Raw genomic sequence first — 72089 nt, forward strand, 5'->3', positions numbered from 1 at the left:
AATAAAACTTTAAAAGGCTTTTTTCCATTTTTCCTCAGTGTCAGGGTTTAGAGATGGTCTAAATAAGTGCCCCTGAGAGCCCTGGTCTCAAGGCACAGGGAAAGAAAATCAAGTTCTAACAAAATGGCAGCAGGTCTAAACCAAACGGTGGCCGGACAAAGCAAAATGGCCATCAAAAATTACAACACAGAACACAAAGTTAAAACACACACATATAAACCTGGCAGTCCTCATCAGACACTCCCTTAAATACAAGAATACAGTCTCTCAGAAAACCTCCTGTAGAGACACAGAACTTCAGATCCAAGTACTAACACTTTAAGGAAATATCTCAGGTCTTCAAAGGGAGGAAAGGAAGCCAGATTGAAAGAAGAAGGGGGAGGAGGCAGGAGAGAGGGGCAAAAGGGGTGGCCTTACAGATGTCTTCTGCCACCTGCAGATACCCAGGCATTACGGGACGTTACCCTGGGCCTCCAGAGAAGGGAGGACTGGAACTCGGCCTTATCAAAAATCAGACCAGCACAGAACCAGAATTCGAGTTTTCTGCCAAGAGGAGGTGATCAGTCTCCAATCCTCAGCTCAGGCTGAGGCCCTTCGACCAGATTCCTGCGTCCAGGACCAGGAGACTAGAAAAAAGGGGGAGGACAGGAAGGGTTAAGGAGAGGAAAGAGAGAGAGAAGGGGAGAGAGGTCAATAAAGTCTCTTGTTCCTTACGGGTCGGGACACTCTGGCCAGTTGTCTGCGTCAGGAGGAGACCAGGGACAAAAAGGTCCCAGTTGCGGCCAGTGGGTCTAGTCCATTGGCAGGCAAGCTGGCCTCTGAGTGCCCTGAGTGCTCAGGATGTCAGTTGCAGTGAAGAGTCCCACCAGAGTTGCCATTTGTTGCAGGAAGGGGAACCCCTTCCAGGGCCTGAAACAGGGCTCTTGTCTAACACTCGGAAATGAATTGTCTGAGGAGACACATGTGCTGACAAAAAAAGAGATTTTATTGGGAAAGGGCACCTGGGTGGAGAGCAGTAGGGTAAGGGAACCTAGGAGAACTCTGCCATGTGGTTCGCAGTCTCGAGTTTTATGGTGATGGGATTAGTTTCCAGGTTGTCTTTGGCCAATCATTCTAATTCAGAGTCTTTCCTGGTGGCACACGCATCACTCAGCCAAGATGAATCCTAGTGAGAGGGATTCTGGGAAGTGGATGGACATGCAGTGGCTCCTTTTGACCTTTCCTGAACTCTTCCAGTTGGTGGTGGCTTATTAGTTGCGTATTCCTTACCAGGATCTCCTGTCATAAAACAACTCATGTGAATGGTTACTAAAGGGCCTGACCAGGGTGGGTGGTTTCAGTCAGTGTGCTTCCCCTAACAATAACATATGATACAGCCTTAATAATTAAAGCAATATGGTGCTGATTAGACCATAATCTTTGTCATATATTTATTTCACAAAGGTTATGATTTAGTCAGTGGAAAAAGTATGGTCTCTTAAATAAATGATGCTAGGAAAACTGGCCATCCATTTAAGAGAAAATGTAAAAATTAAAAAAAATTAAATAGAAGCTTAAATATAAAAAGTAAAATAAAAACCAAATGTGAAAATCTAGGCTATGACATACATCCTAGAATTTAGTAAGAATCTTATAACCAAGACTGGATAATCAGAAGTTATGAATTAAAAACATACATATTTGACTATATAAAAAATGAAGAAGTCGTGTATGGAAAGGATAACCAGAGACAAAGTCAATAGACATACCACAGATCTGGAAAGAATGTTTATGAGGGAGATGACAAAAGGCCAATTTTTTTTAGTAAGCAAAAAGCTCTTAGAAGCAAAAGATAATCTAAAAGAAAAGAGGGGAAGATGTAAATAGACAGTTCTAGGCAAATAGAAGTGCAAACCCAAATGTCAACAAACAAGTGAAAAGATATTTAAATTAATTAGTACTTAGATCAAAAGAAGTGAAAAAGCAATGAAATATTACTTTAACAGCCAGGAGACAGGCTAAACATTGTGGGAGTGCTATGACAGTAGTTCTCTTCAGGATACCTCTGATGGAAATGCACCATCAATGGTGCTGATGGAAATGCAAATTTTTTTTAGAAGTAGATCTAGCTACACCTTTAAAATGTAAAATAAATGTAAAATACAACCTCTAGGCCCAGCCCAGTTCTGAGAATCTTACCCTACACACACCCCCGCAAAAAAAAACTACAAAAGAAACAATGCTATGTTTATTTATCCTAGCAATCTCAATAGAAATAATTACTTTTTCCCCAAAAGTTCTAGACAAAGTGCTAGAACCTCATTTGGTCTAGGTAATGCACCCATGTACCTTAGGAGTGAGAAAGAGTAGGCTCCCTGAAGGGAAACCAAGGGTGTCATTAGCAGAAAAGTTTCCCTTTTACCAGGGCTCCACCAATGTGTTCCATAAGTTGGCACTGGTCCATGTGCCCTGTGAGAAGGTAGGAGTAAGCATTTAGATTCTTTTATTATAATTTGGAAGGATACTTTTATGTGTGTTGAATTGACCAATAAAAATTGGGGGCTTCCATTTTGTAGGTATCATTTCATTTGGGTGATATGGTATCTTCTCTGCAGATAGGAACTTTTCCAAGCTAGAGTACAGGGAGACCAAAAGCATTCACCTTGAACAGAAAATGTCTGCCAGCAGTACAGTATGCTGGGAAACCCTACACGGGTGGCGCTTGTACTTATGAAGTGACTCTTCCAACCCTGAATAGAAACAATCAATTAATTTGTTGCAATAAAGTTTGAATGAACATCTGTCATTTCACATTGTCTTTACAAAACCCTCTTGGTAAAGAGAGGATAGAGCTCACTTTGCCCCACCCCTTCAGGAAGATATCCACAAAGACACTGGGACCTTAAGATTATGGTTTAGACCATGCATCTGTATTTATTTTTATTAATATATTTTTATTTATTTATTTTTAAGTGATAGATGGAAAAATAACCCAGTCTTTCAACTCAAATTGTAGGAGAAGTTCTGTGCTGTATGTTGATGCTAGCTGTTTTCTCTTGTTTTAGAGGCAAATAAGTTGTTAGGTGTAAGAACTTAAGGGCTCACCACTGTCTGAAGATTAATAAAAACATAGGAAACAAACTTCTGATTCTTCAAAGAATGTCATTAATAGCTACAGGATGCCAAGTGACAGCACGACCCAGATTTTCTGATTCCCCATAGAGCAGACAAGAGCAGCTGTTCTCGGGGGGTGGGAAGTGTACCCCACACTGTTTCTTTGTGAGTTCAAGATACTGACTGGGTGTCAACAAGAGGAAATCCCACTAAATCAGCAGGCACTTCAGTTCTCATGAAACTTGACTTCCAAACTTTATGAAAGAGAGATATTAACGAAACAGAAATTTAAAGTCCAAATTTTGAGGCATAATCTGCTTTACCTTCCCTGGCATGCCGTTGGCAGTCAGCATCAGTCAGTTCAGTTGTATCTGACTCTTTGCGACCCCATGGACTGCAGCACTCCAGGTTTCCCTGTCCATCACCAACTCCTGGAGCCTACTCAAACTCATGTCCATCAAGTCGGTGATGCCATCCAGCCATCTTATCCTCTGTCGTCCCCTTCTCCTCCCGCGTTCAATCTTTCCCAGCATCAGGGTCTTTTCCAGTGAGTCGGTTCTTCACATCAGGTGGCCAAAGTATTGGAGTTTCAACTTCAGCATCAGTCCTTCCAATGAATATGCAGGACCGATTTCTTTTAGGTGGACTGGTTGGATCTCCTTGCAGTCCAAGGGACTCTCAAGAGTCTTCTCCAACACCACAGTTCAAAAGCATCAGTTCTTCAGCTCTCAGCTTTCTTCACAGTCCAACTCTCACATCCATACATGACCACTGGAAAAACCATAACCTTGACTAGATGGACCTTGGTTGGCAAAGTAATGTCTCTCCTTTTTAATATGCTATCTAAGTTGATCATAACTTTCCTTCCAATTCTTTAGTGGACCTGGTAGGATGTTTGAAAGCTGTGCCAAGCCTTGTTGTAAAATCTGGTTTTTCACTGTTAATATCAAGAAGAAACTTTTTTATAAATGTGTCATAACTATGGATAAACTGTTCTCTAAACATTAAAATATAATTTGTGAGAGAGCTTCTCAATTATCTTAAAATTTTGCTCTTTTTCTTGTAAAATTCTAAACAAAGGCAATAGCCTTCCTCTCCACATTCCATCTTCCCCTGTCAAGAAAACCTTGTCAACAACAAAATTATCTATCAACAAGTTAATGTAAAATTTATGAGTGTGTGGTTAATATTTCTCAAAGAATTTGGGAGAGAGGCATTAGAATTGCTTCTATCTTTATTGCTAAATATATGTAATTATCATGAAGTATCTTGGGGGAAAAAAAATCTATGATCTTATTGACTGATAGTTGACAAACTGTCTAAGGCTCTTTTGAAATGTGAATCCCAGGACTGTATCAAATGTATCACAAATAAGTTCATAGTCATCCTACATTTAAAGCTGCTTTCATACTTACCTGCTCCTTTTTTACTGACTTTGATTCAGTTGAAGCCAACAGGTATTTATGGAATGCCTAATTATATATGTCAGAAAGCTGAAGCATTTTTATAAAGAATCTTCCTACTTTCTACTTTGTTCTGTTATCATTGTTATTATTAATAGACTTTATTTTTATAAGCACTGCTAGGTTTACAGAAAAATTAATTGGAAAGTATCAAGTTCCCACGTATCTCCTGCCCTCTTCTCCCTGGGTTGTTCCCCTTTTTATTTACATGTTTTATTAGTATGGTACACTTGGTACAATCAATAAACAAATATTAACACTTATTATTAACTAAAGCCTGTAGTTTACCTTAGGGTTCACTCTTTGTGTTGTACATTCTATGGGTTTTGACAAATGTATAATGTCATATATTGACCAGTCTATATCATACTATTATTATACAGAATGGTTTGACTCTACTGACAACCCCCTGGAAACTTTCTGTTTTAACCTAAAACTGATGTTAAATTGAATCATGGATGTTAAATTGAATCTTTTCATTTAAAGCTTTATTATTTAAAGTTTCCACATTTAGTATTTATTTTCTTTTTAAAAAAATTTTATTTATTTTTAGCTGCAATGGGTCTTCGTTGCTGCATGCAGGCTTTCTCTAGTTGCAGTAAGGGGGGCTACTCTCTTGCTGCGGTGCATGGGCTTCTTGTGGTGGCATTTCCTGTTGCAGAGCACAGGCTCCAGGGCATGCAGGCCTCAGTAGTTGTGGTTCCTGGGCTCTAGAGAGAGCACAGGCTCAGTAGTTACAGTTTGTGGGCTTAGTTGCCCTATGGCATATGGAATCTTAGACCAAGGCTCGAACATGTTTCCCCTGCATTGGCAGAATTCTTAACCACTAGACCACCAGAGAAGTCCAATATTTCTTTTTTATTCTGTTGAAAAAATAGTGAGGCTATTCTTGCCATTTGAATCCAAAATTTGTACGCATATCCCTAAATGATTAACCGTTTATATTGATAGAATCTTTCATATAATTGAGTTACCCACCTCAGATATATTTATTGAGTTCTTAGCTGGATCAGCACTCTGTTCCAATAGTCTTCTGATTAGGCGTGCTTGTGATAGGTGGCTTTATGCCATAGAGCTTCATTTCATGAATACATATACATTTAATTACCAAAGTTCCTTTCACCATGTTGTCTTTGTCAGTTTATTTTTATTATTATTCAAATGCATTTTTGAATAGGAAATATATGTATATAGTGCAAAACATACAAGGTATAAAAACATTCACGTGTCCACAAAGCCTCCACTCACCTTTGCACCCACAGACTCACCTCCCTCAACAACTGTTATCAAAGTTTTATATGTGTCCCCAGAGATATTACATATGTATATAAAATAAATCTTTTAAAATAATAATCTTTGCCTTTTTTTCACTTAATAATATATTTTGGACACTGTTCCAAGCACTGATCTATTACTTGCTTATCCTTTTGATGAGTGCATAGTATCCCATTTTTTGATGTTCCAAACATTATTTAGCCAGTCCTTTACTGATAAACAAAGTTCATCTTTTGTGGTTTCAATGCAGCAGTGAGTAACCTTGCACATTTGTCTTTTCATAAGTACTTTAATACAGCCAGAGAATACATTTTAGGAAGTGACATTACTGCATCAAAGAGGAGGTACATTTTAAACTGTGATAGATCAACTGTTCTATTTATGATAGTGTTACAAAGCAAGTTCACTGCCCCTATGTACACAGAAGCCAATACCATGACACCAGCTTTTCAGAAAACGAAGAGCTTTATTGTGAGGTTGACCAGCAAAGAGTCAGGAGGCAGGACTCAAATCTGTCTCCATGATCCACGGTTCAGGGTGAAATTTAAAAGGTTGGGGGAGTTTCAAACTTGGAGGCTGACTGGCTAGTCTTGAATCAATTCATATAAGCTATGAACTGATGTATGGACTGATGTTGGAAGTCAAATTTTCCATATTGCCCAATTTCTTGCTTCACAAAGGGCTCTGGTGGAAACATTTCTATTTGAGTTAGGTGGGCTGGGGGTTCTTAGTTCCGAGGTCATCCTGGAGACATGGTTTTCTAACCTACACAGGTGCAATGCTATTCTCTAAAACAACTCAAGTTTTGATTAATCAATCAACCTATTTAAGGAGGTAAAACCAGTTTCAGCTTTTATGTGCTGTTTCAGTGGGTCAGCCATTCTCCACAGAAGTTGTGCCAGCGTACAGGAGTGTTGTCTGCTTGCATCATCACCAACACAACATGTTATTAAACTTTTGGATCTTTGCCAATCTGATAGATGAAAATTATACCTCATTGTAGCTTTAATTTTAATTTCTCTTATTATGTGTAAGACAAACATTATTATTTATGTCTTCAGAAAATTAATAAGGTAAAGATTGATGGCATTTAAGTTGAAGGCAGTTAAGTGATCCAACAACACCTAATAAGTGAGAATTCCCAGAAAGTGATCTGCTAAGCTTGTCACCTTGGCCACCACCCCACCTTGTTTCCATAGCACCCGGCACTGTGGGGGATGAGAGGTTTGCCTTTCCTGGGAATTTTCCTATACTTGGTCTTAGTAGTTCTCAAAAAAGAATGCCTGTTATAAAGGGAAATAAAACTCCTTACTAAAATGGCAAGATCAATGAATTCTAAAGAATCCTCCCAAAATCCCTTTAAAATCTTAGGTATTCACCCTCACCTCTGCCCTGAGATAGGTCTGAATCAACATTAAGAAACATGATACTTTCCAACCTATCCTGCATCTGAGTAACCACAATGATTGACATAAAATTCATGTTCTGGACTTCTAGTAGAGGTGAATTTATCCTAATACTGATGAGACATATTTGAAAAAATGCTCTTTCTTTCCCACTTCCTACTCTGAAACGCTAGTTTCCTCTCTGTATGTGACTTCAAACTTGGACCTTTGGGTTCCTTATCCTCTGGGACCCTGAGAACCTGTGGTTTCTGAGTAGCAGTTACAGACTTTGCCTTCATTCGTGACTTAGATGCATATATCATTGGAGTTTGTTGGCAGGTGGAGGCTTGTCCCTGACTTGTGCTGTCTCTTGACACTCCTGTCCCAGTTTGCTGCTGAAGGAGGATTATTCGCCCTGATCATCATTTGCCTGAAGTCAGGGTTGGGTCTTGGAATATGAGAAAAGACAGAGCCATCTGGGGAGGAGTGGGTTTCCCAGGGCAGAACAGCTTGTGGTAATTTGACAGTTGTTAAGCAAATCAACAAAACGACTAAATGAAGCAAACTTTCTGGAATAGAAGAACTGTCAATCCTGAATTATAAATTTTCACAGTTATTATCCTTTATTTACCAAATATTGAGCACCTACTATGTATCCAGTACTGTTCTAGGTTTTAAAGATTTAGCAAATGACTAACACGGGAAGTTCAGTTCAGTTGCTCAGTCGTGTCTGACTCTTTGCGACCCCATGAATCACAGCACGCCAGGCCTCCCTGTCCATCACCAACTCCCGGAGTTTACTCAAACTCATGTCCACAGAGTCGGTGATGCCATCCAGCCATCTCATTCTCTGTCGTCCCCTTCTCCTCTCGCCCCCAACCTTTCCCAGCATCAGAGTCTTTTCCAGTGAGTCAACTCGTCGCATGAGGTGGCCAAAGTATTGCAGTTTCAGCTTTAGCATCAGTCCTTCCAATGAACACCCAGGATTGATCTCCCTTAGAATGGACTGGTTGGATCTCCTTGCAGTACAAGGGACTCTCAAGAGTTTTCTCCAACACCACAGTTCAAAAGCATCAATTCTTCGGCAATCAGCTTTCTTCACAGTCCAACTCTCACATCCATACATGACCATGGGAAAAACCATAGCCTTGACTAGATGGACCTTTGTTGGCAAAGTAATGTCTCTGCTTTTTAATATACTATCTAGGTTGGTCATAACTTTCCTTCCAAGGAGTGAGCGTCTTTTAATTTCCTGGCTGCAATCAGCATCTGCAGTGATTTTGGAGCCCCAAAAAATAAAGTCTGACACTGTATCCACTGTTTTTCCATCTATTTCCCATGAAGTGATGGGACCAGATGCCATGATCTTTGTTTTCTGAATGTTGAGCTTCAAGCCAACCTTTTCACTCTCCTCTTTCACTTTCATCAAGAGGCTTTTGAGTTCCTCTTCACTTTCTGCCATAAGGGTGGTGTCATCTACATATCTGAGGTTATTGATATTTCTCCCAGCAATCTTGATTCCAGCTTGTGCTTCTTCCAGCCCAGCGTTCCTCAAGATGTACTCTGCATATAAGTTAAATAAGCAAGGTGACAACATACAGCCTTGACGTCCTCCTTTTCCTATTTGGAACCAGTCTGTTGTTCCATGTCCAGTTCTGACTGTTGCTTCCTGACCTGCATACAGGTTTCTCAAGAGGCAGGTAAGGTGGTCTGGTATTCCCATCGCTTTCAGAATTTTCCACAGTTTATTGTGATCCACACAGTCAAAGGCTTTGGCATAGTCAATGAAGCAGAAATAGATGTTTAGAGACGCCGGCCCCAGCGGCACGGACGCAAGAGACACTGGCCCCAGCACAACGGACCACGCAAAGAGGCGCAGCGGTGAGGAGCTACCCCATGCCTGAGGCCAGGGCCTGAGGCCGAGAGGAGCTGCCCCACGTCCAATAGGCGGTGGCTGCACGGGCACGGGAGAGCCGAGAGGAGCTACTCCACGTTCAAGGTCAGGGGGGCGGCCTTGAGGAGATACCCTTCATCCAAGGTAAGGTGCAGCGGCTGCACTTTCTTAGAGCAGCTGTGAAGAGATATCCCACACCCAGGGTAAGAGAAACCCAAATAAGACGGTAGGTATTGCGAGGGGGCATCAGAGGGCAGACACACTGAAATCATAATCACAGGAAACTAGTCGATCTGATCACATGGACCACAGCCGAATGTGGTCCACTGGAGAAGGGAATGGCAAACCACTTCGGTATATGTGCCTTGAGAACCCCATGAACAGTATCAAAGGGCAAAATGATAGGATACTGAATGAGGAATTCCCCAGGTCGGTAGGTGCCCAGTATGCTACTGGAGATCAGTGGAGAAGTAACTCTAGAAGGAATAAAGGGATGGAGCAAAAGCAAACACGAGAAACATGCCTACTAATATCCCATCCCCTCTTTCTCCATTTTGCATTTTTGTTTCTCTAAAACCCTGATAGGGTTGTTTTGGGGTTCCCAGGTGGCACTAGTGGTAAATAACCCACCTGCCAATGCAGGAGACATAAGAGTAGTGGGTTCGATTCATAGGTCAGGAAGATCCCCTGGAGGAGGGCATGGCAACCCACTCCAGTATTCTTGCCTGAAGAATTCCATGGACAAGGGATCCTGACAGGCTACAGTCCGTGGGGTTGCAAAGAGTCAGACATGACTAAGTGACTAAGCACAGCACCAACGCAGGGTTGTTTTATCCAAAGGTCACTGTAATTGTCTTTCCCCATTCTTATGGTGGATCCGAGGGCCTAGTGAATCATACCTAGAAAAGAGGCATCCATTTCTGGTAAACCACAGCTGCCCATAGACTCAGCCTTATCTCTTTGCTACAAACAAAAGAAGAGAGCTGAATTCTTTCCTAACACAGAGCACGTTGTCTAGACCCCAGGAAGAAAAGTCTTTGAGATTCTCAAGTCCTTAAAAAGCATCTGGGGGAAGCATAAATGACAAGGAGAAAAAGCACCAGTTTGAAAGCTGGTCAGCCACTTTTCTGCCAAGGGCTTGTCAAAATTGCTCAAGAGAAAGAAAAAAGAGAAACAAGTGCACATATACATTTTTAAAGTAGCCAGCAACCAAGACAACACCAATTATTCAACCACAGTAAAGAAACCAGCAGCCAAACCACACTGATTATTTAACCACGTATCCAAGTGCTGAACACAGCCATAGCCAGCCACGTTAATTTAATGTAAATATCCTGAGTAACCAGCCCCCATGGAGGCAAGTGTTGCAGCAAAGAACAGCGCCTCACCTTTCCTTGTCTTGGCTCCAGATGTTTGGAGCTGGAAAACTGGCTGTAATCCAACTAATATCCCACTCCCTCTTTTTCTCCGTTTTGCATTTTTGTTTCTCTAAAACCCCGAATCATTTTTTTTCTTACTGATCCACTGTTCTCATATGCACACACAAACTGAGGGAAACATTTCATTTGGTGAATTCTGTTTTTTTCCTTTTGATTTGCACCTTTTCTTTCCTTTGCTTTTCATTTCAATCGTCTTTCTTCTTTTCAACCTCAATGCTTTCATTCCTATGTATTTGATTCCTGTTTATTTAATTTTTACTTATCATCATGTATAAAATTTATTCTTAGTAAGTGTTTATAAGGAAAACATAAACTTTCTTCTTTGCAACTTGCAACTGCAGAAATTTCCACTAAGTTGAATTTTACTGTAAAATAGTTCCTTTCACTGGGAATTACCCAGACTTGTGAGCCCGGATGTCCAAGTTTGAAAATATAGTCCTAATCTCACTGGCCACAAATGTAAACATCTGACTCAAGGTCAGCCAACCCATTGGTGTCTGTCTTCTGGCTTGCTCACTGGTGTCCAGAACTGCCAAGTAAGAAGATCAAGTCTGCGGTGTTGTAAGGACTCTCAAGCTCCAAGGAAACATTACACAAGTAGGTGTCCCAGTCCATAGTCCCACCTGAATCAGTCTTCCAGTCATCCCAGGTCAGGTGTCAGATGTATAGGAAGCAGCATCAGGCACTGCCAGCCCCCAGCTCTCTGGTCATTCCCCCTCCAGCTGCTTAAGTCTTCCCCACCCAGATCTCAGACACTGTGGAGCGGAAACCTAGTCCTCCCTGTCTGAATTCTTGTGCCCCATCTGATTTCTTGATCCACAGAATCTATGAACATAGAAAAATGGTGTTCTTTAAAGCCATTAAATTTAAGCTAGTTAGTTACATGGTGATAGATAACCTGAACCCCAGCTCAAAGGCTATTCTGAGAACTAAAGAAATGATTATATGTAAAAATGCTTAAAACTAGACCAGTGCCAGCCACATCGTAAGTTGACCTTCCTCAGTGTTAGCTTTTATCATTATTGTGATAAAATTTCCACTGATAAATATAGGAAATTCAAAGAATTATTTAATAAAAATGCTCTTCTGGCATTCATCTTTCAAACTTCATAAGAAAATTTGGAGCAGAATAAGCAGTTTGTAAGTTGTATTGTACTCCCCAAAATCAATGTCCTTACAAGTTCAGATAGAGACTGCACAATGATTTTCTAATGAATTGATAATTTACAGTCTGATGTGATAAAGGTCTGGAAAAACAAAGCCCTCTGTACTACAACAGAATTTTTCCTGAGAGAAGGTCTAGAATCCTGCTCACTTTTATGGTCCTCTGAGCACCCAGCAACAAGGCAGACACGCTACTAATGTCTGCCTTGCTGACTTGATCAATGCGGTTGTGTTCATTATCTTACATAAACTTCTGGGAAAACATTGCTTTATTTAGTATTTTCTCTATTTTTACTTTTAAATTTGTAATATTTTCTGAGACGCTGATTGGTAATCTCATAAAATTTAAATCGATGTTTATGGATTAAATAGCCAGTATTGTTAAAAATGTACAGTGCAGTGTAAACACAAAACTCTTGCACAATCTTTTCCTGGACTTGTGCTTTTTTGAACTGGGTTCAAATCTAAACTGAGCAAGGCCACACAGGGCGTTAGAGCAAAAAATGTAAAGCTGGAATGCACTGAACCCCCTTGACTGGGGAAGATAGACCTTGGAGGAGGGAATTTTAAGGACATGCTTTTTATTTCTGGTCACCTGGCAAGCCAATCTACGAAAACATACCACACAAATGTGTCTTTCAAGCCACACACATTGTCTTAGTTAGAAAAACAACTTCAAACATCACATAGTGTTTTGGAAATTATTTGCTGAATATGTCAACATACCCCCTGAAAGAAAAGCAGTTGTCTAGTTTTTGGACAGTTCTCATGTGCAGATTTCTTAACTTTGAAATAACAAAATAGTTAATATGATTATTTGGAGATGTATCACATTTTTAGATCGCTTGTTGAATGCTTTGCTCTGAATAATTAAATGTGTCTCATCTTATGGCGAGCAGTTCCTGTGGGTGAGAGGGCAGACAGGAGAGGGAAGAAATGCCAGTAGGAGGAGCAGAGGGGCAAAGGGAAGACAAGGGGAGGGGAGAGAACGGATAGAGAGTGTGGATGGCTTCAGCAAACGGTACTCTCCTTTGAAACTCCTAGTCTCCACAGTTTTACTGCAGCAAATATTAGTGCTTCTGTTTACATTTACAGTCAGTAGAGAACAATCTACATACAAAGTGAAAATGATTTAGGGCTGGTTTTTCTCAGTCACAATGAAGTCTGTAATGGTATTGCTTGTGAGTTCCTATTTATTGACCCAGTTTGGAATGTTCCTTTACAGGGGCTGTTGACTTTATAGATCAGAATCACCATCATGAGTGTGGGAAGCATGAACTCAAGTTTCAGGTAAGCAGCCTAGAGAGCATTTTTGTCTCAAACAGAGAGAGCACACATCAACTTAACATCCATATGCAGTTGATTTGGCTACTTGCGCTGTAACTTTGTTTTAGTGGCTTGCCCAATATTCTACCTTGCAAAACTATATCCTTCATGGATTATCACCATTATCAATGAATAGCTTTTACTAAACATTCACATTTACAGTACGTCATTGGTTGAACATAAAGTGTATGTTACATGGAGAACTGAGCTTACGTGTGCATTGTGCCCTTAATCCTACCTCATCCTTCCTATTTTATCGATGAAAGGTTGAGATGCTTAGTGCCATACAGTGAGTAAGCAAAAGAACTGGGATTTGGAGCTAGGTCTAGCTGACTCTAAAACCTACCTTATTGTACATGACATGATACACAATGCTTACTTGGAACAGTTGGTATCGGGAAACTGGTCTACTGGGGTCTTAAATAATCCTTTGGTCTTTATAGTCTCTAGCTTAATGTTGGCTAATTATTCCAGCAGACAAACCGAGCAGGTTGGAGGAGGGGGCTGACTTTGATATCAGCTTGTTGAGACTGGCAATCCAACCTCAACTTTGATACCATCACAGTGAAGTCAGCCTGGCACAGCCCCCACTTGCCAACTGCCTCAGAATTGTGGTCTAGCCACAAGCCAGACACCATAGGCTCTCAGACTGGTGAAAAGGCTGGGCAAAAGGCTTGGAGAGAAAATGGGCGACCTGTAGACTGCGGGTTTTCCAGGCCTGCCAAGCTTTGCTTTCTTAAAGAGAATGAAAACTAAGTAGTTAGCTGTCTTGGATTCAGGGTAATGATTCCAATAAATTAACATGTATCAAGTGACTCTTTTTGCTTGTTTAGGCAGCACTGGAAAGAAATAACTGAAAAGAAATAATTATTGGATGCTATCTCAAATGTCCCTGTTCCCAATTTTGCATAAAAGCTTGTTAATGACTTCTTTGAGTCATCCTGATGTATGTGTGGGACCTATAAATATATACTGAGCACTCATGGTATAGTGTGTCAGGAGCAATACTTTTCCTGAATTTATTTTACACTCAGTGTTCATATTAACTAAGCTAACACTCTGCCATGGAGCCAGATCTGGGCCATTTGCTCCTATGACCTTGACTTTGGATTTTAAGATAACAGTGATCTTTCTCTCTATTCCTCCAGCCTCAGAGAGAGGGTCTAACATTGGCTCTTGCCAGTCTCTGGGTTGTACCACCATTATGGGCTCTGCTTCTCAGCTTTTATCATCATGAGAGTATAAACGTGTTAGCTGCTCAGTTGTGTCTGACTCTTTGTGATCCCATGGACCATAGCCCGCCATGCTCCTCTGTCCATAGGGTTCTCCAGGCAATAATACTGGAATGGGTTGTCATCCCCATCTCCATTTATCATATATGGAAGGAATTAAATATACCTAGAGTGGTTTGTTTTCCTGGTTGGACCCTGACAGATATAATTATAATTTTTATTCAGAATTTGCTTTATATGTGTATGAATTGCCTTTGATATAAGATTTTAGTAAGATCTAGAATGGGGGTCTTTCAGTTCTACAAATATTCTGTGGGTTCTTACTATGCACAAAGTGGTTACATAGATAACAATTTACTGACTGTTACACAGTCAGGGTCTAAAAATTTGAGATCAGCAAAAAGTTTTTTTCACATCAGTAGAATATAATTGACTCGATCAATCTTCTGCCTGCATATAATAAGAAGATACTTGGAGATGGAAATATTTATGAATGTTCCTTTTTGAATTGTGTCAAAGTCAGGGCTTTTTCTATGATGGTGTCATCAGATTGCCTACTGGTGTGTATTCTCAGAGAATGTGAGCAAGTTCATTCAAACTGTAATTTATACTGATTATCTTGCAGGAAAAGTTAGGGTCATATTCAGAAAGGAGGGTGGTACACATGTTTCCTACCACCCTCAATACATGAGGATTGAACCCAATGGGCCATTAAGAACTTCCATAGCATCAGTCATTGATCTATGAGGCCTATGAGGTCCACCCACCAGATAAATTTACTAGTAAGGATGGGAAGAGACAGAATAGGGAGGCGTGAGAAGAGCCTTTGCCATTTTTCATGACATTTAAATATGAGCAAATAAGCTAGTGGTTAGGATAATCCCAAATAAACTGTGTTGACTGACTAATTTTGTGCATTTTATTTACCAAAGAACATGCATGCAAATTCTTATATTATAAATCATGTTATATTGAGGGATGCCAAGAAATCATGGATTTTCACTGACTAAAATCACCTGATTTCTCAGGGAGGTTGAAGTTAGAGCTTGGAGTGTCTTTTACCACTCTTCCCTGATACTGCCAGAATCTTGCTTTTATTCAGACGTCCTACTTGTGTCAAGCTCAGAGAGGAAGAGACTAGAAGATGTAGCAGACCCAATGCAGTAGAGAAGAGCTTGAAAATAAGGAAGGAGTGGAAGAGAAAGAAAGAGGAGGGGTGGAAATACAAAGTAACAAACAGTCAAGGAACTGTAATGGGTAAGGTCACAGCCGTTACAGATGCTGTTGCCTGAACGCTTCCTGCTTCCCTCCATTTCCTGCTTCTCCTATTGCCTTAGCAGCGGGGACTATAGCCCTCCTGTTGCCCTGGCCCTGTGAGGATGGGTTGAAGGACTTTGAATTTGTTTTCATCTCCTTGCTCAGGTAGGAAATAAGCTTCACTTCCTTATCTTACCTATCCTTATCCTTCTGTACTTAAAGTATACTTTTATTTTTAAAATGTTAAATATGAAAACCTTTCTCACCACCATTTTTCTTCTTGAAATTCAGCCAATTTTGTAGACCAATTGGCTACCAGTTCTCCATTTTCCCTACTGGATATGGGACCCAAACTATTTCCAACTCCCTTTTATGTTTGCTCAGCTAAAAATACAATTCACCTCTTCCAACTTCAGCAATTGAAGGAGTTGAAATATATAGTTTATTTGCTTTGTTGGGCTTCCCAAATGACTCAGCAGGTAAAGAATCCACCTGCAGTGCAGGAGACACAGGAGGTTCGAGTTTGATCCCTGGGCTGGGAAGATCCCCTGGAGGAAGAAATGGCAACCCACTCCAGTACTCTTGCCTGAGAAATCCCATGGATAGAGGAGCCTGGCGGGCTGCAGTTCTAAGGATTGCAGAGTCAGACATGACTGAGTGACTGAGCATAGCACAGCACTTGGTTGAAAAGTAGCATATTTGGATATCAAATTAATTTGGTTCAAATCGAGGACAAACAAATATTAGCCAGCTTGGAAATGATATTTAAGGCTCTTTCCCCCTCTTGGGTGACACAAGATACCAAAACTTCACAACAGATTGAGATTTCAATTGGTAGTTACTGAAGAGGGCATTTCTCTCCACTTCGTCCCCTACTTTCCTCTTGAAAGAATTTCCTTAACTGACTGAATTTAGAATAGAAAATAATAGTAAGCATTATTTTGGAAACAATGTGGTCTAGTTGGTGTCGAAAACTTTAAACTTTTAAATGTTCTCTTTGTGAAGGAATTTGCTAATTATCCAGCAGATGTTTTTTCTTTTTATCCCTTATGCATCACAGTTTCCTTTAAAATTCTCTCCCCCCTTTCCTTTCTTTCTCTGGCTCTAGCTCCATCTCCCCCTCTCCCCCTTGTTTCAAGCAGTGAGGACAGGTTCAAAGAATGTGCAAAGCTTATATACCTCAGAGCAAAAGTCCTAAGGCTCTGTCTTGATGAGAAACCCTCTTACTTTAATTATAACCTCTTCTTGAAGATTCTCTTCCAACTGAGTGATTTGTGTGTCCTGGAACTAATTTTATTAAGTGGGTTGCAACATTCAGTTGTTTGTTTGGATTTCATGACTCTGCCTAAACCTTCGATGCCCCATTAAAATAATCAAATATTGGATTACGAGTACCTGTATTTTTTTCAGAGGATTTAAAACTGAGAATTCCTTCACAGTTCTGGGAATGATCAGAGAACTATCAAAACAACTCAAAATCTTGGCTGGGAAGTGATGTTCTTATCCTTGAAAGAAAAAAAGTACCCAAAGGCCAACAGAATATTAAAGTCACCTGGTTATTTTGCATTCATCTTAGTCAATATTTTGAGTCACTCATATCAGGTTTTGAAATAGAGTTAAATGTCTTTGTTTAGTTATAAAATTTATTATCTTTCATAATATGATTCAAAATGAACTCTATGAATTTATTATTGGTTTATTCTTAAAGGTTAACTATCCATTTTTCCTACGTGGTACATTTACATAGCCTTGAAAACAAGAGCCCTACCAATGCAGACTCATTGCTCAGCGACCTGGTGTAAACCAAGTGGGCCACATCTGTGCAGGTAATTGCCTGCATATCGTGATTGAAATGAGACCTCCAGCAGCTCATTCCAGGCTCCACTCCCTCCCCCTGGGCTGAAGCTCTCAGACACGCTTTCCCACTCCCTCTGCCCTGCCCACACCGGTTTAAAAAACAGACGCAGGAGCATGAACCCAAGAAGTTACAGTGAGAAAATGTAGTTAGTGTGAGTGAAATTTATGATTCCCTAATTTTGTGGGATTACTGAGCAAATAACTTGTTGTACAACTGATTCCTGGGGAGACAAAGGGCTAAAAGTACTGAAAGGTTTCTATATGGTAGGTAATGAATCAAGAGATTGTCTATAGTCATTCTTGGTTCCACACGAAATTTTCCTTTCCTGTACCACTTTGCCATGAAAAGCATTTGGTGGCTCTTTCCTGTGTGCACCCGCCCCCACCCCGCCCCAGCCCGCACATCTAGCATTACTGTTACTGGTCCTTCTTTTACTGCTGCTACTCTCACACACACACCTTTCCCAAGAAAGAGGGAGAGAGTCGCAGAGCGGAAGACAGGACTTGCCTGAGTCTCAGAATACTCTAAAAAATGAGGCCAGTCGCTTCAATTTGCAGAAGCATGGATGTGGCTTGGAGGGTTATTGAAAACCTGCTGCTCTTTTCAGCACCACCTGCATTTGGTCTTTAGAACAGAGCTCCAGTACTTCCTATGAGTTCTGGTCATTTTTCAAATTTTTAACTTCTCGATCCAACCAGTCCATTCTAAAGGAGATCAGTCCTGGGTGTTCATTGGAAGGACTGATGCTAAAGCTGAAACTCCAATACTTTGGCCACCTCATGCGATGAGCTGACTCACTAGAAAAGACTCTGATGCTGGGAAGGATTGGGGGCGGGAGGAGAAGGGGACAACAGAGAATGAGATGGCTGGATGGCATCGCCGACTCAATGGACATGAGTTTGAGTGAACTCCGGGAGTTGGTGATGGACAGGGAGGCCTGGCGTGCTGTGATTCATGGGGTCGCAAAGAGTCGGACACAACTGAGCGACTGAACTGAACTGAATTAGATGCATAATGACTGGATATGGAATCTTCAACAAAATATTTCTTGATATTACTGTAACTTTCTTGTCCCAGAACGGGACCAACTTAGATGATTCTTGGATAAGAATTTGAATTATTTGGCAATATCAAATTGGGTGATAAAAATGTGTTGATTTAAAGCAGTGAACTGACCAAAGCTATATGGTCATTTCTGCAGATGGTAGAGAGGACAGTGGAGGAGGCAGTTGGGATTCAGGGGTGGGTGTCATAATGCTCTGTGTGGCAAGTGAAAGGCCACTGTGAGAGAGGCAGTCTGATCATTATTCCTCTTATTTCTTATAAGTTTAGGTGATACTCTCTCTGAGGCTTAAGGTATGTCCTTGTGATACATGTCAGTTCAACTCGGTGTGCCTCCATCATGTGAAGAGGGCTAGATGGCTAGAGAGCTATATTCTACAAGACTTAAAATGTCAAAGACCAGCAATCATGATTCCCTCCTAGTGCCCCCTTCCTGCCAGAGAGCATTCTGAATTGGAGGAAATATAGTGCTGGGTGGAAAAAAGGACAGACCCTAGGAGGGGCCTGTAAGGAAGACAGGTTTTTCCCAAAAGTATGTGGAGTTTAACACCAAAGAGATTAGGAGAAGAAATCATTGAGGGAGGTGCAAGTCAGGGGGCCAAGGTTGAGTATGTCCCCAAGGATACCCTTTGTGAAGATGCTTTTCCTTCCGATTACGTGTGCTTTCTCCTCAAGCTATGGGAGAAAATGGATTTAGAGTACAGTTATAATTTTTCTCTTCTAGGATATAGTTATCTTGCATCTCCTTCCTTTATACCTTCAGGAAAGTCTGATCACCCCTTCAGTCTTAAATGATGCCCAAAGTGGAGAAGAGGAAATAAGAAAATGAGGGAAAGCATGGACATGTATCCAATCAGTATCCTAGCCCAACCAGGTGCCATGGTTCAAGCAGAGAAAGGACAACACCCTTCCAGCAGATTATACCTGGTAGTGACCATCAGTGAAGGAAGCCAAGGTTCACAGAAGGATGGAGCCAATGGGAGGAGCATGTGGACCTGAGGAGGGACTTCCGAGTAGACATCCATAAACACTCTGGTGAGCAGAGACTATTAGATTGAAGACCCAGGAAAAAAGAAAAAACAAAAGTGAGCCTAAAGGGAAGAATTTGTTAAGAAATATATTATCTCCAAGCTCTCCTCCACCTGAATTTATATCATAGTTTCACCTTCAAGCGTCAGTTTAGAAATAAAACTTCTCCAAGAAGTCCCACCATTTCATATGATGTCCTAGATACCTTATAGGATATTGGACTTGGTTTAAGTTATTTTAAAATCCATCCAAATGCCTTTTCCCTGCTGACAGCTCCATGCTGCCCACTCATATAAAAAGACTCACCAGGAGAATAAATTATTTCTTCCCTTGTCAGTGGTAATTTGTGTTCACTAAATTACCTCCAGATCTACTTTCCTAAGTCAAAAATAACTTCATAGTTTTTTTTTTTTTCCTTCCATGTCCATCTTGGAAAGACATATAGATTTTGAAGTTAACCTCTCTCTGCTAGATACTCAGAAATAATTAAGCTCGTTTTCTTCTTAAGTCAGCCAGATGTTTCATTTTAAGATGGAACAATACATGGTTTATTTGACCCAAGTTCTCATGGAAAGGCCATTGCTTTCACTTTGATAGTCCTATTTTGTGAGAGGTAAAAATGAAAAACATCTTTAAAAGAATTCCATTTTTTTTCCTGGGAACAGTGCTTGGTCTCAACAGGAAACCACATTTTTAAAGATCATGTAAGTTATTACTGATGATGCTCCAGAATCTGATCAAACAGTTTAAGCTGCAGCCATCATGGTGGGATTTTACCGCACTGTTCTTCATAACTGTTAAAAGAGATTGAAATGATGTCAAGGTCTGTTTCTGGCAAGGCATCTATTTACACAATTTCTTTGTCACTTTAGCATTTTCTTCTAATCAAGCTGGGCTAATGTGCTTAGGGCACCTTTTATTTTTGTCTTAAAGAATGCTAATAAATGGTTAAGGGTATTTTTTACAACATGGTGAGTGTTATTTCACAATGTTTCATTAGCTACAAATCCTCAAGTCACTTTTAAGAATTCCAGATGCCCTACTGTAGGTATTTTTGCAGCTGTTTTGTAGGAAATCATGAAAGTGCAACTCTCTTCAAGAAAAAAAGGCCATATCTCATTCCTGCAGGGATCAGTCTCTTTACCATACTTTATAGTAACAAAAGGGCAATGTAAGGACACCTGTGTACTGTACAAATTCTCTCCATCTGCCTGAACTTGGGATAGTTACAATATCTTCTAATTTGTAAGATGGTTTGATTTTTCATGGAAGGAAGACTTTCCTTTGAATATGCTCTGAAGTAACATTTTCCTTCCTGCTATTTGCAAGGTAAAATTGGACTAAAGAAATTCTATCTGAATCCAATGCATTTGCTTTTGCAATTCACTTTTTTTTTTTTGTTCTTTGTGTTTAGACTTATAAGTGGAATTCATTCATTCTTTTACCTGTCACAGAACATGTTCATCTAATTGTCAATAACTATTGACTCTTCTTAAGATCACATATTATTTCCTTTGCTAAAACAAAATTTAAATCTTGAAAGTTACATTCTGAAAAAAGTTATATTCTGTGGATATTATGGATATTTATTCACCAATATCATTTTATATCTTGAGTATTTTAGAGCACAGACGACCACAGTTTGTGATAGAAAGTTCCTTTCATTACTTTCAGTATCACACAATCAATGTCTTCATTTTAAGGCAGCATTACATGTTATTGTTGCTTTTCAGGCACTAAGTCATGTCTGGCTCTTTGTGACCACATGGACTGCAGCACCCTAGTCTCCCCTGTCCTTCACTATCTCCCAGAGTTTGCTCAGATTCACTTACATTGAATCAGTGATGATATCCAACCAACTCATCCTCTGCTGCCCTCTTCTCCTTTTGGTTTCAATCTTTCCCAGCATCAGGGTCTTTTCCAGTAAGTCAGCTCTTAGCATCAGGTAGCCAAAGCATTGAAGCTTCAGCTTCAACAAGTTTTTCCAATGAATACTGAGTTCATTTCCTTTAGGACTGACTGATGTCATCTCCTTGCAGTCCACGAGACTCTCAAGAGTCTTCTCCACTGCTGTAATTTGAAAGCATCAATTCTTCAGCACTCAGCCTTCTTTATAGTCCAACTCTCACATCCATACATGACTATTGGAAAAACCATAGCTTTGACTATACAGACCTTTGTCGGCAAAGAGATATGTGTTTTAATATGCTGTTTAGGTTTGCCATAGCTTTCCTTCCAAGGAGCAAGCAGTCTTTTAATTTCATGACTGCCATCACTATAGTGATTTTTGGAGCCCAAGAAAAGAAAATCTGTCACTGCTTATACTTTTTCCCCTTCTATTTGCCATGAAGTGATGGGATTGGATGCCATGATCTTAGGTTTTTGAATGTTGAGTTTTAAGCCAACGTGTTTACTCCCCTCTTTCACCTTCATCAAGAGGCTTTTTTGTCCATCTTATTTTCTACCATTAAAGTGGTATCATCTGCATATCTGAGGTTTTTTATTTCATACCTGAATTGCAATGTTCCTGGTGGTCATTTCTTTCAAACGAAATCAGAGAGAAATGTTGAAATTGAGATTTAGGGCTCAATGGCCTTCCTGAAATTCACATTGCTAAGATTTTGGCTACAAAGTCAAAGTTAGGCTACGAAGATTCCATTGGTAGGACCTGTGATATAAGGAAAACTGGACTGACTCCAGATGGAGGATCAGCCTGTGACTCTAGCTATTTCTAGCTGTTGGCAATATTACCGAGAGTTGATTATTTCAACTCTCACATTTTATGGATGAGGAACCAGAGGCCCTTAAACACAAAGCTCTACAGCCAATTAATAATCAAATCCCTGAGGGTAACATTTTTGCCCTTTTGTCTTTCACTTTTATTGCTTAAACATAGGTTTATAGACCTCATAATGGGTTCATGTGAGTGTCATTCATTCCTAAAACATGCAAAATGACTTAGTAAAGCCATGGGCATGCCAAGCTGTAAAGACAGTGTGTACCCTTAGAAGATTTGACATCTAATAAGAAGGAAACGTACTAAACAAGGATTCCAATGCATGGAGGCAGCTGCCCTGATAAGGCAGACATGGAGATGGGGAATACAGCAGAAACAAGAGAAGTCATGTTCAAGGAGGCAGGAAAGTCCTTCTGGAGAACAGTGCTTTGTGATATTTGAGGTGAAAGTTGAGGTGACTTCTCTAGGCAGAGGGAATGACCCCTGGAATGTCCTGGAGTATTATCTTTGTTATTCAGCTTAGAAGAGTGGAATGGCAGGGGATGAGGCTAGCAGTAACTGATATTTTTAAAGAAGATTGTAGCAATGCTGTTCTCCCACTGCTACCACCAACCCAGCTGGCCTTACACAGCAATGACTCACCATCCAACCCCCTACAGGGACTCATCAGAAAATGACTTTCCCTGGAGAACTCTTAAAAGAGAAAGGAGAAACAACTCCCTCTCTTAATTTCCATGTGAGCTATCTCCAAAATATTTAGTTTACAAGGATTTTCAACTCCATTATCATTTTCCTCAAAACTATTTACTACAACTATTGCTTATAATACTAGCTGTAAGATAGTGAAAGTGTTAGTTGCTCAGTTATGTCCAACTCTTGCGACTCCATGGACTGTAGCCATCCAGGTTTCCCTAAATTGAACAATAAATTCAGTTCCACTAAAGTGCTGGGCTTGTGAAATGTTTCTGCTTTTCTTTTAAAAATGTATTCTATGGGGTATTTTTTTAGATTTAAGAAACTGATTCCCTTACGTATATTCATATTCTTTGGAATCACATGGTTCTTAGTCTAAATCCCTGGTTTTCTAAGTAGAGAAGGAAATTATCAGGACCTGTACTTTCACCACAGGTGGATGAAATAAGGTAATGCATTTAAGGTGCTTAGGACAGCACCTTGTCATGGAGCATGTGGGCAAAAAATAGGAACAATTTCCTATACTTTCGAAGAAGCAAGTAAGGCCTACTTTATGAGTTCTTTGGTTGAACTGTATGCATAGAAAGATTTTGCCAGTTAATTTTACTACTGTCCTTCTTGACAGCCATCCTATGAAACACAACTCAGCTGTCAGTGAGGACTTGGGGTACAGGTGAATTAAGTAAGGATTCCAGCTTGGCAATACTTAAGGAAAGCAACAATAAAAGTTATTAAAATAGAAACTAAAAAGACAATAGAAAAGACCAATGAAATTAAGAGATGGCTCACTGAAAAGATAAACAAAACTGATAAACCTTTAGCTAGATTCACCAGGAAAAAAAGACAGGTCTCAAATCAGAAATAAAAGAGAAATTACAAGTGATACCACAAAAATACAAATGACTGTAAAAGGCTGCTGCTGCTGCTGCTGCGAAGTCACTTCAGTCGTGTCTGACTCTGTGTGACCCCATAGACGGTAAAAGGCTACTATGAACAATTAGCAACAAATTGGACAACATACAAGACATGGATACATTTTAAAAAACATGCAGTCTTCCATGACTGAATTATTTTAAAAAAATAGAAGATTTGAATAGGTTGATTACTAGTGAGGAGATTGAATTGGTAATCAAAAATCTCCCAATAAAGATAAGTCCAGGACAAGATGGCTTCACTGGTAAATCTACCAAACATTCAAAAGATTTAATACCTATCCTTCTCAGACTCTTCAAAAAAATTGAGGAAGAGGGAATGTTTCCAGACGTATTTTACTAAGTTAGCATTCAGTTCAGTTCAGTTCATTCGCTCAGTCATGTCCGACATTTTGTGACCCCATGAACTGCAGCACGCCAGGCCTCCCGGTCCGTCACCAACTCCTGGAGTTCACCCAAACCCATGTCCATTGAGTTGGTGATGCCACTCAACCATCTCATTCTCTGTCGTCCCCTTCTTCTCCCACCCTCAATCTTTCCCAGCATCAGGGTCTTTTCAAATGAATCAGCTCTTTCCATCAGGTGGCCAAAGTATTGGAGTTTCAGTTTCAGCATCTGTCCTTCCAATGAACACCCAGGACTGATCTCCTTTAGGATGGACTGGTTGGATCTCCTTGCAGTCCAAGGGACTCGCAAGAGTCTTCTCCAACACCACAGTTCAAAAGCATCAATTCTTTGGTGCTCAGCTTTCTTTATAGTTCAACTCTCACATCCATACATGACCACTGGAAAAACCATAGCCTTGACTAGATGAATCTTTGTTGACAAAGTAATGTCTCTGCTTTTTATATGCTGTCTAGGTTGGTCATAACTTTCCTTCCAAGGAGTAAGCGTCTTTTAATTTCATGACTGCAATCAGCATCTGCAGTGATTTTGGAGCCCAAAAGATAAAGTCAGCCACTGTTTCCACTGTTTCTCCATCTATTTCCCATGAAGTGATGGGACCGGATGCCATGATCTTAGTTTTCTGAATGTTGAGCTTTAAGCCAACTTTTTCACTTTCCTCTTTCACTTTCATCAAGAGGCTCTTTAGTTCTTCTTCATTTTCTGCCATAAGAGTGCTATCATATGCATATCTGAGGTTATTGATATTTCTCCCGGCAATCTTTATTCCAGCTTGTGCTTCTTCCAGCCCAGCGTTCCTCATGATGTACTCTACATATAAGTTAAATAAGCAGGGTGACGATATACGGCCTTGATGTACTCCTTTTCCTATTTGGAACCAGTCTGTTGTTCCATGTCCAGTTCTAACTGTTGCTTCCTGACCTGCATACAGGTTTCTCAGGAGGCAGGTCAGGTGGTCTGGTGTGCCCATCTCTTTCAGAATTTTCCACAGTTTATTGTGATCCACACAGTCAAAGGCTTTGGCATAGTCAATGAAGCAGAAATAGATGCTTTTCTGGAACTCTGTTGCTTTTTCCATGATCCAGCAGATGTTGGCAATTTGATCTCTGGTGCCTCTGCCTTTTCTAAAACCAGCTTGAACATCTGGAATTACATGGTTCATGTATTGTTGAAGCCTGGCTTGGAGAATTTTGAGCATGACTTTACTAGCATGTGAGATGAGTCCGATTGTGTGGTAGTTTGAGCATTCTTTGGCATTGCCTTTGTTTGGGATTGGAATGAAAACTGACCTTTTCCCGTCAGTGTTACCTTATACCATAACCAGACAAGGACACCACAAAAAAAGAAAATTTCAGGCCAATAGCTCTGATGAACTTAGATGCAAAAGTTCTCAACAAAATATTAGCAAGCCGAATTCATCAGTACATTAAAAGGGTTGTACACCATGATCAAGTGGGATTTATTCCAGGGATATAAGAATGATTTAACATCCATAAGTTGCTCAATCTAATAAGCATTATGAAAATGAAGAATAAAAAATCATATGATCATCTCAATAGATGCAGAAAAATCATTTACGAAAACTCAGCATCCATTCAGGATAGAAACTCTCAACAAAGTAGGAATAGAGAAAATGTACCTCAGCATATTAAAGGCCATATGTGATAAGTCTGCAGTTAACATCATATTAAACAATGAAAACTGAATGTTTTCCTCTTAAGATTTGAAACAAGACCAGGATACCTACTGCCACCACTTTTTTCAATATAGTACTAGCGGTCCTAGCCAGAGCAAAAAAGAAAGAAAAAGTTTCCATCAAACTTGGGGAAAAAAAAAAAACCAAAGTGAAACTCTCTGTGAACTATGTAATTTTACACATAGGAAACCCTAAAGACTATACTAAAACGTTGTTTGAACTAATAAATTAAACACAGTTGCAGGGTACAAAATCAATATACAAAGATCTCTCATATTCACTTCCAGCAAACTCAGAGAGAGAAATTAAGATATAAATCCTATTTACAATTTTATCAAAAGGACTAAAATACATGGGAATAAATTTAACCAAAGAGATAATAAGCCTGTACACTGAAAACTATAAAAGATTGAAGAACACACAAATAAGTAGAAAGATATTCCATGATCATGGATTGGAAGAATCAATATTGTTACAATGTCCATATTACCCAAAGCAATCTGCACATTCAGTGCAATGCTGATCAAAATCCAATGGCATTTCTCAGAGAAACAGATCCTAAATTTTGACTAGAACCACAGAAGACTCCAAATAGCCAAAGTAACATTGAGAGAGATGAACAAAGCTGGAGGCATCATTGCTCCCTGATTTTAGACTATATTACAAATCCATAGTAATTGAAACAGTATGGTATTGTCATAAAAACAGACATATAGCTTAATGGAAAGGAATAGAGAGGCCACAGATAAATCCTCACATATATGGCCAAATACATAGCCAAAGGAACCAAGAATACAAAGTTGGGAAAAGAGTCTCTTCAATAGATTATGATCTGCAAACTGGTGACAGACCAGGCAAAAGAATACAACTGGACTACTATCCTATGCCACGTGCAAAATTAACTCAAAATGGATTAAGGACTTAAATAAAAAAACCAGAAATCATAAAACTCCTGGAAAAAAATATTAGCGGTAAACCCCTTGACATTGGTCTTGGCAAAGATTTTTCATATCTGATTCCAAAAGCAAAGGCATAAATAAGTAAATGGGACTACATCAAACTAAGAACCTTCTGCACAGCAAACTATCAACAAAATAAAGAGAAAATCTGCTGAATGGGAGAAAATATTTGCAAATCCTTTATCTGATAAGTGGTTATTATCTAAAATATATAAAGAACTTATAAAATTCAAAGTGAAAACAAAACAATTTGATTACAAAATGGGCAGAGGATCTGAATAGACATTTTTCAAAGATAACATATAGATGGTCAATAGGTCATTTAGAAATGTTCAATATCACTAATCATCACGGATATGCAATTCAAAATCACAAAGCAGCATCACCTCACACGTGTTAGAATGACTAAGATCAAAAAGGCAAGAAATAACAAGTGTCGGTGAGGATGTGGAGAAAAGGAAACACTTGTGCACTATTAGCGGGAATGTATACTGGTACAGCCACTATGGGAAATAGTATGGAGGTTCCTCAAAAAAGTTAAAAGGAGAACTACCAGGCAATCCAGCAATTCCACTTCTGGGTGGAATCCAGAGAAAAGAAAAACACTAATTTGAAATCATATCTACAACCCTATGTTTGTGTATATATATATATATAGTATTAAATACACACAATGGAATATTACTTAGGCATAAAAAATGAAATCTTGCCACTTGTGGAAACATGGATGGATGGACCTAGAAGTATTATGCTAAGGAAATAAAGCAGAGAAAGACAAATGCTATATGATTTCCCTTGTATGTAGACTCTAACAAGCAAGCCAAACAAACAGAACGAATGAGTGAAGGAGGTGAAGAGGCACAAACTTCCGGTCATAAAATACAAACGCCGTGGGCGTGCAGTGCATAGATAGTGTACATTATGATAATACTGCAGTGCATATTTGAAAATAACTGAAAGAGCGTACCTTAAAAGTTTTCATTATTCACACATACCCAAAATTCTAACTTTGTATGGTGGCAGATGGTAACTAGACTTAATGTGGTGATCATTTCAGTGTGCACAAATATTGAATCATTATGTTATATACCTGCAACTGATATAATGTTATATAGTCAATTATACTTCAAATTAAAAAAGAAAATTCCAGGAGATAGTGAAGGACAAGGAAGCCTGGTGTGCTGCAGTCCATGGGATTGCAAAGAGTTGGACATGACTGAGCAACTAAACAACAAAAATAGAAAAAAGATGGAGTCAAGCATCATTAGTGAGGTGAAATATTTAAGATATATAATTTTACTTAGCTCAGGTAAACATAGTAACTTAAACTATGTTAATAAGGAGCTTCCTAGCAGGGAAAATTGAAATGACTGGCTTAATGAAGCAAATTAATAAATTTGTCATTAGAATTTAGAATGATTTATCTAAAGTGATTGTGCATAGCTTGTTTTCTTAACTAGTTTTTAAAAATCTCTGATTTTTTTTTTACATTATTAATTTATTAATTTATTTAGCTATCTTTTCCTTTCTGGATTGTGGAACTCTAAACCAGTTCAGCTGCTGCTCAAATGTTAACCAACTCCTAAGTGAAGTCTATGCTAATGACGCTATAAGAGATTTAGGGGTAACAGACTCCTTCATTTCAAAATATCCATAGACATGGAAGATAAAATAGATTGTTACTCAGTTGAGATGCTTGGAAAATATGTTCAAAGGATCTCACTCTTTTCCTTTTGAAATATGGAACATCACAAAACACATGTGCTTTCGTGGCTTAGATACATGAGCTAAGAATGCTTTTCAAAGTTAACAAAAAGGATTAGAGGAAGGAAAAGTCCTTTAACTGAAAAGAATCTCCAGCAATATAAGGAGAATAACATTTCAGTATCTGAGAGCCTACCATGACCTGCACTGAGACAGAGGATGCGACATTTGAATAATTAGTGGAAAGTCTTTGTACAGTCAGTGATTACCCTCTCCAGAAAAGCAAAGGGGAGGCCCACATTCCATGTCCCAGTCTGGCTCCATTCCGTGCGTTCAGACTATTTCACTGAGGCCCCTGACTGCATCCCGGTGACACGACCCACACAATGGTCACAGTCACCAGTGCAGGGCTGGCGCCAGCAAGCTTTAGTTTGTTAGGGAAAAATACTATTTTCCATGTATGTTTAAATAATACAGACACATAATATTAAAAAAACAGAAGCTCTGGGTCTGTAATTTGATTCTCAGCTTTTGCAGAATAGGCAAAAATCCAAATATTTCTCTCTGCTAAAAAGAGTTTAAAATACATTTCCAGGGGTAACTTGGCTGGAGAGGCTAACTTGGAATTGGTGAGCTGAAAAGTTTGATTAGGTGGTGATCTGCTTTTGTGAGAGAGAACCAAAAGGGCTCTTGAAATTAGCTGGGATCCAAAAGGAAGGCGGGCTCTACAATAGAACTTTCCAAGTTAAAATCAAGTGCTCATGTGTGGTGGTGGCGGTGGTGGGGTGAGTGAGGGAGTTGGGGGGGGGGGTTGAAGGGGGTAGGACACATTATTTTTGAAGTTTTAGACTTAGATCATGGAACAAAGTAAGGTAATACAAGGCCCACTATAAATCTGGCTCTAGAATTCTTTGTAATTAAATCTCTAGGACTCCAGAGATAATACCTTGGCTGGAAGCTGTATTTCAATAGTGGTCCAGCGATGTATATCACTTGCCAGCTAGGGGAAGCATCATTCTCTGAACACATGTCACCCACACTGCCGTCGATCCTTCAAGTCAGGCCAGTCACGTCCCAGGGGGCTCAATAGGTGAATCTCCCACTGTTATGCCCTGAGTCCGGTCCCCCCATACTGGTAGAATAAGACACTCGCAGCAATGCAAAAGCAAGAATGGGGTTTATTTCTAGCTCGAGCTAGGGCTCATGCCTCATCCAGCGCAGTGGAGTGTGGACAAGAGCCCCGAGCCCAGGTCACAGCGGTTTTTATAGTCTTAGATTACATAAGCACCTATTTTTGTTCAAAAGATCAAACTGGCAGAAGCTCATTGGCCAGTTCATGCGCGCTCAGAAACTCATTGGCCAGTTTATGCGCGCGTGGGGTTTTTCTGGGGGATTTCCCTTTTTCCTCTGATTGGCCTGATTTTTGGCGCCGGTGGGACTTTTCTAGGGAGGAGTTTCTTAATTTTGGCGCGGGTGGGATCTTCTTAGGGAGGACTTTCTGTGAACTTAGCCTCCACCCTGTCTCCAGGAAATTGAAACTTAGGCCTAAGCAAGGTCTCAGGCCTATCCCGGCTACTCAGATGTTAGGGCTCCTAACACCACCAGCAGATATTTTAGGTAATGTCTCCCGCACTGTTCCCAGCATGCTTGTTCTTGTCGTCACTCCCTGAATCCAGCTGTCTACATTCCTATGGTAGTTGTTCTCCATTCCTATAGTAGTAGTAGTAGTTCTCCTTTGGGTTAAGTGGATTGGAGCTCAGCACTCCCACTTGACTGTTAGACTTCCCACTGTAGATCCTGGACTGAAAAGCGCCTCCTCTGATTGGGCCTATTTCCCCCTCTCCCTCAAATGAGTTTCAAATATCTCTTTGGTAGAAATAAACAACTTCTCCTAAGCCTTATGAAACAAGAGATAAAGATGACTCATACCTGTTCCCTACTTTCAAGGAACTTACAATCAACTGCTTCAGGTAAGATATCGACAAGGAAATAGGGCTTATGAATCTCATGTTGTGAGTGCAGCATGAGGGGAAAGAGCAATAGTGGCTCCACTGCTAAGATAAGGGAAAGAGCAATTCTCTTTGGAAAAACCAAGAGTGTAATGGTTATGAAAGGCTTTTGAGGAAGCTACAACTGGTGTTTGCTTTAGTCATTTATTGCTGCCGTTAAAAAATTACCATAAACGTAGTGACTTAAGACAGATTTATTACCTTCAAGTTCTGTAAGTCAGAAGTCTGACACTGGTCTCTCTGGACTAAAATCGAGATGTTAGCAGGGTTGTGTTTCTTCTGGAAGCTTTGGAGAAGAATCCACTTTTAAGCTCATGTACATCATTGACAAAGTTCAGTACCGTGTGGTTGTAGGACTTCCTGCATGTTGGCTGGGGCTACCTTTAGTTTCTAAAAGCCTCTCTCCTTTTCTTACACATGATCCCTGATCCCTAAACTTCAGAACCAGAAATGGCACCAATCTTCTCAGGCTGCCCATCTCTTCTTCCTGTCTCTTCTGCTTCATCCTTCTGTCTTCCCCTCTGCCCTTAGGGGCCAGATTAACTTGGGTTTACCTGGGTAATCCAGGATACTCTCCTTTATCTTAAGATCAGCCAATTATCAAGTTTAATTTTATACATAATCACACAATCATAGGCAGAACCAAGGTGGTAGAATTCATGGGAGCCAAGTCTTACCTAGTAACGTAGTTTTATGATATTAAACAAAGGGGTACAGAGTAGAATTCAAATCATGTCCATATTAAACAGGTGCTAAGTTGCTTAGTATGACTCAAGTTTGGAAACACGAGGTAAATCAGAATCCATTTCTTTCTCGAAGTCTCTCCTAGAGGAGAAGACAGACTTCTTTTCAAGTAATTTTGATACAGTAAGCTATTTGCAAAGTGACAACAAACATTAATAATTTTGTAGTTTTATTTTGATAGGCTATGTTTGTCTCTTGAATTTTACAAGTTGTATTGTTGTAGCCACGCATCTGAGAAACAAACTCACTCAGAAGGACAATGCAGATAGTGAAGTGCAGTTTATTACACCGGTGGGCCCAAGGCAGAGTCTCCTCTTAGCCAAGGATCCCAACCAACATTTTTGAAAATCTTTTATACCCATGTGTACGTGTCTGAACCCATCACTCCAAATTCCTTGAGACTTACATAAACCAAGGAAGATACAACCCCAGTAACCCCATCATTCACGTGCTATGTGCTCATGTGCTCAGAGTCAAACAGTTAGTCAATAATCAATAAGCCCAAGGTTACACTCCGATAGATACAGAAAAATTTACAGCCTGTCTGGAGGAAGGGGTGATTAGTGTAGGTTTTCTCTTAGGCGATGAGTAACCTAGATATGATCTTCAAGGTTTCCCTGTCTGGAGGGGAACTTATCCTTCTGTTGTCGTTTTCATAGGCACTAAACACAGAGTTCAGAGTCCATTGGAAAGGTGGCTGAGCATGATCAGCATGAACAGGCCTAAGATGGAGTCCAGGCCCTATGAATTCCTTCTTCAGTATTTCATCATGTATTTAGGACCATGATAGGGGCTTCCCATGTAGCACTAGTGGTAAAGAACCTGCCTGCCAGTGCAGGAGACATAAGAGACCTGGGTTTGATCCCTCGGTGCAGATCCCCTGGAGAAAGGCATGGCAACCCACTCCAGTATTCTTGCCTAGAGAATCTCCATGGACAAAGGAGCCTGGCAGGCTATGGTCTATTGTTAGGAGCCCTAACATCTGAGTAGCCAGGATAGGCCTGAGACCTTGCTTAGGCCTAAGTTTCAATTTCCTGGAGACAGGGTGGAGGCTAAGTTCACAGAAACTCCTCCCTAAGAAGATCCTGCGGGTGCCAAAAATCAGGCCAATCAGAGGAAAAAGGGAAATCCCCCAGAAGAACCCCGCGCGCATAAACTGGCCAATGAGCTTCCGTGCGTGCATGATCTGGCCAATGAGCTTCTGCCAGCTTGATCTTTTGAACAGAAATAGGTGCTTATGTAACCTGAAACTATAAAGACCGCTGTGACCTGGGCTCGGGGCTCTTGTCCCACTCCACTGCGCTGGAGGAGGCATGAGCCCTTGCTCGAGCTAGAAATAAACCCCATTCTTGCTTTTGCATTGCTGCGAGTGTCTTATTCTACCAGTATGGGGGGACTGGACTCAGGGCATAACACTATAAGGTTGCAAAAAGTGAGACTGAAGTGACCTAGCATGCATACATGCACACAGGATCACGATAAAAGTTTTGAGGACCACTGAAATGCATGCAAGCATTGGCCAAAAACAGGGGAAAATGAGATGAAATCTAAGGGAGCCCCATCCTTGATTGTCCCCTTGTCCTCACTCTCAGTGCTGACTCTGACCTCCCATCCTGCTTTCAACTTGCCACTCAACTTGAAATATTCTCTCCTTTCCATCATAGCACTGAAATGGTATTGTAAGGCAGAGAATCAGGTAATAAGAGCAACGTTCCATTTGGCACTTTGAAACTCCTGTCTCATTTGCATCTCCTGTGGAGCAATCTGTTCTCCAACAGCCAGTCTTACTTCCTCCTCTGTCACCTCCACCACTCAGCTGATACATTTGATAAGGGAACTGAGGACCCGAGGGCATTTTATTCCCTTTGGAATATCCTCTTATTCTGCCCATACCAGACCTAGCAATGTTACAGATAATGAAGCCATTCAATAAAGGTTTAGTAAATTATTTTTTTGTTAAAAGGCAAAAATATCAAAACTAAGTCTTTGATTGGTTTTAGAATTTAAAGTGAACAGACAGGAAATGGCATTTACTACCTGAAACTTTTGTCTTTTTCATGCAAAGGAGAAAGCAAGTGGCTAAGTGATGAGGTATGAGCCTCAAAAGATTAGGGAAAACAAATACAATTGAAGAAAAGTTCCTGTGATTCAAATGCAAAATAACTGAAAAAAACATCATCCTGAAATGCCCTGTGGGATACAGTAAGTCCCCTTCATGCCAAAGTGTGTGTATATGTGAGTGTGTGTGTTCAGTTGCTGTGACTAGTCCGACTCTTTTTCAACCCCGTGGACTGTAGCCTGCCAAAGTCCTCTGTCCATGGGATGTTCTGGCCAAAGACAGGAGTGGGTTGCCATTTCTTCCTCCAGGGAATCTTCCTGACCCAGGGATGGAACCTGTATCTCCCCTGTCTCCTGCATTGCAGGCGGATCCTTTATCGCTGAACCATTGGGGAAACTCAGGTTGAGAATGTTCAACCTCAGGTTGAGAATGTTCAAAGATTCTAACCTGCATTCCATCGGCAGGAGTGAGTGAAATGGCAACTTGCGCTCCATCTCTCATTGCTGAGAGCTCTACCATCTCCCACCTCCTCTCCCTCCTCCAGGCAGTAACTCTTCTTGCCTGTTCACTCGATGCCAGTCCCTGTGTGCCAGCTATTGTATTGCACTACTATACTTTTCTAAGTACTGTACTGTAAGATTAAAAATGTTTTCTTTATTTTTGTTTGCTTTTTTTGTACTATTTGTATGAGTATTGTAAACCTATTACAGCACAGTACTATATAGCTGATTGTGCTAGTTGAATACCTAGGCTAACTTTGTTGTGCTAACAAACAAATTGGACTTATGCCTGCTCTCAGAACAGAAATCATTCAACTTGTTCATTGTAGGGGACTTACTGCACAGGAGTTGTGAAAGGTGAGTAGGGCCATTGTACACATTCTGGAAAACCAAACATTTAAAGTGACATTGAGAACATTTGGTTCCATATTCATCCTTCAGGGCATTAAAATTGCCAGTCAGTTGACCTTAAAATAGGAAGATTATGGCTCAGTGGTAAAGAATGCACCTGCCAATACAGGAGCCATAGGAAACACAGGTTCGACCCCTGGGTTGGGAAGATCTCCTGGAGGAGGAAATAGTAACCCACTCCAGTATTCTTGCCTAGATAATCCCATGGACAGAGGAGGTTGGCAGGCTACAGCCCATGGGATCGCAAAGAGGCAGACATGACTAAGCAACTGAACACGCAGGGATGCAAGGTGGGCCCAACATAATCAGAATGATCCTCAGAAATAGAAGGGAAGGCAGAGGGTTAAGAGTCAGAGAAGATGTGATGAGGGAAGCAAAGTCAGAGTGATATGACCTGAGGACTCCACTCATCATTATTGGTCTTGAAGATAGATGAAAGGGCCATGAGTCAAAGAAGGTGGGAGCCTCAAGCAACTGGAAAAGGCAGGGAAACATATTCTCCTCAAGAGCCTCCAGAAAGGGACACAGCCCTGTCTTGAACTTAGTCCAGTGAGAACCGTGTCAGACTTCATTTGTGTTGTCTCAAGCTACTCAATTTGTGGTAACTTGCTACAATACTCACAGGAAACAAACAATTATATAATTAGTCAATGTCCTGTTGTCTGGTGTACGGCCCACAAGATGCATTGTGGGAAAGCAACCCTCTGATTGGCTCATGCTCCATGCAGAAGGCTGACTGACAGACTCTGGGATGTCGTGGGGGAAATGTCATTGTGACTCCCCAGCCATGAAGCCCCAGACAACTGGGCTGTATGGGACAAAAGCCCAAGTCCAAGTCATTGCAGAGGTTAAAACTGATATCTTACAAGCCAAGTTCAGCACTCAGATGCTTTTACTCGTACATAGAATTTTTTAAAAAATGTGAATTAGTTTCCAACATTTAAAGATTCCCTTGCAGGAAGAGGGACTCCTTCTAGGGCAAGAGAGTGGGCTCTTGTCTAACACTCAGACATGAATTGTCTGAGGAGACAAACGTACTGACACAGAAAGAGACTTTATTGAGAAGGGGTGCCTGGGTGGAGAGTAATAGGCTAAGGGAACCCAGGAGGACTCCTCTGCCACATGGCTCACAGTCTTGAGTTTTATGGCCAATCATTCTAACACAGGGTCCTTCCTGCTGGTACATGCATTGCTCAGCCAAGATGGAATCCATCGAAGAGGATTCTGGGAGGTTGGTGGGATGCATGGATTAGTGTCTCCAGTCTCCTTTTGACATTTCCTGAATTCTGCTGGTTCGTGGTAGCTTGTTAGTCCCATGATCCTTACCAGGACCTCCTGTTGTTAAGACAGCTCATGCGAGTGGCTACTATCTTACCTGGGTATGGCGCAGATGGTTTCAGTGTTTTCCCTAACCATTTCACTTAAGCATCAGGATTTCTGAGTTTTCTTGGAAAAAATAAATCAGAAGATGTTGCCACACTTGAATCCCATGGGAATGGAGTCGTGGCTTCCTTTTAGACAGCACACTCACACTGTTGGCTCCATATGCTCTACTCTACTGTCTCACACCCTCTCCCTGTCACCCTACCACATGGCCTGAAGGGACCAGTGTGCAATCCCTGGTCCTCTGGTTGTGTACAATACACATTTCAGAACTGGCTTAATTAGGGAAAGGTACTAAAGGGAATCTAGCCACTTTCAATGCTTTTATCATATATGATAGCAAAGAATGCATTCATTGATTTCAGAGACAAAAAATCCCAATAGTTTGATTCATTCCTCCATTCCATCCAGGTTCTTAGCCTAAGCAATACCAAGAAACACTGGCATTGGTGCCTCAGAGGGGATTTCCAGACCTACTTATGATTCTCATTCTGATCAGCTAAACCTTCGCTCCTTTAAGAATTTATAGAAAACTGACTTCAATGGGTAAGGGAAGAATTTTCTAAAGGATATATATGTATATAAGTCAAGCTGGAGTACTTTCAAGATGTTAGACAACGAACTCAAACAAAATGTCAAATGGTCTGATAGCATTTTCATGTGTGCCCAGCCAAGGTTTAGAGAAATCCCTGGGCACTTTTATTGGATTAACAACACGTCAGCTCTGACATCAGCTGCAACACAATCTGCTATTGCAAAATGCACTTAGGAATCCTGATGCTTTGTTATGTTTGGCTTTATTACACACTTATCTTTTTCCTCATATCTGAAAGCTAGTGGTTATGGGCTAGAATTTTTGGAGAAGTTATACCTTACAAGCTCACACTTGAAACGGCTCTGAACAGTGATGGAATGTCATAGTTACAGGAACGAGAGAGGAGAGTTAGCTCACAAAAGGGTCAGTGTCCTGAGTGGCTGGGCAGGAATCCACTTTTTCCACCTCAGGCTCTCATCTTCAGTCTACATGTAGTGAATAACCAGCCATACATGTGCAAAAGAGAGGTTGGGCTGGACTTTGACACAGCCTGTGTGGGTGTGATGGATGTGCAGAAATCCAACCCTTCCCAGGGGGGTCAGGTGGCACCATCAAGACAAAGTGCAAACAATTCTGTCCTGGAAAAGAATTTTTTTTTCGCTATTTGTGCCAAAGCGTTACAGTATCCCTACTAAGTTGGAAATATATGCAAAGAAAGAAAAGGCCAAAATGAAGCCCTGAATTGGAATACTCTCTGCATAGAATATATTTAAATTATGCAAAAATTTCTGTATGAAGAAAGAAAGAAAAGAAAAAAGAAATGGCATTCACTTCTCATTTTCAAGGGCGAGTTGAAAACATCTGCTTTCTGGATTACAGAGTGAGACACTATCCATGTCTGTGAAAAAGCAAGATCTCTGAAATCTTTCCTTTGGAGGCTGTGGATAAAACAAACAAGGGGAGGATGAATCTCCCTCTGGTCTGCAGAGGCTTGCCTGAGCAGACAGAAAAATAGAGTGTGTGCCTGCCCGCCATCCCAGCTAATAAAACTTGCGAAATATTTCTTTTCGTTGTCTTTTCATTCTTTCCTTGTCTTCTTACATCTCTTAGGCAGTGATTCTGATGGGACCTGGGTTTATTTGAGCCTTTGATAAAACACATACCACTACACTTTTCCCCAGCCCAGGATTCAAGGAGTTTTGAGAAATATCTATAAATTTTCCTAATTGCTAGACAGTTTTTCCACTTCTAGGCCAACTGGCTTCCCTTAGCCATAATGTCGAGCTCTGACCTATGACATGAGGGGCTCCTAACTGATGACTACCAAATGCTGAAAGGGGCTTTGGTTTTACTCATTTTTCTTCATCTGATTCTCAGCCTTGGGGCAGGCTTGCTTATTAGTATTGGTCTGAGTAGGCAGAAATGTGCCAATTCAGAAGGGAAACTGGGAAGGGGACAACTGTGTGGGCCTATCGTGTGCCCGGCAGTGTGCTGAATTTTGCCTCACTTTATGGTCACAGACACTTGAGAAGTCAATTTTGTCTGTCTTGTTTAGACAATTAAGGATGTCAGATAAATAAGTCGATCATCTTAAGCCAGTGAGTGGCTTGAAACTTCTTAAAAGATACTTTGATGCTTGCTCTTCGGAACTTTTTATCACTTATATTATCCTTAGTATTAGAGAATTCCCACAGAGAGTTACATATGGCAGTATGAGCTTTGCAGAATCCATTTGTAACATACCTCAGCTCGAAATTAATTTCCACTTTCCAATCCAGATGACATCTCAAAAGGAGGCTGTCAGGTGAGAAGATGAGGGTAGGTAATTACACAGAATGTAGGTAACCTCAGTTATTCTACCAGTCCCCACGCATCCCGTGGCCATCAAGTTGTTCACGTGGCTGTAAATGTGTGGCTCCTTTTAAATAAGAAAGAATTTCGATCTGGACAGATTTATGGGAAACTGTCAGAAGCAGAGATGATTCTGAGGGACCAATCAGTGGGCAGTAAGACAACTGATGCAATCTGAAAACAAGCCCAGGCAATTAGAGGAATGAAGGGCTTCTTGGGCAACCACCTACTCTCTACTTCCCTTCCCCCAGCAAACCTTTGCTTGGTTTCAGACTTTCTACCTCCTGTTATACATTTTTATTCCAGACATCTCATTTTGTGTGTTTATACAAAACATCAGGGCAGTTATGTGCAAAGGTCATGGGCTATGGAATTAGAATACCTGGTTTCAAATTACTGTATCACATTGAAATACTGTGTGATCTTGGGCTAATTACCTAACCTCTCTGGACCCTTCTCTGAAAAATCAATTGCTCTAAATCTTATTGAGACAAAGTAAATAACACAATTCCTGGCTTATAGTAGGTATTAAAAAAAAATACTATTTTTCTTTACCCTTCTTATTTGCTTTTTCAGAAATGCCCTGGTCCTAAGGATTTTCCTGTGTTGTTTTTTTTTTTTTTTTGCAAGCCTCAAATATTCTTAATTGGGTGGTGGTGTTGAAGACTGCCTTTTTATACAGTTCATGGGGTTTTCACAGCAAGAATACTGCAGTGGTTTGTCATTCCCTCCTCTAGTGGACCACATTTTGTCAGAACTCTCCACTCTTCTATTCCATTTGGGATTGGTGTCAATGGAACCTAGATTTTTGGTTCAGATAACTGGCAGAGATCTCTCAAACTCATGGAAGATCCAGTCCCAGTAGACAAATTCTGATAGAAGACAGCAATGAAAAACCCCATACTTCGCCAGTGAATGCTTTCAGGATGAGCAAAAATAATTTAAACTTCTACCTAAAGAAGTGGTAGGGAAATTCTTAGGTCAGAGCCTCAAGAGGAAATAGGAGTTTATTCCTTATTTTCCGTGGTGGGCGTAATGCCTGGAAAACTGGCAGCCATCTTGAACACATGAGGTGCCAGTCACAAGGATGAAACCGATGTGCTGAAAATGGTGGGAGGAATGGCTAGAAAGAGCTTGAAGGACTCTTGGTAACATTATGGAATTGCTGAATGAGTCTTTGGCCATCCATCTTCATACTTGTTGTATGGGATAATTAATGCTTAAACTAAGTCAAACATTTTCTCGTCTGCAACTAAAAGTGTTATAGATTCTCTGATGTCTGCTTCTCAAAACTAATCTGAGAATTATGAACAACAGAGGTAAAGCATCTAGAAAGTGCCTGTCACTTAGTAAACAACTGGCAATCATACAGCTTACATTTGTTACAATTGTTAAAATACAGGCTTTCTAGGGGAACAGTGGGGTCCTCGACAAATGGAAACTTCCTTTAAGCATGCTTTGGTGTACAGACAAAATTCATACATTCCATCAAACCTATTGAGGGTCTTCACCCCATCACCTTGAGATTCCGAGATATTATCAATAGGCACAAATAAAATTTTGAAATTAACTGAATTTGAAGTGTTGCAAGTCAGATAAGAAGAAACAATATTAAACAAACCCTTCTCATTCCTAAGGTGAGTTTCGTTTCAGTTCAGTTCAGTTCAGTTGCTCAGTCGTGTCCGACTCTTTGCAACCCCATGAATCACAGCACACCAGGCCTCCCTGTCCATCACCAACTCCCGGAGTTCACTCAAACTCATGTCTATCGAGTCGGTGATGCCATCCAGCCATCTCATTCTCTGTCGTCCCCTTCTCCTCCTGCCCCCAATCCCTCCCACCAACAGAGTCTTTTCCAGTGAGTCAACTCTTCGCATGAGGTGGCCAAAGTATTGGAGTTTCAGCTTTAGCATTAGTCCTTCCAGTGAACACCCAGGATTGATCTCCTTTCGAATAGACTGTTTGGATCTCCTTGCAGTCCAAGGGACTCTCAAGACTCTCAAGTCTCTCAAGTCTTCTCCAACACCACAGTTCAAAAGCATCAATTCTTCGGCAATCAGCTTTCTTCACAGTCCAATTCTCACATCCATACATGACCACGGGAAAAACCATAGCCTTGACTAGACGGACCTTGGTTGGCAAAGTAATGTCTCTGCTTTTTAATATGCTATCTAGGTTGGTCATAACTTTACTTCCAAGGAGTAAGCGTCTTTTAATTTCATGGCTGCAATCAGCATCTGCAGTGATTTTGGAGCCCCCAAAAATAAAGTCTGACACTGTTTCTCCATCTATTTCCCATGAAGTGATGGGACCAGATGACATGATCTTTGTTTGCTGAATGTTGAGCTTCAAGCGAACTTTTTCACTCTCCTCTTTCACTTTCATCAAGAGGCTTTTTAGTTCCTCTTCACTTTCTGCCATAAGGGTAGTGTCATCTGCATATCTGAGGTGATTGATATTTCTCCTGGCAATCTTGATTCCAGCTTGTGCTTCTTCCAGCCCAGAGTTCCTCATGATGTACTCTGCATATAAGTTAAATAAGCAGGGTGACAATATACAGCCTTGATGTACTCCTTTTCCTATTTGGAACCAGTCTGTTGTTCCATGTCCAGCTTTCTGACCTGCATACAGGTTTCTCAAGAGGCAGGTCAGGTGGTCTGGTATTCCCATCTCTTTCAAAATGTTCCACAATTTATTGTGATCCATACAGTCAAAGGCTTTGGCATAGTCAATGAAGCAGAAATAGATGTCTTTCTGGAACTCTCTTGCTTTTTCCATGATCCAGCGGATGTTGGCAATTTGATCTCTGGTGCCTCTGCCTTTTCTAAAACCTGGTTGAACATCTGGAATTTCACAATTCATATATTGCTGAAGCCTGGCTTGGAGAATTTTGAGCATGACTTTTCTAGCGTGTGAGATGAGTGCAATTGTGTGGTAGTTTGAGCATTCTTTGGCATTGCCTTTCTTTGGGATTGGGATAAAGACTGACCTTTTCCAGTCCTGTGGCCACTGCTGAGTTTTCCAAATTTGCTGGCATATTGAGTGCAGCACTTTCACATCATCATCTTTCAGGATTTGAAATAGCTCAACTGGAATTCCATCACCTCCACTAGCTTTGTTTGTAGTGATGCTTTCTAAGGCCCACTTGACTTCACATTTCAAGATGTCTGGCTCTAGGTGAGTGATCACACCATCATGATTATCTTGGTCGTGAAGATCTTTTTTGTAGAGTTCTTCTGTGTATTCTTGCCAAGTCTTCTTAATATCTTTTGCTTCTGTTAGGTCCACACCATTTCTGTCCTTTATCAAGTTTGCTTAACCATAAGTAAAGCTCTCCTTCCAAGCACTTCTTTTCTCCTCCCTGTGAGCTCATTTGGCATATCTTTTTAGTCAGAGGGAAATTTCAGATCTGTCAGTGTTCAGTTCAGTTCAGTGGCTCAGTTGTGTCCGACTCTTTGCGACCCCATGAATCACAGCACGCCAGGCCTCCCTGTCCATCACCAACTCCCGGAGTTCACTCAAACCCATGTCCATCGAGTCGGTGATGCCATACAGCCATCTCATTCTCTGTCGTCCCCTTCTCCTCCCGCCCCCAATCCTTCCCAGCATCAGAGTCTTTTCCAGTGAGTCAACTCTTCACATGAGGTGGCCAAAGTATTGGAGTTTCAGCTTTAGCATCAGTCCTTCCAATGAACACCCAGGACTGATCTCCTTTAGAATGGACTGGTTGGATCTCCTTGTAGTCCAAGGGACTCTCAAGAGTCTTCTCCAACACCACAGTTCAAAAGCAAATAGCTTGCAAGGGAAGGAGAGTTGGAAATAAGTCTAAACTGCCATTTGTTGACAGTTTGAGGATTATAAGTTGTCTAGAAAGTTAAAAAAAAAAAAAAAGACTGAAAATGTTAATCATGGGAAAAGTAATTCATTCACAAATTCAATCAACTTTTTTGAAGTTCCTGTGCTTGGTGCTTGGAAAACAAGGTCAAACAAGCCAGGGGCCTGTCATTCTGGGATTAGACAACCTAGTATGAAAGACATGTGAGCAAGTGTATGTAAAAAATCTATTGATATGGCCCAAATTATAGTACACAGTGATGTTGAAACCAGGATGACTACTGGGATCTCTGCTATTCATTGCTACCAATGACTGAGCACTTACTATGCACCAGGTTTGTCTTAAGTTCTATATCTGCACTGTTTCTTTTTTTTTGTTTTTGACAGGAAAGTAGGATTTATTGGTGGGTGTGAGTAATGAGGGTAAAGCTCTTAAGAGTTCAGGGCCCACTCTTTGTTCAGAGGGCCACAATTAAGGATGTATTTGACCCCACAGCCATCTGCGATGAATCACTTTTCTGCAACCATGTTTTCAAACTCATCCACCTTAAACTTAGTAAATCTCCACTTCTTGGAGATGTGCATCTTCTGGTGACCAGGGAACTTGGCCTTGCAGAGGGCCTCAATCCCATGCTCCTTGTTCTGCAGTTTGGTGCAAATGGACATTATGACTTGGCCAATTTAGACTCTGGCCACTGTGCCCTGGGACTCTCCAAAGGTACCTTGATACCTGTCTGGAGCCTAGACTGAGGACAGCATGCCAATCATGAATGTTCATTATAAAGGACTGTTTCCAAGGTCCCTTACGGCAAACTGTACAGGCAACAGGCTGAGTACACTTACCTAGGAGGCTGCTGTTTGCAGCCTATCTGCTCTGATTTGCATAAAAATTTTTTCGGATCATTCTGGTTGTGTGTCCAATTTAGAGATGAGCACACTGAGACCCAAATGTACACAACTAGTTAGTGGAAGGAGCTAGAATTCACATCTAGGACTTCTTAAATCATGAAGCTCATCAGTTCAGTTCAGTTCAGTTGCTCAGTCATGTCCGACTCTCCGCGACCCCATGAATCACAGCACGCCAGGCCTCCCTGTCCATCACCAACTCCCAGAGTTCACTCAAACTCATGTCCATTGAGTTGGTGATGCCATCCATCCATCTCATTCTCTGTTGTCCCCGTCTCCTCCCGCCCCCAATCCCTCCCAGCATCAGAGTCTTTTCCAGTGAGTCAACTCATCGCATGAGGTGGCCAAAGTATTGGAGTTTCAGTTTCAGCATCAGTCCTTCCAATGAACACCCAGGATTGATCCTCTAGAATGGACTGGTTGGATCTCCTTGCAGTCCAAGGGACTCTCAAGAGTCTTCTCCAGCACCACAGTTCAAAAGCATCAATTCTTCGGTGATCAGCTTTCTTCACAGTCCAACTCTCATATCCATACATGACCACAGGAGAAACCATAGCCTTGACTAGACGGACCTTTGTAGACTTTATTAAACCATGGTAGAGGTTTAAACAGTGAACCCGGGTCGCCTGCATTGCAGGCAGATTATTTACTGTCTGAGCCACCAAGGAGGCCCAAAATGGAGATTGAAATGCAAAAAGTAATTAATTCTGTTGCCAGTGCTGAGTCATGTGGGGGCAGGGGAAGGAGGAAGGATAAGAAAAGTCTTCAAACAAGAGGTGACCCCCTGTGGATATTTCCTTTGTAGAAAAAGACTTCTCAGAAGCAAATATGTGGTGCATAATCCTATAGCATATCTTCTAATGTGAGAGAAAAAAAAAAGGATGGAGGCAGAATGGTATCCGAATAGGCCCAGTGCCCCTGGAAAACTGCAAGCCTCCAACGTAATTGGGACTTCAGGGACCTGGGATTGCTTGTTCTGCTCAAGTACTTGAAATTTCATGAATAAAAGGTTTTCTATGAATACAAATTATTATCATGGTCTACATTAGACCACAGAAACACTATAAACACTCAAAGAGAAGGGGAGATGTCTGAACCTATTTGTTTAGCATATGAAAGAGACAGGGAACTTGGATACTTTTGATATCACTTGTAAGGCAGTTTTCCTAACCAGACATCCAAGACCAAGAAATTCTTTTAGAAATATCTGATTCTGTTCTTTTGCATAAACCTTGACTTGAGTGGTACCATAATTTTCCATGAAGTAATTATCAGATTTTTTAGTCAGTCCAGGTTTTTGGACATCAGACATAGAATTGAGAGGCTAATTTTAATTCTTCCTATTAAAGTTTCCCCAAGTAAAACTACTTAACAGATGATGGTTGCCTAGTAGTCTAGCAAATTTTCCATAGGCAATTTGGTAGCTTAAGAGAACAAAACAGAATTTCTCTGCGTAGAATATTTTGGTCCATCTCTTCACTGTTAATATATAAATTATATTGTTTTAGGTGCATCTTTTATATTTCAAATTTCAAAACAAACTTCAAAAGTTAAAGTATGATATTATCCCATTTATGTGAAATATCCAGAATAGGCAACTCCATACACACAGGAAACTTCATAGCCATTAATCAATTGTTCCCATTCCCCTTTTGAGATGATGAAGATGCTTTGGAACTAAGAGGTGGTAGCTGCACAATACTGTGAATGTACTAAATTGTTGCTTTAATATGGATAATTTCAAGTTATGCAAATTTTGTCTCAAAAAAGTGTGAAAACCAAAATAAGAGCTCTTACTTTTCTCTCTGAAAGATTACACATTTGATATACTTTTCTTTCCTCTCTAGACTTTTTCTTTCTCATTTTAACTGATACTGTTTAGGATTTAAGATAAAGATTGTTATTTTTTTTTACAATACATCAATAGTTTTCTATTTTTAGACATACTGTTGACATTCGTGTTATGCCTCATATGCATTAACTTTCTAGCCTAAATTGTGGATTTTTAAATTTCATTGTTCACTAGTATTTGAAGAAAAATTATTGCTTCCCCATTCTTGAATATGTTGCAGCATTCTTTGAGCAATTTTTAAAGTAAGAGTATACATATTAAATGTTTTCTGAAGCCTTTCACTCCTGAAGATGACTTTCAGTTACTTTGACTTACCAATGATAAATAAAACTTTCGCAAATAGTCAGGCGCAACTGAGTGACTGAACAACAACACTCATCAGAGAAATGTAAAATCAAAGCTACGATGTCAAAGTGATGACTAACATCAGAGAGTCTATGTATAGCAGTGTTGGCGAGAATGTGGAGAAAAGGAAACCGTAGTACATTGATGGTATCGTGATTGGTGCAGCCACAAAACATTATGGAGGTTCCTCAAGAACTAAAAGAACTACAGCAATGACACAGAAATTCCACTGCTGGGTCTGAAGAAAATGAAAACCCTCATTTGAAAATATTACATGCACTCCAGTGTTCATAGCAGCATTACAATAGCCCATTGATAGAATCAACTTGAGTACTCATCAACAGATGAGAAAGAAGATGTGGAAGAATCATAGAAACAATAGAATGTTGTTGTTGCTCTTGCTCAGTTGCTAAGTCATGTCCAAATCTTTGCGACCCCGTTAACTACAACATGCCAGGCTTCCCCTGTCGTTCACTATGCCTCTGAGTTTGCTCAAACTCATGTCCATTGAGTCAGTGATGCCATCCAACCAGCTTATCCTCTGTCGCCCCCTTCTCTTGCTCTCAGTCTTTCCCAACGTCAGGGCCTTTTTCAATGAGGGCTCTTCACATCAGGTGGCCAAAGTACTGGAGCTTCAGCTTCAGCATCAGCCCTTCCAATGAATATTCAGCGTTGATTTCTTTTAGGTTGACTGGTTTGTTCTCCTTGCTGTCCAAGGGACTCTCAAGAGTCTTCTCCAACAACACAGTTCGAAAGCCTTAGTGCTCAGTCTTCTTATGGTCCAACTCTCACATCCGTACATAACTATTAGCAAAGCCAAAGCTTTGACTGTATGGACCTTTGTAGGCAAAGTGATATCTCTGATTTTTTATATAATGTCTTGGTTTGTCATAGCTTTCCAAGGAACAAGCCTCTTTTGATTTCATGACTGCAGTCACCATCTGCAGTAATTTTGGAGCCTGAGAAAATAAAATCTGTCACTGTTTCCACTTTTTCCCCACCTATTTGCCATAATGTCATGGGACTAGATGCCATGATCTTAGTTTTTAGAATGTTGAGTTCTAAGCCAGCTTTTTCACTCCTCTTTCACTCTCATCAAGAAACTCTTTAGTTCTTCTTTGCTTTCTGCCATAAGAGTGGTGACATTTGCATATCTGAGGTTGTTGATATTTCTCCTGGCAATCTTGATTCCAACTTGTGCTTCATCCAGCCAGGCATTTCACATGATGTACTCTGCATATAAGTTAAATTAGCAGGGGAACAATATACAGCCTTGTCATACTCCTTTCCCAATTTTGTACTAATCGGTTACTCCATGTCTGGTTCTAGCTATTGCTTCTTGACCTGCATACAGATTTCTCAGGAGACAAGTAAGGTGGTCTGGTATTCCCAAATCTTTAAGAATTTTCCACAGTTTGTTGTGATCCACAATCGAAGGTTTTAGCATAGTCAATAAAGCAGATTTGTTTTGTTTTGGAATTCCCTTTCTTTTTCTGTGATCCATTGGATGTTGGCAATTTGATCTTTGGTTCCTCTGCCTTTTCTAAATCCAGCTTGTTTATCTGGAATTTCTTGGTTCACGTATTGTTGAAGATTTTGAGCACTACCTAGCTAGCATGTGAAATGAGCGCAATTGTACAGTAGTTTGAACGGTTTTTGGCATTGCCCTTCTTTGGGATTGGAAAGAAAATTGAACTTTTCCAGTCCTGTGGCCATTGCTGAGTTTTCCAAATTTGCTGGTATATTGAGTGCATCACTTTAACAGCATCATCTTTTAGAATTTGAAATAGTTCAGCTGGAATTCCATCACCTCCACTTTATTTGTTCATAGTTCAGTTCAGCTCAGTTCAGTTCAGTCGCTCAGTCGTGTCCGACTCTCTACGACCCCATGAAGCCCACTTGACTTCACATTCCAGGATGTCTGGTTCTAGGAGAGTGACCACATCATTGTGGTTATCTGGGTCATTAATTTCTTTTTTGTACAATTCTTCTGTGTCTTCTTGTCAGCTCTTCTTAATCTCTTCTGCCTCTGTCAGATCCTTGCAGTTTATGTCCTTTATCATGTCCATCTTTGCATGCAATGTTCCCTTGGTGTCTCCAATTTTCTTGAAGAGATCTCTAGTCTTTCCCATTCTATTGTTTTCCTCTATTTCTTTGCACTGATCACTGAGGAAGGCTTTCTTATCTCTCCTTGCTATTCTTTGCAATAGCAAGGAATAGCAATCAGATGGATATATCTTTCCTTTTCTCCTTTGTCTTTCACTTCTATTCTATTTTCAGCTATTTGTAAGTCCTCCTCAGACAAACACTTTGTCTTCTTGCATTCTTTTTCTTGGGCATGGTTTTGGTCATCACTTCCTGTACAATGTTACAAATTTCTTTCCATTGTTCTTTAGGCACTCTGTCTACCAGAACTAATCCCTTGAATCCATTGGTCACCTACACTACATAATCATAAAATATTTGACTTAGATCATGCTTGAATGGCCTAGTCTTTCACCCTGCTTCTGCTGCTATTGCTAAGTCACTTCAGTCATGTCCGACGCTGTGTCACCCTATAGACGGCAGCCCACCAGGCTCCCCCATCCCTGGGATTCTCCAGGCAAGAACACTGGAGTGGGTTGCCATTTCCTTCTCCAACGCCTTAAAGTGAAAAGTGAAAGTGAAGTCCCTCAGTTGTGCCCGACTCTTAGTGACCCCATAGACTGTAGCCTACCAAGCTTCTCCATCCATGGGATTTTCCAGGCAAGAGTACTGGAGTGGGTTGCCATTTCAATTTGAACCTTAATTTTTCGAAAGCACCTAAACCACAGTTAGCTCCCATTCTTGTTTTGCTGACTCTCTAGAGCTTTTCCATCTTTGATTGCAAAGAATATAGTAAATCTGATTTTGGTATTGGCCATCTGGTGATATCAATGTATATAGTCATCTCTTGTGTTCTTGGAAGAGGGGGGTGTTTGCTATGACCAGTGCGTTCTCTTGGTAAAACTCTGTTAGAGTGTTACTTCATCATCATAAAAGATGAACTTCCATTTGCAACAATATGGATGGACCTAGAAGGTATTATGCTTAGTGAAATAGGTCAGACAGAAAACGGTAAACACTTTATGCTTTCACTTATATTTGGAATCTAAAAAATAAAGCAAATGAATGTATATAACAAAACACGAACTGATTTACAGATATAAAGAGCAAATGAGTGGTTACCAGTAGAAAGAGGGAAACGGGAATGGAGGAGATCGGAGTGTGGAATTAAGAGATACAAACGACTATGTAGAATAAATATGCAACAAGGGTATATTGTACAGCCAGGGAAATATAGTCATTATTCTGTAACAACTTTAAATGGACTATAATCTCTAAAAGTATTGAATCACACCTGAAACTAATATCATATTGTAAATCAACTATACTTCAATTAAAAATCTGATAATTTATTTCCATTTGTTCATCCCTGCAGAGGAAATTTATATTTTACCTCTGGAAAACTGAGGAATATTTTATTAGGCATTGAGTGGTTTAAGTAAAGAAAGAAAAAGATTAGTTTTTCCCTATTTTGCTAATACAGAGTTTCTGAGAAATAGGAAGAAATAAGAAAGGAATTGGAACCAGACGAATGAAGAGTTTCTTTTCTGTTTGTCCCTCTTTCCTCAACTGAGACTGAGGCTCTGACAGCTTTGGTCTCGGTTGTTAAGAAAGCTTTCAGGACTGAGGATTCTTGGAAATAGGGGAGGACAAGGGGGATGGGAGTGTACATGTCTCCTGTATCTATAATTATGCTATTCATACAGTCTCATTTTACACTGATGATATGATAATGATAGCGATGGTTTTTATATTTAATTGTTTATTATTTGTCAGATTTTGTGCTAGGTTTAACACATTGACATACTTAATCCCTGTAATCACCTTATGAAATATTAATTGTAAACATTCCAATTTTATAAGGAAAGGAAGTAAAGCATGGGGATGTTAAATAACTTATTCAAAATGACATAGCTGAGTCTGCTTGGCTGGGGTACAGAGTATGCAGTTTGATTCTAGAATACATGCTTTTAGCCATCTGACTCTCTAGATCCGGGGGGAGTGGGCAAGTATAATGAAAAGCACCTTTCAGAAGTGCAAAAGTTTAGGTCCAGAAAGAATAAGTAATTTGCCTAAAATAAATAGTAAAATTGGTACTTTAAACTTTGTCTAATTTTAACTATACGAAGCTACCTCTAGATGGTCAGAATCAGATAACTTTAAACTTAAGAACCAGAAGTAGTCTCAAAGATTATATCATTTCAGAGCCTAGTCTCTCATTTTACAGATAATCTATAATCGCTAAAATCTCTAACCCAAACCAATCAGAGGTCAGTTCTACAGAGCAAGACAACTTTATATATCAAAGGAGAGTTATTGTTTGAAATTTTATTTCTATTAAAAAAAAATCAAGATGAGGGATCCAGTTCTTGATGGCAGCACAGCTTTTCATAGAAAATTCAAGTGCCTCATTGTTTCTCTGCAACAAGAAGACAACTTGGGAAAGGATTCTGTAGACACTGAGCCCATTGTAGAGAGCTGTGGGACCCAGAGATTTTCATGAGAGTGAACATGCCCTTTGAGATCAAAGCAGATTGTCTTCTAAGAGGCGTCCAGCGGGCCATCCTCTGAAAAGTGACCCACTGTTCAGCATAGCTCTTTCCAGGACACTGAATTGGAGCCAGCTGGTGCCTGGAACGTACCTTGTATATCACCTTCTGATCTCCGTCTGAAGGCCAACTGTATGTGATTAAGCATAACAGACTCAGAGCTTGTGTTAAGCCCCGGATGTAACTTGTTGAGTGAAGAGCAATTGACTTGAAAATTGGACAAATGGATTAAGTTTCTTCTCTTAGTCTCTCTCTTTCTCTCTTATTTTTAATAGAGCAAGATTGTATCCTCTGGGCCTAGTCAATCAGTGCTTGCTGTTTCTGAGGAGGATATTCATGAGGTGCTGTACTTCAGGGATACTAATTGGGATTTGAGATGAAATTTTTACCCTGACATGTGCATCGCCTAAGGAGGATGGCAACAACTCGCATCAAGCTAAAGTGTCTTTTGGTCTTTCCCCGTATAGTGACCAAATAATTTCGTCTTTTTATTTTTATTTTTTAAATTCTTGCTGCTTCTCAAAATTGCTTGCACATTGGAATCTCCTTGAAAATTAAAAGGAAAAAAAAATACTGATGCCACTGCCAATCTATTCTCCCCAACATATTTTAATTTAATTGGTATGAGGTGTGGCCTGAGAACAGGGAATTTTAAAGCCCCTGAAGCAATTCTAATGTACAGCAGAGTCTGAGAACCACTGGAAACCACTTTTAAGCCCCATCACTTTGATGAGGCGCCAGTTGCAAGCATGTTTTATACCAACATGTTTGCGGAGTATAAACATCACAGTGCAAACTCTTGCACCCAAGAACCCTGTGCTGCTAGTGGACAATCTTTGGAAAAGTTTGAATTTGTAAACTGATAATACATATAATTCCATGGGCTCCATATGGTTCCTGTTATGCTGAGGGAACTATACACATTTGCCTTGCCCCAGGATGAAAAGATAAATAACAGATGTGGTTAATTTTTATCATACTTGTAGTGAACAATAATAGAAAAATAAGAAATGAAGGGGGCAGCGAGAAAAGTAAAACACATGAAAATAAAACTCAGATCAACTATACTAGGTTATATCTTTGGGTTTTAAAAATCCAGTTATATAATAGATAAGAAATAACTGTATCATATAATTCTTCAGTTCTCAGGGATGCAGTCTCTACAATGACAAGAAGCAATATTAAAATTTTGGATGTTAATAGAATAATCTTAAATTGTTGATGGTAATGATAACTAAAACTTATAGTTTACCTTGTGGTAAGCACTATTTTAAGCATTTTACACATACTAACTAATTTAATCCTCATTACAACCCTGAGATAAATACCATTTTTATTTTACAGATGAAGAAACTGAAGCCAGAGAATTTAAGTAATTCGTCCAAGGTGACATGTTTACTACGTGGTGAAACCATGAACTGAGCCCAGTTCAGATACCATTCGAAGATATTCTAAAGGTCCTGGTGATGACCTGGTGACAATCCCTTCACAGAGAGAACACTGGTCCCATCTACAGAGATGAAGCAGAGTATACAGCTGGAAGAATTTTTTGGGAAAATTTCTACTAAGATTTAGGATGGCTGGGAATAAGAGTAATAATAGAATAATAATGCCAGAAACTAACATATACTTTGTGCCAGGCACTGGGTGAAGTTTGGGCGTGATTCACATATTCTCTACTTTTTTAGCTGTGGATCCCTTACTCCTGATGGTCTATCTAAGAATTCAACATGTGGTTGGCTAGGGTCTCTGTTGGTGTTCTGTCACTAAGTTGTGTCCAGCTTTTTGTGACCCCACGGATTGCAGCACGCCAGTCTCCTTCGTCCTCTACTATCTCCTGGAGTTTGCTCAGATTCATGTCCATTGACCCAGAGACACTATCTAACCACTCATCCTCTCCTCCCCCTTCTCCTTTTGGCTTCACTTTCCCAACATTAGGGTCTCTCCCAATGAGTTGGCTGTTTGCATCAGGTGGTCGAAGTACTGAAGCTTCATCATCAATCCTTCCAATGAATATTCAGGGTTGATTTCCCTTAGGATTAACTGATTTGCTCTCCTTGCTGTCCAAGGGACTCTAAAGAGTCTTCTCCTGCACCCTTCCCTTTGGAGACTTCAATTTTGTGCATATTAGGTCACTTGATGTGGTCTCATAACATAATGAAGCTCTGTTTCTTATTTTTGCTTGAGAAACTTTTTCCTTTGTATTTGACTTTAGATGGTGTCTCTTGCTATGTTCTCAAGTCAACTGTTCTTTCCTTTTGCAGTGTATAATCTTTTGATTGATTTTTTTCTCATCATTATGGCTTGCGCTTTCTTGCTTCTTTGTATACCTGGTAGTTTTTGATTGGATGCCAAAGATGCTGGATATTCTTGCATTCTTCCATATATTCTTTATGTTTTTCTACGGGATGCTATTGAGTTACTTGGAGGCAGATTGATTTTAATATTTGTCAGTTGGGACCAAGGTAGTGTTTAGTCTAGTGCTAATTATCCCCATTTCTGAATATTCTATTCAATGCTAGATGAGTTATATTGTTTTCCTGATGGTAACAGATACTGCTGCCATACTGCTGCCAGTCTTGTGTGCATGCCAGGTACTATTGTATCTCTTTGGGGAAGATCTTTCCCCAGACTTGAGTAGTTTCCTCACATATATGCACTGCTCACTATATTGAATACATAAAGGAAAACCTCTAGAGATCTCTGGAGTTCTCTGTCTATGCAGCTACCCTCTTTGTATGCTGCCCTGTGAACTCCAGCCACCTTACCCTATCCAGATGTTTATCTTCACCTCTTCGATTTGGGGACCTGCCTGTGCTCTCCATTCCCATGCTGTGGTTTAGAATCTCTTGCAAGGTACAAATATGAAACAATCCTAGGCCTTATCTTATTTTTTCTGTGTCTCTTAAGGATCACTGTCTTTTATCTCTGATGTCCAAAGTGTTGAAAACCATTGTTTCAAATATTTGTTCTATTGTGTTTGTTTGTTTTTTTGAGGTGGTTTTGTAGATCCTGTTCCTCATACTCCATCTAGGCTGGGAATAGAAATATGAAAAATCTTTTTTTTTTTAAACAAACTTTTTGTTCAATCTTATCAGAGGTTTGTTAATTTTATTAGTATTTTCAAATAACCCACATTTGTCTTCCTGAAATCTCCTTATGGTATATTTGTTTATTCATAATATGTTATTTATATATTTATGTTACTAATTTCACTTATTTTTATTATCTACTTTCTGATTGGCCCAGTATATTTACACAGATATACAAAATAAACTGGAAACACTCCCACCCAGATTAACCCCTGGGCAGCTGGTAACTCAGCTCAAGTAACTCAAGTGGCTCTTGTCTGGCATAGAGCATAACTAGACTCACCTACACTGAGGGAATTTCTTGCATACCAATAAAGTCCAGTGTCTCCTGAAGAAGTGAAGAAACATGAAAACTCCACATATCAAGTGCTCTAATCTGCAAGCATCCTACTATGGATGAAGTGTTCAATTGGCAAGGAATTGTGTGATAGCAAGGTGTTACTTAAGTCATGATCAGTCACAGGGGAATAGAGCTCAGAGTTGGACTCAGAATCAAGATTGGGAGCTGGTGAATTTTCACAGAAAACATAATGAGCTCTGTACTCTACCATGTCCTATGGCAGGAGGTGCACACAAACAGCCATTGCTCTAGAAATTTAGAAGGTGGAGAATTGGTTCATCAGTGGCCAGGGTGATCAAGAAAATCTTCATTGTGTAAATGGGAATATCTTGAAACTAGTATTGAATGGAAATTTTATTAAATGAACACTTCAATTTCTTTTTGAACACTTCTCAAGAAGATGATCCCTATCATCACTGGCCTAAGTGTCTATGCTTTTTATTTTTTCTATAGTTCTGGATTTTTTTTCACAAATTTCTATAAGATAACATTCTTAAGCCCTGTGGCACTGACACTGTTCCCTAACACAAATATTGAGTAGCTACTATTTGTGTTCTCAGAACCTAACATACTTTTTTACAGAAAGACTGCATGTATCTTCCATTTCCTACACAGATTAAAATTTTGAATGTGATTCTTTGGTTAGAGATAAGTCTTTGAGGATTTGTAATCAGGAAAAGGCCACGTAGTTTTGTGCCATTAAATGAACTTGATCAAGTCACATGTCATATGCCCTACATTCGAAACTAAGGAGGTGTTTGTTTCTTCCCTGTTCACGGCAACAGTCCTGTGTGTGCTCAGTTACTTGGTCATGTCCGATTCTTGGCAACCCCGTGAACTGTAACCTGCCAGGCTCTTCTGTCCATGGGATTTTCTAGGCAAGAATACTAGAGTGGGTTGCTATTTCCTACATTAGGGGCATCTTCCTGACCCAGGAATGGAAACTGTGTCTCTTGCAACTCCTTCATTAGCAGGTACATTCTTTACCACTGTGCCACCTGGGAAGCCCAGCAACAGTCCTAGATAAGCCAAATGTGCTGCCATTTGCTGTGGGAGAGGCTGTGATAAATATGGCCATCTTCAAAAAGGTCACAGTCTTGTGAGGAAGAGTTACTAACCAAAATATCTAGCAATGACCTGATTTTTTTGCATTTACATGAATGCCTTTTATAGTTATGAGGACCTATCTGTCGTGATTCATCACAAAGAGGCACTGTGGGTAACAGGAATCTCAAAATATAGTTCTCATTGATGTAAAGTCTAACAACTGGGAATCACCACCTTTATTGACCTTTACAAATACCCTTGCATTTACATGAACATGACTTGAGTTATGGCAGATCTGGAAAGAAAAATCAATACAAAGTAGAAAAGAAAGTGGTATTTTAATAATTCAGTTATTATACAGGTTAGTGAAATACAGTAAATAATTATAAGGAAACCAATTCTATTGTCTAAGTTGCATGATGTGTATATTTATTTCATTTGTATGTAGTAATCTATGACATTATTGAATGCTCACTTTGTACCAAAGAATATGCTAAGTGTCTTGTATATATTGTCTCACTGAAGATTTGTAACAATCCCATGACACAGGTATGGTCATCATCCTTATTTGGTAGAGGAGAACATTAATACTTTCAGTAACTTCATGATTAGGCATGCTGGATGGGGTAGAGCCAGGATTTGAACAAGAAAATTTAGACTCCATTATGATTGGTTGCACTGAGCTTGCCATGTAACTGTCATGTGTGATCACTTTGTGATGTAAAGAAATACTGAATCACTTTATTATGCACCTAGAACTAACATAGTATTGTTTGTCAATTATTCTTGAATAAAACAGTTAATTTAGATATCTAAAAAGATACGAACTTAGCCAATAATGGCATATATATATATATGCTCATATATGTTTGTGCAAACATATAGTGTATATATACGTGTGTGCTGAGTTACTTAGTCATGTCCAGCTCTTTGCAACCCTGTGGACTATAGCCCGCCTAAATCCCACTTCCCAGGTGGTACCAATAGTAAAGAACCCACCTGCCAATACAGGAGACATAAGAGATGCAGATTCGATCCCTGGGTTGGGAAGATCCCCTGGGAAAGGCATAGCAACCAACTCTAGCATTCTGGCCTGGAGAATCCCATGGATAGAGGAGCCTGGCAGGCTACATTCCATAGGGCTGCAAAGAGTCAGACATGACTGAAGTGACTTAGCACAACTAGCACCACCATATATGTAATATGCTGCTACTGCTGCTAAGTCACTTCAGTCGTGTCCGACTCTGTGTGACCCCATAGACGGAAGCCCACCAGGCTCCCCCTTCCCTGGGATTCTCCAGGCAAGAACACTGGAGTGGGTTGCTATTTCCTTCTCCAATGTGTGAAAGGGAAAAGTGAAAGTGAAGTCGCCCAGTCGTGTCCGACCCTTAGCGACCCCACGGACTGCAGCCTACCAGGCTCCTCCATCCATGGGATTTTCTAGGCAAGAGTACTGGAGTGGCTTGCCATTGCCTTCTCCTATATGTAATATATGTACAGTTAAATGCTGAGTTCCAAAGAATAGCAAGGACAGATAAGAAAGACTTCCTCAGTGATTAGTGCAAAGAAATAGAGGAAAACAATAGAATGGGAAAGACTACTGATCTCTTCAAGAAAATTAGAGATACCAAGGGAATATTTCATGCAAAGATGGGCTCAATAAAGGACATAAATGGTATGGACCTAGCAGAAGCAGAAGAGATTAAGAAGAGGTGGCAAGAATACACAGAAGAACTGTACAAAAAAGATCTTCATGACCAAGATAATCACAATTGTGTGATCACTCACCTAGAGCCAGACATCTTGGAATGTGAAGTCAAGTTTGCCTTAGGAAGCATCACTATGAACAAAGCAAGTGGAGGTGATGGAATTCCAGTTGAGCTATTTCAAATCCTAAAAGAAGATTCTGTTAAAGTGCTGCACTCAATATGCCAGCAAATTTGGAAAACTCAGCAGTGGCCCCAGGACTGGAAAAGGTCAGTTTTCATTCCAATCCCAAAAAAAGGTAATGCCAAAGAATGCTCAAACTACCACACAACTGCACTATCTCACATGCTAGTAAAGTAATGCTCAAAATTCTCCAAGCCAGGTTTCAGCAATACCTGAACCGTGAACTTCCAAATGTTCAAGCTGGATTTAGAAAACGTACAGGAACCAGAGATCAAACTGCCAACATATGCTGGATCATCTAAAAAGCAAGAGAATTCCAGAAAAACATCTATTTCTGCTTTATTGACTATGCCAAAGCCTTTGACTGTGTTCAGTTCAGTTCAGTTCAGTTGCTCAGTCGTGTCCGACTCTTTGCGACCCCATGAATCACAGCACGCCAGGCCTCCCTGTCCATCACCAACTCCCGGAGTTCACTCAAACTCATGTCCATCGAGTTGGTGATGCCATCCACCCATTTCATTCCCTGTCGTCCCCGTCTCCTCCTGCCCCCAATCCCTCCCAGCGTCAGAGTCTTTTCCCATGAGTCAACTCATCGCATGCGGTGGCCAAAGTATTGGAGTTTCAGTTTTAGCATCAGTCCTTCCAGTGAACACCCAGGATTGATCTCCTCTAGAATGGACTGGTTGGATCTCTTTGCAATCCAAGGGACTCTCAAGAGTCTTCTCCAGCACCAAAAGGTTGGCTTGAAGCTCAACATTCAGAAAACAAAGATCATGGCTTCTGGTCCCATCACTTCATGGGAAATAGATGGGGAAACAGTGGAAGCAGTGTCAAACTTTATTTTTTTGGGCTCCAAAATCACTGCAGATGCTGATTGCAGCAATGAAATTAAAAGATACTTACTCCTTGGAAGGAAAGTTATGACCAACCTAGACAGCATATTAAAAAGCAGAGACATTACTTTGCCAACCAAGGTCCATCTAGTCAAGGCTATGGTTTTTCCCGTGGTCATGTATGGATGTGAGAGTTGGACTGTGAAGAAAGCTGATCGCCGAAGAATTGATTCTTTTGGCTGTGTGGATCACAATAAACTGTGGGAAATTCTGAAAGAGATGGGCATAACAGACCACCTGACCTGCCTCTTAAGAAACCTGTATTCAGGTCAGGAAGCAACAGTTAGAATTGGACATGAAACAACAGACTGGTTCCAAATAGGAAAAGGAGTACGTCAAGGCTGTATATTGTCACCCTGCTTATTTAACTTATATGCAGAGTACATCATGAGGAACGCTGGGCTGGAAGAAGCATAAGCTGGAATCAAGATTGCTGGGAGAAATATCAATAACCTCAGATATGCAGATGACACCACTCTTATGGCAGAAAGTGAAGAAGGACTAAAGAGCCTCTTGATGAAAGTGAAAGAGGAGAGTGAAAAAGTTGGCTTAAAGCTCAACATTCGGAAAACTAAGATCATGGCATCTGGTTCCATCATTTAATGGCAAATAGATGGGGAAACAGTGAAAACCGTGTCAGACTTTATTTTTCTGGGCTCCAAAATCACTGCAGATTCTGATTGCAGCCATGATATTAAAAGACACTTACTCCTTCGAAGGAAAGTTATGACCAACCTAGATAGCATATTAAAAAGCAGAGGCATTACTTTGCCAGCAAAGGTCTTTTTAGTTAAGGCTATGGTTTTTCCAGTAGTCATGTATAGATGTGAGAGTTGGGCTATAAAGAAAGCTGATTGCCGAAGAATTGATGCTTTTGAACTGTGGTGTTGGAGAAGACTCTTGAGAGTCCCTTGGACTGCAAGGAGATCCAACCAGTCCATTCTAAAGGAGATCAGTCCTGAGTGTTCATTGGAAGGACTGATATTGAAGCTGAAACTCCAATACTTTGGCCACATGATGCAAAGAACTGACTCACTGGAAAGGACCCTGATGCTGGGAAAGATTGAAGGTGGGAGGAGAAGGGGAGGACACAGGATGAGATGACTGGATGTCATCACCGACTCAATGGACTTGAGTTTGGGTAACTCTGGGAGTTGGTGATGGATAGGGAGTCCTGGCTTGCTGCAGTCCATGGGGTTGCAAAGAGTCAGATATGACTGAGCGACTGAACTGAACTGAATTTAGAATATAGAAAAATAATTAAGGCAATATTTGTGCATGCATACAAGCTCAGTCATGTCTGACTCTTTGCGACCCCATGGACTGTAGCCCACCAGGCTCTTCTGTCCATGGAATTTTCCAGGCAAGAATACTGAAGTGTGTTGCCATTTCCTACTCCAGGACATCTTCTTAACCTAAGAATCAAACACAGGTCTTCTGTGTCTTCTGCATTGGCAGGGAGATTCTTTACCACTTCACCACCTGGGAAGCCACGGCAATATACATATCATCAAAAATTATCAGTTATTTTTCTTCTCCTTAATTTATCACTGGTAAAGAATATACCATTTATCAGATGGTAAAGAATATACCATTGATCCCTGGTTTGGGAAAATCCCCTGGAGAAGGGAATGGCTACCCACTCCAGTATTCTTTTTGGAGAATTCCATGGACAGAGGAGCCTGGTGGACTACAGTCCAATGGGTCATAAAGAGTTGGACATGACTGAGTGACTAATACACACACATACACACTTATAAATACATATGTAGAGATATACATATACATATGGATGTTCCAATTCACTGGGAAGAAAAGTGTGTTTCATTTTGTGCTGTTCCGTGCCAGGGCATATGTATGTGACTGCTACTGATGGGAATGAGTTTCAGTTCAGATGAGGCCTCTATAGGAACCCCAACTCCCAGAACAAAACAAAGTCCCTTTCTGGGCACATTGCTTGCATTTCCAAAACAGACTTTTTCCATGCTGGTCATGTGAGAGCTTGCTATGAACATGTCTCTGTCCCTTTCTGGACTTAAGCAAGATTGGGGGACCTTTGTCTAGAGTTCCCATTGGTGCTTGAACATGGGGGCTGCTCAGCAGACATGTCAACATATGCCTGAATGTTTCTTTCCAAGTGAACTCTCATCTGTTCAGTAAGCACTAATTTGTGCTCACTACTGGTTTCCCTTTGAGATGGAGTCCTTATTAACACATCTTGATTTTTAGAGGATGAGGGATAAATGGGAAAATGGGTGCAATCACTTTGTATCTTTATTTACTTAAAGTTTTATTTTCAGTCAAGTGAATTCAATATATGCCTTTCCCCAGGGCAAGAGGCTCACAAAGCAGGAGGAATGTCATTTTTCAGTCGACAGAAATAGAGGTGAGTCAATCTGGTGCCTACATGCTCTGTGAATGCTGGCAGCCAGCCAGAGTTCAGGTCTTAATTAAGCAGATTAGGCCAAAGAAAGCACAAATGCAAACCCAGGCAAATTACCAAAAATTGCTGTTATTCCAGCATTCCAACACACAGGATTTCTGAATATAAACTGTCCCCCAAATATACTGTTGGTTAAGACTGAGGATAGCAAATCCTCTGGCTGACTGCAAATCTGTCTGCTGGAACTTCAGATATATAAGCTCCGATCTGAGGCTTTTCCATACATACCAGGCAGGAGGGCCTCTGGGACTGTGTGTGCGCGCACGTGCATACACACATGCACACTGAAGATCCATCATGTCAAAAGCAGTACTTGTTCTGCAGTCCTTGTTAGAATAAGCACATCACACAATGGTTTCTTTCTAAATAAACAGAGGAGGAGAGCTGACCGATAAGGCCCTTTATAGGATACATCAGGCCAAATTCAATCAGCAGTCCCTGGATGCAGACAAGTGGTCTTCTATGTTGGCTGGCTTGGGGGACAATATCATCCATCCTGCACACAGGCCCCCATAATTGCATCTCATTCCTGACTCCTGCAAAAAAAAAAAAAATGACCCCCTCTTCCCATGGTTTGCAAAACACATGGGGAGGAAATAGCAGATTGGAGCTAACTGGGCAAGAATTCTAACCAGATGATAGAAAAATGTTTTGTCAAAGTAAGAGTTCTTTGAATTTTTAAGAACCCTGTATAATTTAATACACAGTCTTTTCAAGATAAAGTCCAATATGGAGCCAGCAGAACTATCTGCCATTATTTCGGAACGTTTTGCCAATTCTTTCCTTTTGGATTCTCAAATCCAAAATACAACATTCTTTCTTAGTCCTCCCCTTACTTTTCTTTTTGGCAAGAGTATAAAAGAGTTTGCCACTTAAGCAACACAGTAAAAGACACAATTGAAGAAAAAATGCCTTGTAAAAGTGTACTGTGTTTTCATCTTTATTAAACAAACCCCATAAAGAAGTGATTTTTAAGAAGTCTATTAACCTACCATTGGTGTGTTGGGGGAGCTGGCTAGTGTCTTGCTCCCTGAGTCAGTGGCCCCTTTTATTTGTTTCTATGTTATTTGTTTCAGCTTTTTGTCTGCAATAGTCACTTGAAACAGGAAGTGCTCTTCAGAGGTTGTTGCTCTTGACCAAGACTATGGATGAAGTGGATACAAGGCTATACCCTGAGGACTTCCTTTGGGAAGAAACAACATGGTGATCGGCTTTCCTGCTTTTTGGAGGCTTTCGTCTACAGGCATGAAGGCACCATTTGCCTTTACTGGTAGAGCCTTCCTCCTGACTTTCTAAACATTATCTACCCTGGTGTCTATGTTCTCTGCCAAGGTAAGTCTCAGTTCAGTTCAGTTCAGTTCAGTCGCTCAGTCGTGTCCAACTCTTTGCGACCCCATGAAACGCAGCACACCAGGCCTCCCTGTCCATCACTAACTCCCGGAGTTCACTCAAACCCACCTCCATCGAGTCGGTGATGCCATCCAGCCATCTCATTCTCTGTCATCCCCTTCTCCTCCTTCCCCCAATCCCTCCCGGCATCAGAGTCTTTTCCAGTGAGTCAACTCTTCGCATGAGGTGGCCAAAGTATTGGAGTTTCAGCTTTAGCATCAGTCCTTCCAGTGAACACCCAGGACTGATCTCCTTTAGAATGGACAGTAGGGAACAAAACTCTGTATTTCATGATAATCTTCATTTAAAAAAAAAATCTCTTCCCTTTATTGTGAGTAGTTGAAAGCAGGAAAGTAATTTCATAATAAGATTAATTCACAGAAAGGTAAGAATAACTGATAACATTTTGAGGAATACCACATCAAGTAATTTGTTCATACTTACAGAATAAGGACATACATTTCTTTGAGCAGTTCATCTGTTTGAACATAATCTATTCTGTCCCTGTGTGTCATTCGAAACCCTGTTTTAGGTTTCAAATATATTATCAAGATAAAGTTAATCCAAAAGGATAAATCTTTATTGACACTACTCTAAGGACTAGGATAGATAAACAAGACCTCTTCAAACCCACAGATCATATCATATTGGAAAATGATTGCTCAGATCACCCTGTCATATTCTTATATCTAAACCAGGACTGAGGATTAAAAACCTTCCTATGGTGTCTTGTGATCCACACAGTCAAAGGCTTTGGCATAGTCAATGAAGCAGAAATAGATGTTTTTCTGGAACTCTCTTGCTTTCTCCATGATCCAGGGGATGTTGGCAATTTGATCTCTGGTGCCTCTGCCTTTCCTAAAACCTGCTTGAACATCTGGAAGTTCACGGTTCACATATTGCTGAAGCCTGGCTTGGAGAATTTTGAGCATGACTTTTCTAGCATGTGAGATGAGTGCAATTGTGCAGTAGTTTGAGCATTCTTTGGCATTGCCTTTCTTTGGGATTGGAATGAAGACTGACCTTTTCCAGTCCTGTGGCCACTGCTGAGTTTTCCAAATTTGCTGGCATATTGAGTGCAGCACTTTCACAGCATCATCTTTCAGGATTTGAAAGAGCTCGATTGGAATTCCATCACCTCCACTAGCTTTGTTTGTAGTGATGCTTACTAAGGCCCACTTGACTTCACATTCTAAGATGTCTGGCTCTAGGTCAGTGATCACACCATCGTGATTATCTTTGTCGTGAAGATCTTTTTTGTACAGTTCTTCTGTGTATTCTTGCCACCTCTTCTTAATCTCTTCTGCTTCTGCTAGGTCCATACCATTTCTGCCCTTTATCGAGCCCATCTTTGCATGAAATGTTCCCTTGGTATCTCTAATTTTCTTGAAGAGATCTCTTGTCTTTCCTATTCTGTTGTTTTCCTCTATTTCTTTGCATTGATCGCTGAGGAAGGCTTTCTTATCTCTCCTTGCTATTCTTTGGAACTCTGCATTCAGATGCTTATATCTTTCCTTTTCTCCTTTGCTTTTTGCTTCTCTTCTTTCACAGCTATTTGTACGGCCTCCTCAGATAGCCATTTTGCTTTTTTGCATTTCTTTTACATGGGGAATGTCTTGGTCCCTGTCTCCTGTACAATGTCACAAACCTCCGTCCATAGTTCATCAGGCACTCTATCAGATCTAGTCCCTTAAATTTATTTCTCACTTCCACTGTATAATCATAAGGGATTTGATTTAAGTCATACCTGAATGGTCTAGTAGTTTTCTCTACTTTCTTCAATTTAAGTCTGAATTTGACAATAAGGAGTTCATGATCTGAGCCACAGTCAGCTCCTGGTCTTGTTTTTGCTAACTGTATACAGCTTCTACATCTTTGGCTGCAAAGAATATAATCAGTCTGATTTCAATGTTGACCATCTGGTGATGTCCATGTGTAGAGTCTTCTCTTGTGTTGTTGGAAGAGGGTGTTTGCTATGACCAGTGCATTCTCTTGACAAAACTCTATTAGCCTTTGCCCTGCTTCATTCCGTGCTCCAAGGCCAAATTTGCCTGTTAATCCAGGTGTGTCTTGACTTCTTACTTTTGCATTCCAGTCCCCTGTAATGAAAAGGACATCTTTTTTGGTTGTTAGTTCTAAAAGGTCTTGTAGGCTTCATAGATGGGAATACCAGACCACCTGACCTCCCTCTTGAGAAACCTGTATGCAGGTCAGGAAGCAACAGTTAGAACTGGACATGGAACAACAAACTGATTCCAAATAGGACAAGGGCTACATCAAGGTTGTATATTGCCACCCTGCTTATTTAACTTATTGCAGAGTACATCATGAGGAACACTGGACTGGAAGAAGCACAAGCTGGAATCAAGATTTCTGGGAGAAATATCAATAACCTCAGATATGCAGATGACACCACCCTTATGGCAGAAAGTGAAGAAGAACTAAAGAGCCTATTGATGAAAGTGAAAGAGGAGAGAAAAAGTTGGCTTGAAGCTCAACATTCAGAAAACAAAGATCATGTCATCTGGTCCTATCACTTCATGGGAAATAGATGGGGAAACAGTGGAAACAGTGGCTGACTTTATTTTTTTGGGCTCCAAAATCATTGCAGATGCTGATTGCTATAAGACGCTTACTCCTTAGAAGTAAAGTTATGACCAAACTTGATAGCATATTAAAAAGCAGAGATGTTACTTTGCCAACCAAGGTCCATCTAATCAAGGTTATGGTTTTTCCAGTGGTCATGTATGGATGTGAGAGTTGAACTGTGAAGAAAGCTGATCGCCATAGAATTGATGCTTTTGAAATGTGGTGCTGGAGAAGACTGTGCTGAGTCCCTTGGACTGCAAGGAGATCCAACCAGTCTATTCTAAAGGAGATCAATCCTGTGTGTTCATTGGAAGGACTGATGCTAAAGCTGAAGCTCCAATACTTTGCCCACCTCGTGTGAAGAGTTGACTCACTGGAAAAGACTCTGATGCTGGAAGGGATTGGGGGCAGGAGGAGAAGGGGACGACAGAGAATGAGATGGCTGGATGGCATCACTGACTCGATGGAGGTGAGTTTGAGTGAACTTCGGGAGTTGGTGATAGACAGGGAGGCCTGGTGTGCTGTGATTCATGGGGTCGCAAAGAGTCAGACACGACTGAGCGACTGAACTGAACTGAACTGATGGTGTCTTTGAAAGATCCTTTGCATGGATGATGGGGCAGAGTGGCTTAATATCAGAAAGCATGTTCTATAGAATAAAATATATAATTACATAATTAATTCCCATATAATCTCTTCTTTGCTTGGTCAGAAGTTCCTAGCGTTTGATCATCTATCTGTGGAGTGAATATCGAACAGGTACAACAAGGCCGCTATTCACATAGGAGGAGCTTTCAGAAGACTCCTAGTTTGTGTGGATACAGAACTGCAGAAGACAACAGTCAAGACAAGGGTAAAATGAGCTGGCGAAAACCTAAAGGCAATGGACTAAATAACATGAATTAGGAGTTAAAGCCTCAGAGATCCAAATGGCTTTCCTGGTGAAAAATTCATTTGTCTTGACCTAAGACAGGAAATGAGGAGGAGACAGAAGCCACCAAGCAGAAGAAAACTTGAACATTTGAAGAGAGAAAGTCCATGTGCTCCAGATGCATATAGTGGAGACATTTTGGGAAAAAGTTCCAGAAGTTTGATGGAGCTAGTGTGTATCAGTGGAGTTGTGCCCTTCCTGCAGAGTCCTCTGGAGGACCAATAAACCCCATTGCAGGTCACCATGCTGGTTGGACTCTCATGAAGAGGGAAAGGGAATGGGTAGAGCCATGGAGGTGGAGTGATGCCTCCAGGAATAATTTCAAGAACATTTTATGATAATGGGATGAACATATTCATGGGTGACCAAAGATAGAGAGCAATTAACACTGAGAAGAAAGATTCGTAAGTTTAGAGTAGAAAATTTTGACTTGGAATTCCCAACTTTGTTCCCAGCTATTTTAAAAGGTCCCTCCTGATGCTTCTATCCCTATTGTGAAAACATAAGTTTTCTGCAAAGTTACTAATGCCTCACATACCATGGTGCTGTGCTCTTTAACTCCCAAGATAATTATTCCTCTCAAAGCAAGGAAGTCACGGATGGAAATACAGTTAACTTTAATGGACAGCAAATTTGCATTTATTCCTTCTGGGAGAATTAGTCTCAGGCAGTATAACTTGAAGGATCTCTATAAAGAGTAAATATAGATTGAGACTTGGCTCTTGTTTTCCTCAATAATCTAGAAAGATGATGGGCTGTAAGTGTCCTGCAAATGTCCTTTCTCTTCCTAGAACCTATGAAATCACTCTCCCTACCTCAGGCCATCTGGTGTTTGCATTACACTTTCATGTGGTTTTTCATTCACAAGACCAAGTCTTCACCCACCCTCTCTCATGTCAGGAATTTGATCCCAGCAATGCTTTGTCCAGCACTTCCGCTCCTTCTTTCACATGTTTCTTGAAGCACCATGATTTCCCTGAATAATAAAAGCTTTTTTCTCCTTATTGTTTTTCTTTTGTAGAACCTCCAGATATGAAATCAAATGTTGTACATAAACTGTGTGCATACTTTATTTGTGTATTTATTCTTTATTCATAGGTATTGGTTGTTTGCATGCATGGCTTAGATGTTCTCTGTAGAAATATTCTCTTTTTTGTGTGTCAGCAATGCCCATGTTCAGTTGTAACCTATTTAAAGGTAGAAAGTATACTCTTTAGCAAGTAGTTTTCAAAATGAATCTCTCTCTCTCTCTCTCTCTATATATATATATATATGTATTTCATATATATTTCAAAACACTCAAGTATTTTGTTCAGTGGTTTTTGTAAGTATAATTTGTTGATGTTCAAAATGGTTTTCTGCTCAGAGTGCACAATCAGAGTAGAGACACTACACCATCATGAATAACCCATAGCTAGAAGGAAAGTTATGACCAACCTTGATAGTATATTAAAAAGCAGAGACATTACTGTGCCAACCAAGGTCTGTCTAGTCAAGGCAATGGTTTTTCCCGTGGTCATGTATGGAGGTGAGAGTTGGACTGTGAAGAAAGCTGATCGCCGAAGAATCGATGCTTTTGAATTGTGGTGTTGGAGAAGACTCTTGAGAGTCCCTTATACTGCAAGGAGATCCAACCAGTCCATTCTAAAGGAGATCAATCCTGGGTGTTCATTGGAGGGACTGATGCTAAAGCTGAAACTGCAATACTTTGGCCACCTCATGCGACGAGTTGACTCACTGGAAAAGATTCTGATGCTGGGAAAGTTTGGGGGCGGGAGGAGAGGGGGACGACCGAGAATGAGATGGCTGGATGGCATCACCGACTCTGTGGACATGAGTTTGAGTGAACTCCGGGAGTTGGTGATGGACAGGGAGGCCTGGCGTGCTGTGATTCATGGGGTCGCAGAGAGTCGGACACGACTGAGCGATTGAACTGAACTGAACTGAACTGAACTGAAACTGCATTTGCGGAGAAGGCAATGGCAAGCCACTCCAGTACTCTTGCCTAGAAAATCCCATGGACGGAGGAGCCTGGTAGGCTGCAGTCCGTGGGGTCGCTAAGGGTCAGGCATGACTGAGCGACTTCACTTTCCCTTTTCGCTTTCACACACTGGAGAAGGAAATGGCAACCCACTCCAGTGTTCTTGCCTGGAGAATCCCAGGGAAGGGGGAGCCTGGTGGGCTTCCGTCTATGGGGTCACACAGAGTCGGACACGACTGAAGTGGCTTAGCAGCAGCAGCAGCAGCAAACTGCATTTGATGACAAACCATTCTGCTGACAATGATGTTCACTCATTGCCTGTTTTCTTGGTTCTTTTAAAAACTGCCTTCAATTATAATATGATCTTTGATACTGTTTTTAATAAGTGAAAAACAATTTATAGTAACTGGCTTTCAGCAATTTGGGGTGAATCATTTCAGATAAATAAAAACAGAGCAGAAGAGATGAATTGTTTCTATAGTTCTCTGAAAACTAGGAGTCAGTGATATTTTCAAGGCAAGTGGGGAAGGCATCCTTCCCTATTTCCAGTGTTACAATATCTTACTGCATGGTCAGATTTTTAGGGACGTGGTGGGGCAGCCCTCTGTTCCTCCCACTGCAGAGTTTCACTGATAAGCTGTTTGGAGCAAACAAGACTGTGTTTAGATTGGATGTTTGAGACCGAGTCCAGTAGCAGAGTTGTAATTGTGGATGAGAAAAACCGGTAGGAGACACATTGTGTGGCTGATATTTGCCTCTTCCTGACCAAATGCTGCTGCATATGAATGAGCCTCTACAGAAACACAGTGTATCTCGTGGGGTGGGGGTGAGGATGGGGGTGTGGGTGTCAATAGAAAGGTTGACATGACTTTAGGGGACTCCAGGCTGCAATTGCATTGCCTGAGCAATACCAATGAAGGAGGCTCCCTTTGCTTCTGAGCCTTCCTCCAGAGAAGCTTCCACCAGAATGGCAGTGACCATGGTAGAGAGATACATGTTTCCTTTGGTGGTGGATAGTCTAGACCATCATACACACTTACCTGATTGAGGCCCCCGCTTCTCTCCCTACAGGGTCTCTGCATTGCACTGGCTTGGCTCCAGACTTCCTGAATCTGGCTACAACAAAAGCAACAGTCCCCCCCAAAGGAGCCTTTTAGTCAATGGTTTAAATTCCTGGTTTTCTGTCCCTCAAGGGACAATGAAAGGGGCCTGACCTCTTGGTCACGTCAAGAAGGTTTGGAGTTCTCTGGAAAGAGGAGAGAGACAACCTCTTAACAGTTTGATTGGATAGCTGGAGTCACTACACAGGCACAGAAAAAAGACTGTGGAAAAGTTAAATAAGGTGGAAAAGTTAACTGTATAGTGAAATTTCAGGTGATCTCCTTTTACTCTTTGCAAAATTCTCTACAATAAGCATGTATTTAAAAAACCACTTAAAAATAAATAATGTTAAAACATGCACCCAAACCTGAACACAGTAAAATACTTTAAGTATGTGCTTATGTACAAAAATCCCAAACAAATCAAGGTTGTCAGAAATCACAAAAGATAATTTAATTCAAATTAAAGATGTGAGCTATTATCATTTTCAGATATTTACAGATTAGACTAGCAGGATTGAACTGTGTTTGTGGATGAGACGTGATAACTTTGTTTCCTGCTGTGTCAGTTGTTTCTTTCTCTTTAACCAAGATTATATTTCCAGAATATCTACTTCTCCATTTCGCCTGCCTTTTATTTTCCCATGGTTGCAATCTCCTGTAATTATGGGAAAAAGTCTTTCCTGGAGCAGCAGCTCTGAGATAGCCAGTTTGGAGCCAACCTGAGTATTCCCAATTGGTGCTCATTATCTTCTTTGTAAGAACACAGTTTTCAGGACAGAGTTAGCGCTACTCTTAGACTTAAAACAGCTGGAAAATGCATGACTTGACGTGCATTAGATCTGACAGCATGTGAATCCACTGTTCAAAAGTACTTAATACCTATTTAATTTTCTTTGTTTTGGCATTTTATTTTCTTGTCCTTAAATAATCACCACAGTAATCAAAAGCATTTATGAATTACTGAAGTGGAACTCAAAATACTTAAGAGCCGATTGATTGCTTGGATCAACAAATGCCAAAGTTCAGGAGAAGGTCAGAAAGTTGAGTGTTGTCTTTTATTTTGAAGAGCTCAGTCTTTAAATTGCACACATTTGTCCTTGAACTGTCTGAATTCATCCTGAAAGGGCCGAAATGATCCCCAAATTAAGTCCTCTTGTACCTTGTTGATATACATTTATTTAAGAAAACATGAGATCCCCATTTTGTTAATTTTTAAACACTAATCTATGCTTCAAGATTTAATAAACAGTCTTTGTTAATGACCATTTTAGTCATTTATTCATTCATTCATTCTAACCTTTCTGGATTACATCAAAAAATAAAACAAACAAAAATGTCACTATGGAGCTTAAATTCTAGTCAATGTAGAATAAACATAATACATAAGTAAAATATATAGTATGATAGGTTCTATGGAAAAAAAAAAGAATAGCGCAGGGGAGATAAGGAGAAAACAGACAGCAACTTTAGATGGGGCAGGGGGAGTGGGGATCTGGGTCAATCTCATTAAGAGGGTGACTTTTAGGTAAAGACTTGCAAAGGGGAGCAGGTTAGTCAAAAGAAGGGAGTGATCCAGGCAGGCAGAATAAATGGTTCAAGAGTCCTGAGAAGGGGAGGAGAAAGGGAGAAGGGGCTGGTTACAGGACAGCGGCACAGCTGGAGAGAGAAGGGGGAGGGGTGTTGGTATGGAGGGTGAGTCAGAGAGAGCATGGGGCAGGGGTTAGAGGTTATGCAGGGGCTCCAAGGCCACCATGGAGATCTTTCAAAGGGGAGCCATTGCAGAATTTTAGAGGAGGACTTGACCTGACTTCCAGGGATCACCCTGGCTGCAATATTGAGACTGGATTGAAGGGGGCCAGCTTAGGAGAAGGGAGACTAGATAAGAAGCAATCAGAGTGCTTATGATGCAGCTGCTTAGACCAGATTGGAGGCAGAGGAAGCAATGGGAAATGGTCAGGCTGACCCTATTATCCAGGTAGAGCTAACAGGGCTTGCTAACGGATGGGGGGCAGGTGTGAGGGGAAGGCAGGAGACAAACGAGGTTGTCCAAGGACTCGCCGGCTCAGCAATGTGAAAGATGGGGCTGCCTTCCACTGAGTTTGTGTTTCTCTGTTTCAGAGACTCAACGGTAAACTTCTGGAAGACAGGGACCAGTGTCTTGTAAACTTCATTTGTTATTTTTATTATTATATCACTAAGTCATGTCTGACTTTGTGACCTCATGGACTATAGCATGCCAGGCTCCTCTGTCCTCCACTGTCTCCTGGAATTTGCTCAAATTCATGTCCTTTGACTCAGTGATGCCATCTAACTATCTCATCCTCTTCTGGCCCCTTCTCCTTTTGCCTTCAGTCTTTCTCAGGATCAGGATCTTTTCCAATGAATCGGCTCTTCGCATCAGGTGGCCAAAATATTGGAGCATCAGCTTCAGCACCAGTCCTTCCAATGAATATTCAGGGTTTATTTCCTTCAGGATTGACTGGTTTGATCTCTTGCATTCCAAGGGACTCTCAAGAGTCTTCTTCAGCACCACAGTTCAAAAGCATCAATTCTTTGGCAGTCAGCCTTCTTCATGGTCCAACTCTCACATCTGTACACAACTACTAGAAAAATCATAGCTTTGATTATATGGACCTTTGTCAGCAAAGTGATATTTCTGTTTTTCAATACAGTCTATGCTTGTCATAGCTTTCCTTCCAAGAAGGAAGCGTCTTTTAATTTCATGGCTGCAGTCACCTTCCACAGTGATTTTCAAAAATAATCTGTGACTGCTTCCACTTTTTCCCCTTCTATTTGCCATAAAGTAATGGGACCAGATGCCATGAGTCTTAGTGTATTGAACGTTGAGTTTTAGGCCTGCTTTTTCGGTCTCCTCTTTCACTCTCATCAAGAAGTTCTTTAGTTCTTCACTTTCTACCATTAGAGTGGTACCATCTGCTTATCTGAGGTTGTTGATATTTCTTCTGGAAATCTTGATTCCAGCTTGTGATTCATCAAGCCTGGCATTTTGCATAATGTATTCTGCATATAAGCTAAATAAGCAGGGTGACAAAGTACAGCCTTGTTGTACTCCTTTCCCATTTTGAAACAGTCCGTTGTTTCATGTAAGGTTCTAACTGTTGCTTCTTGATCTACATTCTGGTTTCTCAGGAGATAGGTAAAGTGGTCTGGTATTGCCATCTCTTTAAGAATTTTCCACAGTTTGTTGTGATCCATAGAGTCAAAGGCTTTAGTGTAGTCAATGAAGCAGAGGTAGATATTTTTCTGGAACTCCCTTGCTTTCTCCATGATCCAATGAATGTTGGCAATTTTATCTCTAGTTCCTCTGCCTCTGTGCAACCCAGCTTGTACATCTGGAAGTCCTTGGTTCATGTACTGCTTGAAGGATTCTGAGCATAAACTTGTTAGCATGTGAAATGAGTGCAACTGTATGGTAGTTTGACCATTCTCAAAGAATGGGATTGGAATGAAAGCTGACCTTTGAGATTGGAATGAAAGCTGACTTTTTCCAGTCCTGTAGCCACTGCTGAGTTTTCCAAATTTGTTGGCATATTGAGTGCAGCACTTTAACAGTGTCATCTTTTAGGATTTGAAATAGCTCAGCTGGAATTCCATCACCTCCATTAGCCTTATTTGTTGTAATTTTTCCTAAGGTCCACTTGACTTCACAGTCCAGGATGTCTGGCTCTAGGTGAGTGATCACACCATCACCATGGTTATCCTGGTCATTAGGATCTTTCTCGTATAGTTCTTCTATGTATTCTTGCCACTTCTTTTTAATCTCTTCTGCTTCTGTTAGGTCCTTGCCATTTCTATCCTTTATCGTGCCCATCTTTGCATGCAAAGTTCCCTTGGTATCTCCAATTTTCTTGAAGAGATCTATAGTGTTTCCCATTCTATTGTTTTTCTCTATTTCTTTGCATTGTTCACTTCGGAAGGCTTTCTTATGTCTACTTGCTATTCTTCAGAACTTTGCATTCAGATGGGTGTATCTTTCCCTTTCTCCTTTGCCTTTCACTTCTGTTTCTTTCCCTCCTCAGACAACCATTTTGCCTTGTTGCATTTTCCGCCCCCCTTGGGGATGGTTTTGATCACTGCCTCCTGTAGAATGATATGAGCCTCTGTCCCTAGTTCTTCAGGCACTCTGTCTATCAGATCTAATCCCTTGAATCTACTTGTCACTTCCACTGTATAATTGTAAGTGATCTGATTTAGGTCATACCTGAATCACCTAGTAGTTTTCCCTACTTTCTTCAATTTAAGCCTGAATTTTGCAATAAGGAGCTCATGATCTGAGACACAATCAGCTTCAGGTCTTGTTTTTGCTGACTCTATAGAGCTTCTCCATTTTTGGCTACAAAGGACATAATCAATCTGATTTTGATATTGACCATCTGGTGATGCCCATATGAGAGTCGTCTCTTGGTTTGTTGTAAAAGATTATTTGCTATGACCAGTGTGTTCTCTTAATGAAACTGTTAGCCTTTGGTGTGCTTCATTTTTCACTCCAAGGCCAAACTTGCCTGTTACTCCAGGTATCTCTTGACTTCCTACTTTTGCATTCCAATCTTCCATGACAAAAGCAGGGCTTCCCTGTTGGCTCAGAGGGAAAGAATCTGCCTGCGATGCAGGGGCCGCAGGAGACATGGGTTTGATTCTTGGGTCAGGAAGATCCCATCAGGGAGGGCATGACGATCCATTCCAATATGCTTGCCTAGAGAACCC

At 40.6% G+C, this 72089-nt stretch overlaps 1 long non-coding RNA gene and 1 pseudogene across 1 annotated transcript; one reads left to right on the forward strand and one right to left on the reverse strand.

The window, feature by feature from the left end:
• The first annotated feature begins 8578 nt into the window (after nt 1–8578).
• LOC129556982 (uncharacterized) lies at nt 8579–59284 on the forward strand. The gene is made up of 4 exons (XR_016037873.1): nt 8579–13003; nt 49942–50007; nt 51011–51123; nt 59260–59284. It is a non-coding gene; the product is annotated as an uncharacterized LOC129556982 (long non-coding RNA).
• LOC129557653 (small nucleolar RNA SNORA70) lies at nt 42715–42817 on the reverse strand (annotated as a pseudogene).
• Nucleotides 59285–72089: the final 12805 nt, after the last annotated feature.

This window comes from Moschus berezovskii, chromosome 7, assembly GCF_049115385.1.
Source record: "Moschus berezovskii isolate FMDL1 chromosome 7, NW_MosBer_1.0, whole genome shotgun sequence".
NCBI lineage: Eukaryota > Metazoa > Chordata > Mammalia > Artiodactyla > Moschidae > Moschus > Moschus berezovskii.